Source organism: Polypterus senegalus, chromosome 4 (genome assembly GCF_016835505.1).
Source record: "Polypterus senegalus isolate Bchr_013 chromosome 4, ASM1683550v1, whole genome shotgun sequence".
Lineage (NCBI taxonomy): Eukaryota > Metazoa > Chordata > Cladistia > Polypteriformes > Polypteridae > Polypterus > Polypterus senegalus.
In genome coordinates this window covers 61,685,477-61,746,424 of record NC_053157.1, presented here as the reverse complement: position 1 = coordinate 61,746,424, position 60,948 = coordinate 61,685,477, and the positions used below count along the sequence as shown (strand labels likewise).

General features: G+C 40.2%; 1 protein-coding gene across 1 annotated transcript; it reads left to right on the top strand.

Moving 5' to 3' along the window:
• The first annotated feature begins 460 nt into the window (after positions 1–460).
• On the top strand, positions 461–53,094 carry LOC120528572 (protein C9orf135-like). Its single transcript, XM_039752751.1, has 6 exons — positions 461–733; positions 9,747–9,858; positions 13,542–13,663; positions 16,866–16,934; positions 38,154–38,214; positions 52,810–53,094. The coding sequence occupies exons 1-6, from the start codon at positions 660–662 to the stop codon at positions 52,996–52,998; spliced, it is 627 nt and encodes a 208-aa protein (XP_039608685.1). The 5' UTR covers positions 461–659; the 3' UTR covers positions 52,999–53,094.
• The last annotated feature ends 7,854 nt before the right edge of the window (positions 53,095–60,948 follow it).

The following is a 60,948-nucleotide window of genomic DNA, read 5'->3' as shown; positions in this document are numbered from 1 at the left end:
GTTATTGGACTTAACTTTCATTCGGCCTTTCCATCTAAATGCTCGTTACATTATGTTCCGGCTTTGGTCTTTTTGCTTGGGTCCGGTGTCATTTTGTTTATGCATATATATCATCTTCATTTTACATGAAGTAATAACGTGAAATTACTGTAAATATAATTTAAAATTCTACATGTTACAAATACTGTAATATCCGCACTAATACACCTTCTTAACTAAATCGATGATCAGTGGTCAACAACACAATTTGAAAATGAAAATAATATGGTGCAGCCACGTTAAAAGGCGTACTGGTCAGTTATCACTAGGCAGCATATGTGATACCTTTTGGAATTTCTTTGAAACACTAGGCGGAGAAGAAAGCCAAGGAATACTTCAGCGGAGCGCTACTAGCGCCCCTGGGGTAGCGCCTGCGTCACCGTGGTGATATGAGAGCGTCCCTAGCAACTACACCGGTAGGGCTCTCGCCTTCCGCATTTGGCCAGCACTGGAGCAATCGCGACACATTTTGGCACCATATTAAGTCAATCCAAACAATTCCGTTAGATTACACGTGACTAAAACAGACATTTTATTTTCATAACGGAGAGTGAACAACCTGACGAGTGAAAAAGAAGAAACTTGAGTTTTGTTTGTGTAAAGAACCAAAGGCTGTAATAATGGAAACGAAAGGGACTCTCTTCCTCCGTTCAAACCATATGCATTACAGCAGACCCACAATGGTTTCGTGTTGGTAAGGTCTGATTTTTTTTACCCCCATAACTTTGTATTGTTTCCCCTCGAGCTCTTCTCCAAGCTGAGTTTTAGTTACATTTCTTTGTCCATGCACCTTTAGGTGTGAATTTATTTATTTATTTTTATGTAACAGACTTTTGTCTAACTATGTAAACTAATAACTTTGAAAAATTACACAAATAGAATATACATTGTAACATTTGTAAATTTATCTGCAAAGGAGATGCAATCTGGCATCATAAATGACAAATGCAATTCCAGATTAAAATGTGAAATCAGTCTGTGTTTTATTAGAGTTACTGAAAAGTCTAGTCTGATTGTGACTAAACTATTGCACATAAAGCGATTGTAATGAAAATCTCTATATCATTTACAGAGTTCTTAGACAAAGTGTTATTCGAATAAAATATGGATTTAGGTAATACAATATAGGATGATAATTGAGAAATGAGTTTACAATTTTACTGTTTGTTTTTAAATCCCTGAATAGTTTAGCCCCCCTTTTATCGTACTGACCTCTTACACTTTTACTCTCCTTAACGATCACTGTGGTCCTCTGACCAGAAATTATCAGTCGTTCCAAGTTCTGGCCTTAAACTTACTTCTTCTGCAATAGATATTTATTTATGGAAGCTGTGCTGCACTTTGGTTGACTTCTATTGTTTTAAATGTGCTCTATTAATAAATTTGACTTGTCTTGACTTAATAGAAGTTGGAAGTTGGGGGCAGCTTTGACCTTGGCAGCTTTCAGGACACAGAAATATCTCTACTGCTGAATAGGCTCTGGTCCTCTGTGACCATTAACTGGATTAAGTTGGTTTCAGTACAGCTCATTTTTGGTATGTTCAACTGAGGAGCTATAAACTTTCAAAGAGTAGCTCAAACATAATTTTTTACCAATTTTGTAATTTTAACAGCATGATTGTATTATCTAAATTATATGCCTGGAAAACTATTTGAATCCTATTACCTTTAAAGTGCTATTGAGATGTACTGCTCAAATCTTCAGGTAGGTTGCAGAGAGGCAGAGCTTATTGTTCTAATGCATCCTGCCCAGGTCAGTCTGACTGGGGTTTTTACAGAGAGCAATGTCAGCCATCACCATAATCATAGATTTAATGAAGTGGGCTGTGTGTTATGTTATGTTATTGTCATATATCTTATAGCTACTGTTAAAAATGAGACAAATCATTTGGACAGATTTTCCATTTTCATATACAGTACTCTGCTGACCTGGAAAATCCGTAAGAAATGCATCCATTAAGATTCTGTTTATGCAGCATTATTTTGCAAAAGTTTGCAATGTTTACAGTTTTGTTGTTTTTCTGAATACAAATTTATCTTAGTTTATATATTTATTATTCTGAATAAATTGGATACAGAAAGTATCCAGACCCCTCCACTTCCTGCACACTTTGTTATTTAATTTTAAATGGATTAATTTGACAAATTTTGTCCGATAGTCTACACTCTGCCAGCCATAGTGACAAAGTGAAAACATGTTTTCAGAAAGGTTGGCAAATTTATAAAAAAAAACAAAAACTGAAATCTTTCCTTCACATAATTTATTCAGTCTCTTAATTCAGTACTTTGTAGAAGCCCCTTTTTGGCAGCAATTGCAGTTTTGAGTCTTCTTGGGTAAGGCTGTACAAGTCTTGCATACCTGGACTTGGGCAGTTTATTCTCTTTTTTCCCTAGCAGATTCTCTGAAGCTTCATTAGAAGGGAGGAGAAGTGCCTGTAAGCTGCAATCCTCAGGTCCCTCCACAGACGTTCTATGGGGTTTAAACACTTTGGCTGGGCCACTCAAGGACAATGAGAGACCTCACCTGAAGCCAATCCATTGATGTCTTGGCTGTATGCTTTGAGTTATTATTGTGCTGTCACCCCAGTCTGAGGCTGAGTACACTCTAAAGCAGGTTTTCTGTATTTGGCTGCACCCATCCCTCCGTCAGTTCTGACCAGTCTTCCTGTCTCCCATAGCACGATGCTGCCACCACCATGTTTCACTGTAGGAATGGTATTAGGCAGGTGATGACCAGTGCCAGTGTTTGGAGTTCTCCAAAGAGTTGAGATTTTGCCTCATCAGACCAGTGAATCATTTTCCTCATGCTGTCAGAATTCTTTGGCAAAGTCCAAGTGGGAGTTCTCCACTCTACTATAATCAGGCTTTTGAATGATGGAGGGTGGTTGAACTGGTCCTTCCAACAGGTTCTCCCATTTCAGCAGAGGACTTCTGTAGCTCAGTTAGAATGACCATTGGGTTCTTGGTTACCTCCCTTCTTCTCAAATTAATCATCTTGGCTGGAGAGCCAACTCTAGAGTGGTTCGAATATTCTCCAGTTTCACAATTATTGGGGCCACTGTTCTCCTAGGAATGCATAAAGCTTCAGAAATGTTTTTATACCCATGTGCTGATCTATGCCTCACCATAACTTGATGATGAAGGTCTATAGAGAGTTCCTTGGACTTTATGGCTGACATGCAGTGTTAATTGTGGGAAATTATGTACACAGGTGTGTGCCTTTCTAAATGATGTCCAGTCAGTTGGGCTCCATTCGAGTTCTAAACACATCTCAAGGAGAATTCAAAGAAAGCAGGGTGCACCTGATCACAACCTGGAACAGCACAGCAACGGATCTGAATGCTTATATAAATGAGAGATTTCATTTCTTGATTTTTAATAAATTTGAAAACCTTTCTGAAAACATGTTTTCACTTTGTCATTATGGTCTACTGAGTGTAGACTGATGGGTGAAACTGGCCAATTTATCCATTTAAAATAAAGTGTGCAGAAAGGGGTCCAAGTATTTTCTGAATCCATTGTAATTGCAAATTACAAAAATGAAAAAAGTACATTTGTAGACTGATGTTCATCAAACCATTCACTCAAAAAATGTATTGTTATAACAAATAGTTTAAAAATCTGTTGTGTTAATTATTAGTTACAAAAATGAATGCAAAATGTCTTTTGGAATAAACAGACATAATTGAACAAGTGTAATAAATGTAAAGTGTAAAATATGTTTTGCTGTAATGTAACTACAAGTAAAGCTCTGTTTTATGTTGTTTCTGTGCTAAATAATATAATAGACAGCTATAATGCATATTTAATCAGAGAATAATCAGTGCTGAAGTCTTTAAAAATCACGGTTTTCTGCTTTTGTAAAATTGGCTAATGATTCCCCACTGATGGTGCTTTGTGACACAATTAAATGATGTCCTAGTTACGGAAGAAACATGGCACAAATGTAAAATAAGACGTGATAGTGATCCAAAAAGCTGAGATTACCTGCAGAGCAGTAACTGTCCTTGTAAGGATTGCCATTACATGGTATTCAGTAAATGACTAAATACAGTAAACAAAAATTGACTAACGGATGGGCCTAGCAGTCTGATCAGGTGGGCAAAACATCTTGAGGCCCACCCACCTTTGCACAGGCCTGTTTTCTTAAATTCTGCTTAGAGCTAAACTGTCCTCTCTTTCAATCTGTAGCTACCTATAGCTTCCTGTAAAATAGTAGATGTTTGATTTTTGTAGTTTTATGATCTGCTGGGCTCCATGAAATGCAAAAATTTTAATCAAAACACCAGAGATCAAGGCTCCAAATGAGGTCTTGAAATATAATTAAAGCCTTGGTCTGAAACAATGAAACAGGCTTGCAGCTTGTTGTTATGCCAAGGTGGAAAAATAGTTTGAGTAGTGAATGGACCAGGAGAAAAGATGTAATCGAAGCCAAGCGAATGTCACAAACCGGAATTCAGAAGACTGTAAGATGAGAATTAAATGATCAAGGTCAAAAGGAGAGCAAAAGGGTTGTTAACAAAGTACAAAACAAAGGTAAAAATTTTTGAACTGCAAAATGTCTGGGAGTAACCAGCAGTCTTAGACAGAAATGTGTCCCAATTAGTAACCTTTTGTTACCATTGCTCAATGATATTGGGTCTGCACACATTTGTGTCGTAACTCAGGAAACATGTAAACAAATACACCCATAACAAAAGCAAAAATGGTGATAAATTAGAAAAATAAAAATACAACAATCTTTACATTAAGTCATAAACAGAAAGCAATACTATATGTTAATTCCCCTCTATGAGAGCACAAAACCCAGGAATAATTGCACCAAAAGGCTAAAAATAATATAAGGACAAGACACCAATATAACAGCTGCAACACCCGAAAAACAACATCAAAAATAAAAAAAAGGAGTCCTTTAATAATTAAAGAGTTATTTCTTTATATTCCCAAAGACAAAAACAAAACTGAAAAATGGAATCAAAATGAAAGAGGCAAACTGGAAGCAAGTTAAAGAGCCAAAAATCTAAACCATAAATGAGAACTGAAGAACTGAAACAAGGAAGATCAAAGACATACAACACTTAAAATAAATAAATATAGACGTGAATTACAAAAGAAAATGGGCTGCTAGATTTGGTCTCAGATACATGAGACTCTTTTAGGGGGAACCAATGACATCACAACCAATACAGCCCTGGTGCATCATGGGAAAATCCCAATGGAAACGGAGTGTGCAGAAGCCACAATATGGTGTTGCCCGTTGTCAAACCAAATTGGTTTTGGAAAAGACAGTAAAAAATAATCAACTTCAAAACTGAGCTGTAAATAATATTTTGACTGAATTGGATTCCTTGAATATTAAAAAGTTCCCAAAAAGACAACAAGATTAATTTTCTAGCCTCAGGAAAACCCAATAAAAATACAAAGAAACTCAAATCATAACATTAAGTAAATAATAACAATAGGAACTTATTGCTTTATAAATTAGACACCAAAATGAACAGCTGAAACCTTATGAATTTATAAGTGAGTACAGAATATAGCCGTTTGAAGAGCTTATTATGATCTAAGTATTTTTTCTTTATTCTTCATTATTCAATTCATCTATATTTTTCTGGAAGGAAAATGTCCTTATGGTGTCTCTCCATTGCATCAGAAATGGGCACATTTAATTTGTTATTGATTAATACAAATACATGATCCTAATTAGTGAAATTGTGAGTTCATTGAAATTGTGAAAATGTTCAATAACTTCACCAAAAACAGCAAAATGTTTTGAATTAAATGATGAAGTATAAACTGAAGTAGTTTTTTTTTTAAACATTTTACTGAATTTATTAAAATCAAATAACATTCCATACCATGAGAAAGAGAGCTAGGCCAACAGAGTAAAACTTTAGTAGTAGGAAAAACAAACAAACTAACAAACAAACAAACAAACAAACAAATAAATAAATAGAATAAAAAAAGCGAAGAGAATCTGCTTCCTCAATTTAAATTTTATTCCAAAATGTTATTGAATAGATCCTGCTAGGTTTTAAAAATGTTTTGCACAGATCCTCTAAGTGAGAATTAGATTTTTTCCAATTTCAAATAATATATAACATTAGTTACCCACTGACTTAACAGAGGAGAGTTAGGATTCTTCCAGTTGATCAAGATAAGCCTACGTGCCAATACTGTAGTAAAGGCAATCACAGTTTGTTTGTCCTTCTCCATTTTAAGCCCATCTGGAAGTACAGCAAACACAGCAGTTAGTGGGTTAGGAGGGATTGAGACTCCAAGGCTGTCTGAAAGGCACTTAAAGATTTTGGTCCAGAATGATGTTAATTTGGTGCACACCCAAAACATGTGACCCAATGAGGTTGGAACTTGATTACAACATTTGCAGGTAGGATCTTACCCTAGAAACATTTTGGACAATTTTAAAAGAGACAAATGTGCTAGACAGATGATTTTAATTTGAATAATTATATGCTTTGCGCATATGAAGGTTGAGTGAATTCTGTGCATTGCTGCCTTCCACACCTTTTCTGAAATGTTGAGTGAGAGATCCTTTTCCCACTGTACTCTGGGATCTTTGAAAAGGGGGGTCTTTAAAATGTTTTTGTATATTACAGAAATGCTGCCGAGTCCTCATGACTGATAAATATTTTTTCGGAATAGAAGTAGGTAGTAGGTGAGGAAAGTTGGGAAGGTTTTGTTTAGCAAAGTTTCTACTTTGGAGGTAGTGAAAAAAATGTGTTGCTGGAAAGTTAAATTTGCAGTGTAATTGTCCATAGGATGTGAAGACTATGTCTATGTACAGATCTCTAAGTGATTTAATTCTGAATGTTTTCCAGACATTAAAAACTTCATACATTTGAAAGGGTGGACAAATGTGGTTATCATGCAGAGGTGCCCCAGATAAAAGCTTCTCTGTCTTCAAGTACTTCCTACATCGGTTCCATATTCTGAGTGAATTAAGCACAATTGGGTTGTTAGTATATTGACAAAAACTTGTACTTTTCGGGGTACAAAGCAAGGAATATAACGAAGTACTGCAGGATTTTATTTCTATTGCGGACCAAGCCTGTGTATGTTCATTTATTTGTTTCAGTGTCCAGGTTTTTATAGCTTGTATATTTGCTGCCCAGTAATAAAACTGAAAGTTAGGTAGAGCCATGGCACCTTCTGCCTTAGGTGAACTGAACTATTTTTGAGTGGAATATAATGGTGCAATGGTCTTGAGGGCTAGGGAAGCATCTGTAAACTATGCTAACCCGATTATTGTGGCTAGAAATGTGACCTAAGCTGGGAGGCAGCAGTGCTAACCAATTGTGTCCCATCCAACATTGTCTTCTACAGCTCTATGATGTCACAATGGATTCATGGTGCTCTGGAAAAAAAAGTGTACCTAATCTGTTGAATTTTCATTATTCAGTGAACAAGGTTACTGGTGAACCACTCAGAAAAACACTTTGGTGAACTTTGCCAATCAAAACTAATCGTAAGATTTAAAGTTTCAAGTGAGCAGAAGATATGTTGAATATCTCTCTTTTAGGAGTTGGCAAATGAGCTAATTGTTTAGCAAGGTCATTACATTGAATCATCGATTATCAACTACCATGTTACAGGGGCAATACCAAACTCATTGTTACAAAATGAAGGAGTAATCCCTATTGGTTTCTATTTTTTCTTTTGTTGTTTGAGCACTAAATCTTCCCCTATGATTTGTTGAAAGTCAGGTTCTTCTTCTATAGTCCAGCTATGCTGATGTCACGCATCACACATGCATACTCTACATTGTCCAGAAACATGCTGTGTTTGTGGCCACAAAATAGTATTATCCAAAATGTACAACACTAAAAACATTGTTGCCTAAAGGAAAACTCGAACACAAAAAGGCAATATGATTACAACGGGGTGAAAATAGTAAAAATCAAAACCTTAAAAAATAAATATCAGTAGCCTATCAAAAAAATAATTTATTGTCACATTCCTGACATGCTTAACTATGGCTATGTCCACACTACTACATTTTCATTTAAAATCGTTTGTCTCAGTTTTTGCCTTTTGTCAATTACTATCCCGGTATTTTAACCCCTGAAAATGAGTTATTAGAAACTACTCTCCAAAGCCATAAACTTCCGAAAATACCAACTCAGTGATGCATGTAAACAGGTGAAAATGAACACTCTAATTGCTTTATTCGTGCGAGGACACAGAGGAGTGGCTTTCCATGGTGCTTGTTGTGCTGCTTATCAGTATGCATCTGAATTGCATTTTATACAGTTTCAATGCTGCATACATGTGCAAAAGGCAAATAATTTACTGGTTGCTACAGTTTCGTGATAAATCCCTCTGGTTGATGACGTTACAGTCTCTTCAAGGAGTTTTCAACCAATGCATGTATAACCAGTCTAGTCGAACATCTGTGTCATATAGGATTGTTTTACTGTGGATGGAGACACTATGTAAATGATGTGAAAATACTAATGTGGACTGAGATTGGTTTTATTTAAAAGACTGTATTTTTTAACGAAAACATAATAGTGTGTATGTATGTAGCCTATGTAAGAGTGAGGGAATCAAAGGGAAAGATAATACTTAGTACCAAGGAAGTGGGTAGCTGCCCCCCAAGGACCTGCTATGACTGGACTGAGCCCTCTTTACCTTGTGTGGTGGCTTAGCAACTTGTCCACCTCTAAACTGACACAAAATTCTTTTTCTTACTTCTCATCTCTCCCTCTTAACTAAGTTCTCTTTCTCTCTTCTTCCAAACAATCTACCAAGGAGCCTTCACCCTATTTCTAGACTCAGTGAGTTGCACATGCTAAAGCTTTAAACTCCACCCTTAAGTTACTTCTGGTCCAATTTCCACAATCGATTGTGTAGTCAGAGATGGTCCAGTGATACAAGGTTAGAATTCCCCCAGCATCCTTTAGTTTTCTTAAAATCCTGTGCAGCTCTGAAAGGGTCAGGTCAACTTTACAACTCCCTAACTGCCTTTTTCTTTAAAGGGGCAGCACAGTCCCATTTCTCCCAGTCAGGGATTGTATAGTATATGCTAGTGGCTGGGAATGAAAGTACTGGTGTAATGCCAGTCCTATGTTGTCTTGCCTTTATAAGGGCAACTTGGTTCCATCCTCTTTAGCTTGGGATCTGTCATCCAGCGGGTATTGTGGCTACTTGCCAGACTTCTCTGACTTTTTTTTCTTTGTTGGAAGAGATTGAGATGCACTTTCTTGCTGCTGTCTAGATTAATGTTGAACTTTTGCCCTCAAATTACTCCTCTCTCTAATGTTTCTGTAGTTTCACTCCACTCTGGAATGTGGAGGTGTTGTTTCAGTGCTCAGGATTTACAGTAGGGTTTTACCCTTCCATGTGTCATCGTTGTAGTGCTCTTGATATCCCGGTTACTCTTCACATTTGCTTCAGCTTTGTTACATCCTCAGAGTTCTCCAAATTCATATTAATCATCATGTGTCCCAATAGTTCAGAAGTGGGAAAGAAACATTAGGATGTTACATGTGTGACAAACTATAATAGACAGCTATGTGAACAGAAAATCTAAATGGGATTAGCACTGTGAATTATTTAAAATATGCAGTGGTGCAGGCTAGACACTGCTAATAACTGAAGTTCTTAAGTGGCGATGCTTCTCAAGTTTCGACTATGATTAGACTTTGTTTTACAGATTTTTTTATGTTTATTCATTTTACCCAAAGGCACCAAGCTAGAGAAGCTGAACCAAAGGACTATGATGTTGCAGCTTGTCCAACAGGAAGAAAAGACCTGCATCTCTCTACCTACAGACATTTTTCCAATGGCAAAGCTGAGGTAGGCAGTGCCTTGTATTTATTCCCTAAAAATGTATGTGAGTTTGTATTTTTCAAAACTACTTAACTCTGAAGAGAAGCTAGATCAGAGTCTGCATTTTCATTTTTAATACAAGCTAATAATTAAAAGGTTAAGGTGTCATGGTGATGTAGTGGTTAGTGCTTCTGTCTAACTGATCCAATGTCCTGGTTTTAAATCTCACGCTTAGCTATTTCAGTGTGGGGTCTACTTTGGAATTACAGTTTTCCTTGCACATCCCAAAAGTTTGTGTTTCAGGTTACTGGCCAATCTACACTGGCCTCTTATAATAAGCAAGTATAGGTATGTATGTGTCAATTGGCCCTACAAGAGACTACAGACTTACCCACTACTGGTTCCTGTTTGATTCTGTTGGAGGCAAATGGGGTCTACACATCGTGACCATGAAGCTTGATTAAAAGTGTTTGACGATAAAAGGAAAGATGGATGAATAGTAAGGAGGCTGCTTGATTTTTAAATGACTTTTTTTTCCCTTCACACTTAATATCTCACTTTAATCATATTTGTCAAAAGTTTTGTCTAAAGAATCTACTTTTTGAACAGACAGATAAAGGCATTATATGGAATGTGGATAATTAATAATAATTATGGAGGAAGGCACTAGATACAGACATAAAATTCTGCAGCATTGAAGGTTCTCTAAAGCAAAGGGTCCTACATAATTCTTCCTAGAGCTGGCCACACAGTCAAACTGAGCAATCATAGGAGAATGGTCATGGTATGAGATGTGACCAAGAACCCAATGATCACTCTGGCTGAACACCAGAACCTGGTTGGAAATCGGAGAAACTTCCAGAAGGACAACCATTGCTGCAGCACTCAGACAATCTGGGCTTTATGACAGGGTGACCAGGCAGAAGCCTGTCCTCAGAAAGAGACAGAAATTAGCCTGCTTGGAGTTTTTAAAAGGACACAAGAGGAGAAAAAGATTTTCTGGTCTGATTAGAGCAATATTAGCATTATGTCTGGAGAAAACCAAGCACTTTTCACCACGTGTATAATGAAATGTCACCATTGAAGCATGGTGGTGGTAGCATCATGCTACTAGGTTGCTTTTCAGCAGCAGGAACTGGGAGACTATTCTAGTTGAGGGAAAGCTAAATGGAGCAAAGTCCAGAGGCAGCTTGGTGGCTGAGGTCTCCAGGACTCTAAAGAAATCCAAATCATATTATGTGGTATCATCTACTGTTAAATTCTGCTCCATACTTGTAAAATTTTTATTTTTATACTGTATTGAGGATTTGTTCTTTTCTGTGTATTGTGTTGTGTTGACCCCCTTCTTTATGACACCCACTGCACACCCAACCTGGAAAGGGGTCTCTTTTTGAACTGCCTGTCCCAAGGTTTCGTCCATTTTTCTTTTCCCTACAAGGTTTTTTTTGGGAGAATTTTTCCTTCTCATCTTAGAGAGTCAAGGCTGGGGGGCTGTCAAGAGGCAAGACCTGTTAAAACCCATTGCGGCACTTCTTGTGTGATTTTGGGCTATACAAAAATAAATTGTATTGTATTGTATATCCGTAATGAAATCCCCCTCCAGAGTGCTCAGGACCTAAGACCGAGCCAAAGATTCACCTTCCAACAGAACAATGAAAGTGCAAAGTAAAGGCCACATAGGAGTGGCTTATAGACAACTCTAGGAATGTATATGAGTTGCCCAGCTAGAGCTCATACTTTAACCCAATCAAAGAAATCTGGAGAGACCTGAAAATAGCTGTCTACTGATGGCCTCCATCCAACCTGGCAGGGCTTGAGGATATCTTAAGAGAAGAATGGCAGAAAATCACCAAAATCCAGGTTTACGAAGCTTGTCACATCAAACCTAAGAAGGCTTTAAGTTGTGATCACTTTTAAAGGTGCTTCAATTAAGTACTGAAAAAAAGGTCTAAACACTTGCTTCAATGTGATATTTCAGTTTTTTTATTTTCAATAAATCTGCAAAAAAATGGTAAAATCCTGTTTGATCCAGAAGCTTATTTCTGACACTTTAAAAAAAATTGCATTATTTTGCAAACGTATTGTGTTATTTCTCAATAAGTATGGTTACAATAGAACTGTGCAATTTTTCAAAAGTTTGCTTGCTTAGGACACACATTCTCTTTCCATCTACTGACAGCTGTAGAAGGAGAAGTGAAACACGTGGATAGTGTGCATTCAAGTGAAAAGCATTGAACAGAGATTTAATCCTGCATGTGCTGAGGGGTAGATTTAATCTGGCCAATTTAGATCCTTTGCACAGTACAATCAGACAGCCAATCAGAAAAGAATGTGGTGGGTGCAATCCATTAATTAAAACTAAATGTATAACTTTTGTTCAATTCTTGTTACAAATCTGTTCAAATTAATGCAATACTTACTTTGTAATAAGGAAATACTTTAGTGGAATAACACAATACTTTAGCAAAATAACACTTTTTTATTGACGAGAATAAGCTTGTTTTCACTTTGTCATTCTGAGGTACTGAATGTTGCCTGATGTGGGGAAAAAAATGAATGTAAATGTGAAAAAAGTGAAGCGGTCTGAATACTTTCTGAATCCACTGTAGATCAATGGTTTTCAAGTTAAGTCAAGAAATTTAGCATTTCTTCTTGTACCGTTCCAGGCTAACAGCACAGTTTCATTCTCTTGAGAAGTTAGCAATTGTGTTCACTAAACTCATTTTTATATTTGGAATTTGTGTCTCATGGAAAAATGAAAAAGGTTTTTGTCACATCAGTAACCCAACAGTTCAGATCAGGGGTCTCCAACCCAGTCCTGGAGAGCTACTGTGGCTGCAGGTTTTCATTCTAACCCTTTTCTTAATTAGTGACCAGATTTTTCTGCAAATTAACTCTTTGCCTTGTTAATTGTAAATGTTTACAATTTTTTATTTGTGAACTATGTAGCATTATTTGTATAAACAAGCTGTTTACTTTCAGTATTTACTTTAGAAACTTTAAGACCTTTCCATAAGTAGATCAATGTTTATTTTTCTATGTGCACACTTTTGGGCTACCCTTTATCCATTTCCTAATTTGAGTATTTGAGTATAACCTTGGATGGCCTGTGAATGACATATTGATCCTCATGGCCTTACTACCTCACACGGGGTCAACTTAGAGTTGGCAGTTAAGCTAACAGGTTTGTCTTGGGATGTGTAAGGAAACTGGCATACCTGGAAGAAATCCCATGCAGATGCATGGAGGTTATACAAAATCCACAAAGCTAGTGCCCAGGCTGGGCCCTGAGGGAGGAGTGCAAACTGCTATGCGAGTGTACTGAACAGTTTTTAAAGTTTATTGTAACTGTTTCGAATTTGTGAATGTGGATAGATGTTTGACCTTACAAATAAGTACTATGCTAAATTAGACTGTATTGAACCTAATGTGAAAAAGGATATGTGATTATGTTAGACCACTCTAATTACTGTTTTTTTGTTTCATATTATTATGGATAGTACAGAGGGTCATTGCATTTCTCAATATATTTTTTAATGTTATCACAACATTCAGTTTTTATTTCCTATCATGTCTATACACTTTATATAATACTGCTAAATGGTAATGTAATTTACTGTTTAGGACATTCAACCACTTTCTTACTGGAATCAGGCTTACTATAGCCTATCAATTTTACATTTCATATTTTTTACATTTTTATTTAATAGGGTTGGACAACATCTACAGAAGCTCAACTGTCTCAGCATCATTTAAAAAAAGACTATGAAGTGAAGGAAACCCCAAAGCCTTTTCTTTCAGCACGTAATTTTAGTGCAGCAGGATTTGAAAGGTAAGAAGAAAGCAGCCGGAGAAGGTTCAGATTCCAAACCTAAATACAATCAAGCAAATAAACAGCAATGTTTATTTCTATAGCAAATGAAAAAAGTTCAAAATGCTTTAGGAGACATCAGACAAGTGGGTACATGTAAAGAAGAACAAATTAAAATTAGATAAGAATAATTCAGTATGCAAAAAATAAATAACGCACATATGATAGATATACTGTAAAACTAAAAGAAATAGAGTCCTTAAATATAGAAATATAGAATTTTTTTTTAAGTTTCTAAATGTAAGTCTGATGATAAAGTCAGTTGGCCAGGTGGGCAGAAAAAAAGCAAAAACTTCAGTTAAACTTTAAGAAAATAAAATCTTTAGGGGTTTTAGGCCAAAAGACCACCCAGCCCCTACTGGGCATTCTACCTAACATAAATATCCTCAAGTTTGTCTTTATTTTTTTTTTAAGTCTTAATCTTAGAAGATTTGATGCAGTGGGTCTTGTGACAGGTTGGGGTACCTGCATTCATTCAAACATCACAAGTGGCTACACAGGACTTTGATCAGGTAGTAGTGGAAGAAACGAAAACAGAGAAAAGTGAATATTAATAAAGACTACAGAATCATTAAAATGTATGATACTTCTATGCATATCTAGTTTACTAAGAGAATGACTAAATATTTAATTAGGAAAAGGACAGATTAAAAAAAGTTGGTTTTTAAGAATTTTTAAAATGTTAGACAGTATTACCCTGGCATATTATCTCTTAGGAAAGTATTCCAGATTTTTGATACATAATAGCAAAAGGCCGCCGCACTACAAATTCAGTGCTTGGCTATTGGATTAATAAGCAGATGAAATTAAAAGTTCTGAGCTTATGATCATGAGTGTAGGGGGGCAGGCACTCGAAAATATAGGAAGGAGACTGATTATTTAAAGCTTTATAATCCATTAGCTGTATTTAAAAGTCAATTCTAAAGGAAATCTAAAGGTATCCAATGTAATGGTGCTAAAACTAGCGAAATGTGCTCAGATTTTTGCTGCTGCACCCTGCACTGACTACAACTGATTGATATCTTTCTTAGGTTAGATTAAGAAAAATCTTCTTAGGTAGACCAGTTAAAAGTGCATAAAGGTAAATTTATTATAAAAATGATGGACAGGAGTGTACAGGGATACGGAGATGAGATGCAAATAATAAGCAAAAATGAACCATGTTATACAAACACAGCCATATGGTGCTCCTGCTACTACTGGACCTCCACACTCCAAATAAAACTTGCATATGGCAAGGAGGCCCATTTTAAGACCCCGTACAGAACTGCTTCTAGTGTAGGCCAGGCTACCATTTCTGAGGTCAAGAAAAAGCTATGGAACTCCTGTTTAAACAAACCATACTCCACTCAAAAATGATCATTTCTATATCTGTTAATGAGCCCCTGTTGTTTATAGTGAAAGCCAAGAAAAACATTTAATCTAATATTTTCACAAAGAACAGAGAAAATTCCTGACACATTAGGCTTCAGCAGGGGCCAAAACTGAACAACAGCTAGCGATATCAAAATGCAAAATGATCCATGTCTCATAATTCTCATGTCAGGTCTCTAGCTGTGTGCTCACAACATTCCATGATGTTGGCTTAAATATTGCTAAGCAAACCTTTTCTGGAGAATCCAAGCTTTTGAACTGAAGACCTGCCTACCTCGTTCAAGATTTGTTTCATGGACATTTTGACATTACCTGTATTTTTCTGTTGTTCTCCTTTTTAAAGCCCATTGCATTAAGAATTTTGTCTACTCCAAACAAAGTGGAATAAGTAACAGATGAAAAAATGAGCAGTTTTTTGAGGGAATTATTTATTTTAATATTTTGATTAAATAAGCTTAAATATTGACCATTACCTGACACATTATGATTAAAGCCTGCTTTCATGTTAAAAATGGAAGAACAATATGTGGATATTAACTCATTGGCAACTGTAAGAGATGCCCTGGTTACAAAACATACATTTTTAATCTGATGTTGGTAACTATTTATGTCAATTGCTCCAAAGAGAGATTTTTTTTCAAGAGTGTATTTAATTAAGCCCAAGATAATAATGCTTTCTGTTGGTGGTGGGATCAAAGGAGGCATGCTAAAGAAATGCTTTTTCATTGGCAGACTAACTAATCAGTCCTTTCCTGCATCTTTTCCAACTTCTGTGTGAGGTTGATGTGGCTGATCAACCTACTCCAAACAACTCAGTCTTCAGTCAAGCTATTTTCCTTCAGACCTTCTTTGACTTTATCCATCCACGTCTACTTTGGCCGTTCCCATCACTCTTTAGCCCACATGTTCATTGTCTCTCCTCATCACAGGTTCATACCATTTCAATCTACAGTACTTTCCTGTACTTTCTCAGATCTCTCTCCCACTTTCTGATTGTCTTATATCTTATTCTGTCCTTTTTTGCAACTCCACACATTCATCTCAACATCATTTCTGCCACATCTAACTTCTCTTCTGCTCCCTTTACTGCACATGGCTCAGCTCCATACATCACTGCCAGTCTTACCACTGTCTTAAAAACCTTACCTTTAGGCCATTGCCTTCATTCTTTGAAACCTTTTTCTGGTTGCTCGATCACACTGCACTTTATCGGTTATTGTTGCATCTAGTTTTGCATCTCAGGCTACCACTGATCTTAGATAAATAAATATGTCCACTCATTTCAATAGCTCTCCCTGCAGGCTAACGTCTGAATCCTGATCATCATTAAACCTCATATATCCTGTTTTCTAACGGTTTATCTTCAGCCCTCTATCTTCTGAAGCCATTTTTCCTTCTCCAACTACACAACACAATGTCATCATCAAAAAGCATGCACCGTGGGGATTGGTCTTGACTCAACACAATCATAACCAGATCAAAGACTTGGAAGGCACTTGAAGATGTTCCCGGGGATCTTGTCTGTTACCCCAATACTGCTTTTAACCTGAGTCCTCGCTCCCTCATACAAATCCTGGACAATCCTCACATACTTCTCTGAAGCTCCTTTTTCTTTTCTTTTATGCACCTCCACACCTCAGTCCTTTCCTTCATATGTTGCCAAATCGCATAATAAAGTTTTATTATTTTTTAGTCTGAAAAAAATCCAATACATATAACAATTGCTGTGATATAAAAAATATTCTTTCCAACTGTGTAATACTCTTTATTTCATCCTTATCATTTCCAGGGAGACAGGCCGACCAAAGACTGGTTTTAGAGCAGTGTTACCTCGCCATCCTGCAGATCACAACAAAATGTACGTATTAATTATTTCCATTCAGATGAGCAGTGATATGAAGATTGCTTTGTATTGCTGTAGTTCTAAAGAAGATTTTTGTGGTTTCTAGTATACAAAAGAGTGTGTCAGATCTATAGAAAATTAAAGTGAAAGTCGCTCTGCCTGTTCCTCTTTTTCACTTCGCTTTACTATGCAATGGTTAAACAGAACAAAGCGAAATGCCTGGCTTGGCGAGACATACAATTACAAGGGTGGCTCCCAAACTGGCAAATGAATGGAAATGTATTGTGAATAACTGGTGAGATTGACTGCAATTGATGATTCAGGCAATACTGTAAAATCAGACTGACTCAGCCTCCCCAGCATGCAGGGGGCAAACCTATAAATGCAGACACAAACATTTGTTTTTTTTTTAATGAGATTTTGTGACCAATGATCCTAGGAGCTATGTTGTCCGGGGCTTTATGCCCCTGGTAGGGCCACCCAAGGCAAACTGGTCCTGGGTGAGGGATGAGACAAAGAGCGGTTCAATAAACCTCCAATGAAAATAAAACTGGACAACGTTTTCCCTTGCCGGACGCTGGTCACGGGCCCCCTCTGGAGCCAGGCCTGGAGGTGGGGCTCGATGGCGGCGCCTGGCCGGGCCTGCACCCATGGGGCTCGGCGGGCACAGCCGAAGAGGTAACGTGGGTCCTCCTCCCCATGGGCTCACCACCTATGGGAGGGGCCAAGGAGGTTGGGTGCAGTGTGAGTTGGGTGGTGGCCGACGGGACCTTGGCGGTCTGATCCTCGGCTACAGAAACTGGCTCTTGGGACGTGGAATGTCACCTCTCTGAAGGGGAAGGAGCCTGAGCTAGTGCGCGAGGTCGAGAGGTTCCGGCTAGATATAGTCGGACTCACCTCGACGCACAGCTTGGACTCTGGAACCAATCTCCTTGAGAGGGGCTGGACTCTCTACCACTCTGGAGTTGCCCCCGGTGAGAGGCGCCGAGCAGGTGTGGGCATACTTATTGCCCCACGACTCGGAGCCTGTGCATTGGGGTTTACCCGGTGGGCGAGAGGGTGGCCTCCCTCGCCTTCGGGTGGGGAAGGGTCCTGACTGTTGTTTGTGCGTATGCCCGAACAGCAGTTTGGAGTATCCACCCTTTTGGAGTCTCTGGAGGGTTGCTAGAGGGCATACCTTCTGGGGATTCCCTCGTTTTGCTGGGAGACTTCAATGCTCACGTGGGCAATGACAGTGAGACCTGGAAGGGTGATTGGGAGGAATGGCCCCGATCTGAACCCGGCGGTGTTTTGTTATTGGACTTCTGTGCTCGTCACGGATTGTCCATAACGAACACCATGTTCAAGCATAAGGGTGTTCATATGTGCACTTGGCACCAGGACACCCTAGGCCTCAGGTCGATGATCGACTTTGTGGTCGTGTCGCGGACTTGCGGCCATATGTCTTGGACACTCGGGTGAAGAGAGGGCGGAGCTGTCAACTGATCACCACCTGGTGGTGAGTTGGCTTCGATGGTGGGGAAGATGCGGTCAGACCTGGTAGGCCCAAAGCGTGTTGTGAGGGTCTGCTGGGAGCGGCTGGCAGAGTCCCCTGTCAGAAGTAGCTTCAACTCCCACCTCCGGCAGAACTTCAACCCGCCCCGAGGGAGGTGGGGACATTGAGTCGAATGGGCCATGTTCCGTGCCTCTATTGTTGAGGCGGCTGACGGAGCTGTGGCGCAAGGTGGTCGGTGCCTGTCGTGGCGGCAATCCCGAACCCGTTGGTGGACACGGCGGTGAGGGATGCGTCAAGCTGAAGAAGGAGTCCTATAGGACTTTTTTGTCCTGTGGGTCTCTGGAGGCAGCTGATAGGTACCGGCAGGCCAAGCGGAACGGCCGGTTGTTGCTGAGGCAAAACTCGGGCATGGGAGGAGTTTGGAGGCCATGGAGAGCGACTTTCGGACGGCCGAGGAGATTCTGGTCCACCGTCCGGCGTCTCAGGAGGGGGAAGCAGTGCAGTGTCAACACCGTATATAGTGGGGATGGTGCGCTGCTGACCTCGACTTCGGGACGTTGTGGGTCGGTGGGAGGAGTACTTCGAAGACCTCCTCAATCCCACTAACATGCCTTCCAATGAGGAAGCAGAGCCTGGGGACTCTGAGGTGGGCTCTCCCATCTCTGGGACTGAAGGGTCCAGAGGGGTGGATGAGATACGCCCGGAGTTCCTTAAGGCTCTGGATGTTGTAGGACTGTCTTGGTTGACACGTCTCTGCAACATCGCATGGACATCGGGGACAGTGCCTCTGGATTGGCAGACCGGGGTGGTGGTCCCCCTCTTTAAAAAGGGGGACCGGAGGGTGTGTTCCAACTATAGAGGGATCACACTCCTCAGCCTCCCTGGAAAAGTCTATTCGGGGGTTCTGGAGAGGAGGGTCCGTCCGATAGTCGAACCTCGGATTCAGGAGGAACAGTGTGGTTTTTGTCCTGGTCGCGGAACAGTGGACCAGCTCTTCACCCTTAGCAGAGTTCTGGAGGGTGCATGGGAGTTTGCCCGACCGGTCTACATGTGTTTTGTGGACTTGGAAAGGCATTCGACCGTGTCCCTCGGGAATCCTGTGGGGGTGCTCGGGAGTATGGGGTACGGACCCCTGATAAGAGCTGTTCGGTCTCTGTACAACCGGTGTCAGAGCTTGGTCCGCATTGCGGCAGTAAGTCGAGCCCGTTTCCAGTGAGAGTTGGACTCCGCCAGGGCTGCCCTTTGTCACCGATTCTGTTCATAACTTTTATGGACAGAATTTCTAAGCGCAACCAGGGTGTTGAAGGGGTCGGTTTGGTGGACTCAGGATTGGGTCACTGCTTTTTGCAGATGATGTTGTCCTGTTTGCTTCATCAGGCCGTGATCTTCAGCTCTCTCTGGATCGGTTCGCAGCTGAGTGTGAAGCGGCTGGGATGAGAATCAGCACCTCCAAATCCGAGAGCATGGTCCTCAGCCGGAAAAGGGTGGAGTGCCCTCTCAGGGTTGGGGGAGAGATCCTGCCCCAAGTGGAGGAGTTCAAGTATCTCGGGGTCTTGTTCACGAGTGAGGGAAGAATGGAGCGTGAGATCGACAGGCGGATCGGTGCGGCATCCGCAGTGATGCGGGCTCTGCATCGGTCTGTCGTGGTGAAAAAGGAGCTGAGCCGTAAGGCAAAGCTCTCAATTTACCAGTCGATCTACCTTCCTACCCTCACCTATGGTCATGAGCTATGGGTAGTGACCGAAAGAACGAGATCGCGAATACAAGCGGCTGAAATGAGTTTCCTCCGCAGGGTGTCTGGGCTTTCCCTTAAAGATAGGGTGAGAAGCTCAGTCATCCGGGAGGGGCTCAGAGTAGAGCCACTGCTCCTCCGCATCGAGAGGAGTCAGATGAGGTGGCTCGGGCATCTGATCAGGATGCCTCCTGGACGCCTCCCTGGTGAGGTGTTCGGCACGTCCAACCGGGAGGAGGCCCCGGGGAAGACCCAGGACACGCTGGAGGGACTATGTCTCCCGGCTGGCCTGGGAACGCCTTTGGGATTCTCCCGGAAGAGCTGGAAGAAGTGGCCGGGGAGAGGGAAGTCTGGGCCTCTCTGCTTAAGCTGCTGCCCCCGCGACCCGACCTCGGATAAGCGGAAGAGAATGGATGGATGGATGGATTTTGTGAGTTTGTGTTATTTTTCTGATCTCCCCTCTCCAATGTGTGACAAGTGGGTTATATATTCTAAAACATTTTTCATTAATGTCCAACTGTCTGTCTTTTCAATGTAGTTTTACTTTCCATCATGCTAAATGGGTATTTAAATATCGTACATAGTAGCAGAAATGTTTGATGTTACTAGTAATAACATAAGCTATACAGTAGTTTTTTTTTAATGGACGCTTATTTAAACATTTGAAAATGTTTCCTGTCTTCATCAGGTATTTGACAATACAGTAATACCTCGGTTAATGACTCCTCTGAGAACAAATCTCCTTTAAAGTAAAGCTGGCATTAAATGTGCTATGGCCCATGTGCAAATCTAAGTACCAGTCTGCTAGAGCACTGGGTGTTCATTGTGCAACTTCCTTACACTGAAGAGTCCCTGTCTGTTCTCGATATTGGGTGTGCTGTGAAACAGGAAATTATTTTACATGAGTGCTTAGCTATTTTGCCTATCCGGTACTTATATTAATAAAGTATTTTAACAAAGTAATAAGTATAATTTGCCCAGTATGTCACAAAAACATAAAGCAATACCTTTCTGAATTGTGCATTATAAGGAGGGGATGTCATGTTTCCGCCTGGGTTTCCCCCCTCAGCTGGGGTTCAAATTCATGTTTTTTGTTCATTTTTTATTCCTTTATTTATATTACTGTTACTTTTGTTGGATCTATGCATTATTCTTTTTTTTTGTGTCTATCTATGCAAGCAGTTTTGTAGGTAGTTCCTTAAGAGGTGGAGCCACCTGCCAATAATGGCCAGGAACTGTACTTTGCCTTATAAATCCAGAGGGTCTCCCACAGTTTCCGGTGGTTCAGTTCAAATGCACTAGAAAGTGTTGGTTAGTTCTTGTGTTTTCTCTGCTAATAAGATGTCTTTTTTCTGGATTCCTGACATTTTCCCTTGTTTTTGCATATTCTCTGGATTTGTGATATGGGACTTTGTTTGCTTGGATTGCCGTGTGTTTTAGGCAGCTACATTTTGCTCTATGGAGCTTCTTGTTGTATGCTACAGAGCTAATATGTAAAAATAAAACTTTTTTCTTTTTACATTTTGTGTTTGCCCTTTTATTCCCTTGGATTTGGTGGTATATCCCCCAGTAGTGGGCATTATTGGAAGTGCTTTTTGGAACTTGTGTGTCTTGGAACTCCTAGTTCATAACATCAAGCTGGGGTATGTCTCTTTGTTCATTTTTGATTCTTTTTACATTAATTATATGTATTATTCTTTATTTTTGGTTTTGTCTCTGTATATAAGCTGATTTTGTTAAGTTCCATTTATTTTGTGGGAGGTCCCCCAAAATGGCCACCTGCCAATCACTCATAGACACTGCCCTCCACCCTATACATTCAGAGGGTCTTCCACAGTTCCTGGTAGTTCGATTTCATTGTGAATGCCTTCTGGAGTCAATGAGCTAGCTGTGTTTTGCTGTTCTTGTGCCCTTTGTTTATTTTGGAATTTTGACCTTCTTGCTGTTTTATCAACCACTCCATTTGAATTTTTCATCAGGACTTTGTTGAACTTGATTACATTTGTTCCAGGAAATTGTATTTAGCCTTTATGCTCCACATAGATTCATTTTGATTGGAATCCTTTTTTTAAAAGAATAAATCCTTAATTTTATAAAGATTTGGTCCTTATTACTAGCCAGGTCCCCCTCTAGTGTACATTATAGGAAGTGTTTTTGACTACATGCTTTGGAAGTCTTTAGTGCTTGGGTCTCCTAGTTCACAACAGGGGAGAAAGTGGAGAAAAGACATGCCATGTTATAAAATAAATGGGGGTTAGGACCCATGCAGGAAAGCAGCTGATGTAGGGTGTGGAAAAAAATGATTCAAATTAAGAGCAACTATCCGCAAGCACATCATAGGTGTTTGTTCTTTGTGAAAGTATTCAGGAAAGTGAGGTAGATGGTGTTGTCTCTAACCTCAAGTGAGGTGTAAAGTAGAGATGGTGGTATAAATGTGTATGCCAGTGGAAGAGGCAGCTAAGAACATATGCAGCCATGGAAAATCCAGGTGACAGCAGAAGCTGCACCAATGTTTTCATGTTCCTCCCATGGTAAATCTACCTCTGATAATGACATTTCTTATAATGAACTAAAGTCCTGGAATATATCCAATTCATTACCTGAGTTATTATTGTAATCCTGAATTTTTACATTATGGTGTACCGTATATACTCACGGATAAGTCCTCCCACAGATAAGTCAAGACTTGATTTTACAGTATAATTTCTGGTAGATTATAATGTTGGTTGTATAAGTCAAATGTGGAAAACTCACGCTTTTGGTTAAAGGGATTATGATATGCTAATGCCCACCTGAGAGATTAACCACAGAGCACACTGACTTTTTATTTGTATGTGGGTGCGGCAATGTGCTGTATCAGCGCGTACTCCTAACCTCTCAGTCTCTCTCTCGCTATTGTGCCTATGTGACCACACAGTAATACCTGAACTATTCCGAACTGACGTTTGCACTGATTTGTGTTTTTTGTATCTCACACCCTCATACACCTTTTTCATAACAGCATCCCTTATCTACAATGGAGCATTTGATAAGAAGAAAATATGAAGCTGGCTTTAAATTAGACATCATTGAAGTAGCAAAAGAAATTGGTAACTGCAGTGCTGCAACAAAATTCGATGCATCTGAGAAACTAATGCGAGGTTGGAGGAGGCAAAAAGATGTTAAAAAAAAAATAAAGTGATGCATTTTTGAATGGGCGTATAAGTCGGGGTCTGATTTTATGATTGATTTTTTGGGTTTCAAGACCTGACTTATACGTGAGTATATATGGTAATTATTATATTGAAACAGAAAAAGTTATTAAACAATTGTTTGAAGTGTTAACCTATTGCTAACACAATTAGTTTTCCAAATATATAATATTACTTACACTGTGAACACAGAGACCAGCATGTGAAATACACCCTGGTAAGGTAAGGGGGTCCCATTATTGCTACATCATTGGCTGAACACCAAAACTTTGCTCTGGAACTGAAGGATATACAAATAACTTAATAAAATGCTATCGCTTACAGATTTTAAATAATTTAAATAGACTAATCAGATTATGGTGGCGCAGTGGTAGTGCTGCTGCCTCGCAGTTGGGAGATCCGGGTTCACTTCCCGGGTCCCCCCTGCGTGGAGTTTGCATGTTCTCCCCGTGTCTGCGTGAGTTTCCTCCCAGAGACATGCTGGTTAGGTGGACTGGCGATTCTAAATTGGCCCTAGTGTATGCTTGGTGTGTGTTTGTGTGTGTCCTGCGGTGGGTTGGCACCCTGCCCAGGATTGGTTCCTGCCTTGTGCCCTGTGTTGGCTGGGATTGGCTCCAGCAGACCCCTGTGTTCGGATTCAGCAGGTTAGAAAATGGATGGATAATCAGATTGTACTTGGATATGCAATCTCCAAACGAAAGACACATCACCTTATGCTTCTGACCAGTGTCTCACAGAACAGCCACGACACTACATTTCTGTATGAGATAGCGGATCGTGTCAGCCCACTTGCCATAGCGGAGCTGACTCCAACTTTAACAGGTGCAACACTTTCAGTTCAAATTTCTTCTTTCAAGACAATTTAATTGTTCTGTTTGATCGTTTTAAACAATCTAAAATTTATGAAAAGAGAACTTTGTTGCATTTTATTTGTTTCAAAGCACAGTTAAGCAAAGCTAAATTGCTTTAAATCCACCATGCCACAGACCAGTTCTGCAGCTCTAGTTATTTAAGAACATGGATGGCAGAAGCATAGCATTTTGAGGGTAAAGTAGGCTGCAATAAAATGAACCACCCTAACAATGATCTTCATCTGAATTTATATTTGAGCAGATTTTCTCACAAACCAAGTATTAGGAACTATGGAATTTATAACACTAGGTTTTTAAAATATATTTTCAGGGATCCCCAAATTTTGATTTTGTGGCTTGCAGGGGATTGTAAAGCTTAATTAGGGGGTCTCTAACCTTCCACCTTGGCAGACACTCTAGCAGGTTTAGAATAAAAGCAACACCTAAGGCCAAAATCACACTAAATGACTTTGAGATGTTAGATCTCATTGCCTTGAGGGTGTCAGATTGTGCAATCAGGAATCACAATGTTGTCAAAGACAACACAGTAAACAGAACTGAAAGATGAAACCTTAGACAAAACATGCAGGGGCCAAAACCATAAGGACAGAAGATCGTTCATCAAACTAAATACGTGAAACAAAAATTGAAGTTGATATTATCTAGCCAGAAAGTTTCTGTTATGCCTGTTGTGAACACACGACAGAGCATGGCTAGTCTGTGGCAAGGATGCTCACTGCTAGTCGTATACCTCTAATTCAGCATTCTGATTAATCTGCTGGCAAAGGGTTATAGAGAGCAACCACTGAGTGGTGAATAGCAACAAACCACAAGTCTCCTTGAAAGGGTGTAAGTCATTTTGAAAGTCATGCTGTATTGTAGCCAGACATGGGCTACAAAGAGTAGCTCACCATAGTACTCTTACGTAACCAGAGCCAAAAAACAAAAGAAACAAATCTGAGACAAGAGTTATGAGTCAAAAATCAGGGTGCCAAATTCAATATTATCAAATAATTGTTAAGTCGTCAAATAGATATCTGGGAGAAGATGCACTGAAATTTATTGTTGAGTCTTTGTGATGTGAGTCATGGAGGTCATGCTTACAAATAAAGGCAAGGTCCACTAGCAACCCATTATGCATGATGTAACACACTTAAGAATTAAATTAAAAAATACAAAAGTAAGGAAAAAATAAAACAAAACACTAAATACACAATTTACACAGTTGTTGTTTAACTCCTTCTTCCTGCAGTTATTGGTGGGCTGTCAACCTTGATGTTATTTGTGTAACTGTCTGTCTGATGGGGTAAGAGTCAGGTGATGCACCGTTTGTCGGGTGCCTTAATGTCTCATAGAAAGTAGGCAGATTTCACCTCATCATCATTAAGATCTTATTCAGACATCAAATGCAGAGCTCATTTGAATTTCACTTGAATGCTTAGTTGTACTAAGGACCTGAAGTACAAATTAAATTCCAAACTCTCCCACGCTCCCAGTCTTGCCGTCCAGTATAAATTGTCTGTTTGTATTTGCATGTCTAATGTGTGACATTATAGACTGGTGTACATTCAAGGAAGAAACAAACAGTCCTAGCTTGATGGTTTGGTGTACCTTTTGAAGTTATGGAGTTCAAAGCTAATTTAATCTAAATTTCAAAATATTTAAATTTCACACATTGATTTTTCAATGTCCTGCAGTAACAATATTAGAATAAACTCCCGACGGGCAAGATGTCTATCATGGGTTTCATTTCATGTGGGGGATAAAAGTTATCTGAAGAAACCCAGATGTGCACTTGCATATAATTCCAGTTTTTACAGAATCAATCTGATTTTGGAACTTAATTCCATCTTTCAACTGTACTTTTAATAATTCTCCATTTTTTTAAAGATCAAATTTAAACTCACTATATTAGAGAATTTGGTGACTTTTACTTAGTTTACTTAAAATATGCATTGCACGTCAGTAATCATTTTAAAATTGAAAGGCTCAGTTCATTTACATTATTAAATGAATATCTTTTTAAAATGCATTAAACTGCAGTCACTTGTTGTGATAGCTTTCAGAATTATCATTTGTGTCATGATATCGTTCCACTTATTTTATTTGGGGGAGAAATGAAATTGTTATTTTGAATTTTGGCTCAATTTGTTCAGAAAGTAATCCAAGATAGTCTGTCTTATTTATTTAAAATAAATAGCAAATGAAAGTGCAGTGGCAAGTATAATATTGCTCTAAATGCAGAACAACCCGAAAAGTTAATTTAACAAAATGAAGTGAAGTGATTATATTTAATATTGTACCAGTAACATCACAACATCATTATTTTGACAGTGGCTTTCTTCACAGGTGGCACCATGAACTCAGCATAGAAAATTGTTGTTACGATCAGTTGATGGTCATATGGACATGATACACGACATCACATGGGAGTGGCATGTGACTTCCCTTAGCTATTATAAACGAAAGGCTGTGCACACAGTCTGGTATCCAGGCTTTGGATCTGCTAAATAAAGCAGCAAATATGAGAACACAGAGAGGGAAAGGATCATATTTTAGTGTTGGGATCATTTAGGAGCTTAAAGTTTGGATTTATTATGAACTTTGAGGTACAATTTTTCACATTTACAGTATTTAGTGCTCCAACCTATTCTGACCACTGACTATTTCTTTTGCTTTGTCACTGAAAGAAAGCCCTTGAGTTTCTGCTCTTTAAGTCCACCAGACTTGCTATTTTTCCATGTTGGAGACAACATAGCCATTTTCCATCTGGTCTTAATAAGACTTTCCCATACTGATTAGCCAAAATGCTGTCTGGACATAGTTGGTTACTCCATGACAACTCATAAAATTTTGGTATTTGAAGTACATAAAGGCAAAATAGAACATCTTCAGAGGAGTTGAATTGGCACAGAGCAGTAAACATCTTATGGTGTATGCCATGAATTGGCAAAATGCCTGTTGTACATCATGCATTGAGGACTTGTAGACTTCTCTCTTTTAAACATATTTTCTAGTAAATCATCTTTCAATGAAATCAATGATGTATTACGAGATTAGGGTTAGGGAGCTCTTGCAAACAGGTCAACTGATAATAAAAATAAACAAACATGGCACAGAGTCACACTTCATTACTTATCATTGTTCAATGTATTATACTTTAGAGATTTTGCATTGCAGAAAAACTGGGTCAAATAATGAATCCTAGCACAGAATGGAAAAACTGAAGTTTTCTCTCTTTTCTCTCTTCACTCAAACTTGAAAACTGTTTCCAAGCCAGACTGCCAGAGCTGTTAATGTGGTCTGAGTAATCATCAGTAGCTGGCAACTTCAGTGTCAAGCGACTTCTTTTCTATTTGTAATCTGAAAATTCTGGTGGTAGTCAGGAGTTTTTATTTCTCAGAAGCCTCTTTTTCTTGCAGTGCATAAGCATATTTCAAATTTCATTGCATTATTGAGTTTATTCAAAGAACACCTCAAAACAACAGATTAGATTTGACAAGCTTGAACATTGTTTATAGACTTCTTAACACCTTAAATGCTTATGGCCTAGTTACTAACCTCTTTTCTGTTTAAATACACATTGTTTTGCGTACCCATTATGTTTCTAAGATCCTTTCTCTTAATCAAGTTTGAGGCTCAAAACAGGATCCATCAACAGAGACCACAGGGCATGAGCATTTTGCAAGAGCAGACACCCTGAACAGTTGGTTCTTGTATAGCAAGCCTAATGCTAACCCAGTAACATCAAAACTGGAGGCAGAGGACAAAACGTTTTATATGGTTTAACTTGGAACAGCTGGCAATGAAGGCACAACATTATGAAACATGAGTTTCTGGCACCGCAGGAACAAGAACCGTTTTTGCTCTAAAGCTAAAGGTTGTGACTTGATTTGGAGAAAAGGGCCAAAGGCTTGGAGGCTTGATGACCTCCAGTTAGACAGCAATCAGTTCTTAAACTATGAAGATGCCATAGACAATAGAAGTAGTGTAATGTACTTTGATCATTTATCATCTTGTAACGGCCGACCCCTTATTCCCAGCCGGCAGCTACACCTCCAAGACCTGTGGCCTGGATAATTGACTGAGAAACCTTTCCTGTCAAGCCGTACTCCTACACAGATAAACTTTCCCCAAAGCAAAACTGACAATATATATATACAAATCCCCTCCCTTGTCCACGTAACATATAACACACACCACACAAACGACAAATGACTGGCAAACAGAATGATTATGAACTTGGGTCCGATACGTGATTAAATGTCCTGAATACGGGTACTGATTAATGGCGATTGTAATGTTTGTATTTCCCGGCGTTTGGAACAACCTCACCGTGATTCCTCGGCGTGCGGCGAATGATGATTCGACCCCGGGGTCTTCAGCGGCAAGCAGGTTGAAAGGCAGTCCAGATGAATGAAAAACAAACTGGATGAAAGCGCAATGGAATGAAACGGCAGGCAGGTTGTAATCGTGAATGCGATATTGGTTGTACTCCTTCTCTCTCCCTCGTGCTGGTCTCTCCTTTTCGTCTCCTCCTCTACTCCTTAAATAGTCAGTGACGGCAGTAATTGATTGATTGATCTACAGGTGTTTTCCAGATTAGTGATTGTGAACTCCTCCCATCATCCGTCCTCCTTTACGGGGACAACATTAACTGATACACATACACGTAGTCAATGGGACAATGAAACGAGACACACACAGCACTGACATTTAAACACTATGTGGCACCGCTACATTCCCCCAACCTTGGACAAGGGAGGGCGGCACGGCTTGAGGTTGGCCACATGGATGGTGTCTAACTTGGAGGCAGCGCCGATACTTTGGATCTGGAAATTGACTGGACCTGTTTGATGAATGATTTTAGCTGGACCTAACCATTTAGGCGCTAGCTTGGCGGAGAATTTTCTGCTGGCATCTGAGAGATGGTGAGCTCTAATCCAGACCAAATCACCCGGCTGGAAGTGCGCTTCCCTCCGCCGGGCATTATATAGCTTGGCGTGTCTGGATGTCGAACTCACCAACCTCCCTTGGATTCTCCGCCGTAAACCCTCTACCTTAATCAAATTATTGTAACCGGTGGTTTCTGGACTAGGGGTGCTGGGAAGGAGTCGGTTGAGTGGGCCCTTAAGCTGTCTGCCCAGCGCAACCAAAGCAGGCGTCTCACCTGTGGCTTCATGCACCGCGGTGTTCAGGGCAAACCGGAGCTCGGGGAGCCATTTATCCCAGTCCTGATGGCGTTCACCCACATAGGAGGCGATCATGTTCTTCAGGGTCCGGTTCACTCGCTCCGTCATGTTGGCCTGGGGATGGTAGGCGGTGGTGAGGTTTTTCTTCACTCCCCAGGCTGCATAAAGTTCATCCAATATGGAGCTTGTGAACTGCGGACCCCGATCTGAGATGATGTTTCTTGGCACCCCAGCTGGTGAAGATTTCGTTCTTCAGGATGGAGCATATTTTGTTAGCCCTTGCATCGGCTAACGCAAACAGCTCCACCCACTTCGAAAAATAGTCCACTACCACCATCAGGACGGTCTTCCTCGAGCTGGTGATAGGAAATGGCCCCATTAGGTCGACTCCCAAAGTCTCTCCTGGTCCATCTGCGATTGTCGATTGAAGTAATCCCGCCGGTTTACCAGGTGGGTTTTTTAGTTGTTGGCAGGTGGCACACGTCTTCACGTGGTGGCACACGTCTTTCCGGACAGACGGCCACCACGCAACCCCCAGAATCTTTAATAAAGTTTTTTCCTTCCAAGGTGACCACCTAAAGGACTGTCATGGTAGTGCTTCAGAAAGTCGGGGACGAGCTCTTCCGGGACCACCAGTTGATGTTGCAGACCCCCAAGGGTGGATGGAATAGTCCTGTACAAGACCCCCTGGAGGTCCACAAAGTGTACCCGGTCAGTCCGCTGATGCTCCAGCCCTTCCCTGATGTTCTGGCAGAATGGACTGGTCGCTTGTGCTTGGGCCAGGTCTTCAAGGCTCCTTGGCAGAGGGAGGATCATCTTTTTCGCCTCTGCCAAACACACCATCCCCGACGGCTCCGATACCTAGACAGTGCATCCGGCATGATGTTACCACAGCCCTTCCGGTAAGTCACCCTGAACGTAAAATTCTGGAGGCGGAGGACCCACCTGGTCAGACGGGAGGAGGTCTTCGGGTGATTGAACACCCAGGTCAGAGCGTGATGGTCGGTGTACACTTCGAATTCAACCCCCTCCAAATAATGTCTCCATTTCTCCACAGCCCACACGACAGCCAAGCACTCCTTCTAAGCTGTCGAGTAGTTCAGCTCAGCGCCTCAGAGAGGGCACCACTTATGTAACGGCCGACCCCTTATTCCCAGCCGGCAGCTACACCTCCAAGACCTGTGGCCTGGATAATTGACTGAGAAACCTTTCCTGTCAAGCCGTACTCCTACACAGATAAACTTTCCCCAAAGCAAAACTGACAATATATATATACAAATCCCCTCCCTTGTCCACGTAACATATAACACACACCACACAAACGACAAATGACTGGCAAACAGAATGATTATGAACTTGGGTCCGATACGTGATTAAATGTCCTGAATACGGGTACTGATTAATGGCGATTGTAATGTTTGTATTTCCCGGCGTTTGGAACAACCTCACCGTGATTCCTCGGCGTGCGGCGAATGATGATTCGACCCCGGGGTCTTCAGCGGCAAGCAGGTTGAAAGGCAGTCCGGATGAATGAAAAACAAACTGGATGAAAGCGCAATGGAATGAAACGGCAGGCAGGTTGTAATCGTGAATGCGATATTGGTTGTACTCCTTCTCTCTCCCTCGTGCTGGTCTCTCCTTTTCGTCTCCTCCTCTACTCCTTAAATAGTCAGTGACGGCAGTAATTGATTGATTGATCTACAGGTGTTTTCCAGATTAGTGATTGTGAACTCCTCCCATCATCCGTCCTCCTTTACGGGGACAACATTAACTGATACACATACACGTAGTCAATGGGACAATGAAACGAGACACACACAGCACTGATATTTAAACACTATGTGGCACCGCTACAATCTTATTCAAAAGGCTTTTACAAATCAGCCCAAGATGTAATACAATACAATGCACACCTCATTTTCTCACTATTTTCAGAAATCTGGCAATTTCTTTAGTGCCCTCCATAATGTTCATATGCGCAGGAGAAAGCATAAGGGGACAAGCCCCTGAAACAAGCGGAAGATGGCTACATTAGAAACTTGGCAGAGCATCACCAGAGAAGAGCCTCAGCACCTGGTGATGTCTATGAATCGCAGACTTCAAGCAGTTATTGCAAGTAAGGACTATGCAATAAAGAACTAAATATGGCTGCTTAATACACCTACCATTGCTGTGTCCCAAATATTATATTGGTGCCTTGAACTGAGGGGACCATGTAGAAAAATTATCATTTCTACATGGTGTGACCGAAATGCTTGCAAATTCTCTTAAATGAAAGTCAGCAATGTGCACTTTAATCATGTCTGAATTGTTTGATTTGTAACTTTACATTGTGGAGCAGAGAGATAAATTAGGGAAAAATGTGTCTTTGTCCCAGACATTATGGAGGGCACTGTAGGTCTCCAGCCGTAATTGCATTTATGTCATTTCTCTCTGAATGTTTACTTTTTTCAAAAAGGCCTTGTTTTGCAGCTAGTATATTGTCTCATATTGTCAGTACAAGCTAAACACATTTATATGTGCATGAATGCAACCAAAACCTGTCAAAAAATATATAAATGCTAAATAATTACATATATTTTGCAACTGTCACTCAGCCTTGCAGATTCACTCAATATCCACAAGATAGAGTACACAACACAACTCCTGGTCCAGGCTTTGGTGCTGTCACAAGTTGTCTACTATAACTCTCTGCAGGTAGGAGTGCTGGCATGCGTCACCAAGCCACAGCAGATGATTCAGAATTTAGTGGCATGTTTTATCTACCAGCAGAGACAGATATATGTCACTCCTCTTTTCAGATCACTTCATTGTCACCCTGTAGTGGCATGTATTAAGTTCAAATCCTTGATGTTTGCCAACAGAGTAGTCAATGGGTCAGCACTTATGTTGGCACTTATCAAGGATTTCATGCCACTTAAGTATATGGAATCACTTATTAGGTCCTATGCTCTCACCCAGGTCTACAGTACTGATGAACAGTGTCTGATAATGCCAACTTTTAGTGGCATCAAATCTCAAGCCACATTCTTTTCATGTGTAGTTCTTAGTTGGTGAAACAAGCTACCCACCTTCTTTCAAACTTCTGACTCCCTCAATTTGTTTAAGAAGAATTTTATTTGGCGAACTTCTAACTGAAATTAGCGGTTAGGTTTCTATAACCTCGGTTGCATTTTGTTCTGATCTATTCATTGGTGATGATCAATTTCATAACCTTGTCCTGTAACACTTGTTCCTAAGCAGTTCCCCTGATTGATGTTTAATTGATTCTGTTGACCTCTTTTGAAAGTTGATTTTGATAAAAGCATTTGCTAAGCAAATACATTTAAATATAAACTAGCCATCCCCATGGCTTTGCCCGCGTAGTAGTGAAACAGGACAAACTTTAAATATCAATAAACAAAAAGGTATCGGTAGCTAAGCGGAGGCAAGTTACACTTCGAAACGCAGAGGTAGACCGACTCCCCGCTCCTGACATCACCCCTCCCCTTGGCCTGCAGCCTCTGTCTCGGATTAGCGGGAATATATCTCACCTGCAAGCGAACTATGATTCTTAACACAATGAGAGAAGTTGCAAAATCAACTGGAATGTTCAAGAAAATTATAGAAGAAAAAAAGAGACCTAAATCCATTAAGTAGTTCCCTTGTTCACTAGCTCGGTGGATGTAAGGTTCGCTCCGAAGCTGCCGGGTGAGTGAGGAGGGCCCTGCCCCCCTCGCCTCCCCTCAGTCTGCTGCATCTCTCTCAGATAAATTGGCACCGCAAGCGAACTATGATACTTAGCGTGATGAGAAAGGTCGCAAAATCAACCCGAATGTTCCAGCAAATTATAGAAAAAACCCGATCTAAATCCGTGAAGTAGTTCTCTTGTGAAAAGCGAACAGATAGACAGACAGATAGACAGGTAGATGTTGGATTTTATATATAGAGATATGTTTCAATAACCAATTGAAGCATCGTAAAATAAGTAGATGGTCAAGAAATGAAATAGTTTAATGCTATTTTTGAAAAAAAAGAAAAGAAAATCTTTTGCACAAGCAAAAATTGTGATGTGTCAGCTTCTGGTGGTGTTATGGAGAATAACAGAAACATCTAAACATTTATAACTCTTTCGGTCAAATGGCAGCAGGTGAGGGTTTTCCTGTACTTTAACTCTGGACAGTAGGAGCCTTAGCTGGAGGCAGGGTAAAGGTGATGCCACCCTTTTTCTGGTTAGGTTTCTTACATTTTCTCCATTTATGCACCAGAGAAGGAAATAGAGAAGGTGGGAACAAATGTTCCCCCTATTTAGTATACCCTCTGTGTACCTTTAAAGACATCCAGGTAAAAGTCTCACCATTCCCATGTCTGTGACAGCATAAGTCATGGTAACATTCTAATAATTAATTATACTAGAGGGTTTGCTCCATGCTTGCTTCACTTGACAACCACCCCAGCCTGTGCTACACGCCAACCATTTTGCATCTCTGCCCCTCGTGTTGTGAAGAGGGGGGCTGAATGCACCCTAAGGAGAAGCGGTGACTCCTCTGAAACCCCCTTTTAAACAGTGATACAATGGGAAGCAAATACAGTTTTTTTTACCTCCTGTTTGCTTGATCAGCTGCTGGCTTGCTGCTGGTGCTGCTGCTGTCGTGCCGCGTGATCTGTATCTCGCGCGGCACTTCAAACATTTAAAAGCCTTAACAGCAGCTGTCCTACTGCTTGTGTTTTATTTCTGGCCCCAGGCATGGTTAAATCTCTTGGCACAAAGTCTTGTCTCGCGAGAAATGAGTTCTTGATATTTTTTAGTTTATAATTTAAAAACAGAATAAGAATCTGAAAATCTAACAACATCACATTAAAGTTTGAGAATTTCTGAAAAGAATAATACCAATGTAGTAAGTTTTAAAATAGGCCCGATTTAAAGCGTGACAAAAAATGTGACATAAAAACGTCACATAAAATCATTGCACAAAATCGTTGTACTCTCAGGCTTAGGATTTTATATATACTAGGGGGCTCTGTCCCCTGCTCGCTTCGCTCGCCCACCCCGAGGTTTGGTTTACCGGATAAACAATTTAAAGAGATTGTTATTTTCATGGGAATTGTTACATATGCATTATTTTCACTTTTGCTTTAAAACTTTTGTAAAAATAATACTAGTCCTTTATTTCCGGCCCTGGGCGTGGTTACATCTCTTTCTCGCAGGATGTATAACACTGCTCGCGTTGTGAAGGGGGTGCAGCTGAACGCATGCTAAGGAGATGCCGTCGGATTATCTGCTGTCTTAACTGCTGCTGGCAAGCTGCCTGTTCTGCTTGTCGTGCTGCATGTCGATCATTTCAGAGCCTGTATAGTAGCTGTCCTTTTGCCGCTCACGTTGTGAAGTGGGATTAGGGTGGCTGAACGCATGCAAGGAGAAGTGGTCGGATCATCTGCTGGCTTTCTGCTGCTGGCGAGCTGCGTGTTTTGCTTGTCGCTTATCATTATTTTAAGAGCTGGGAGCAAGTTAAAGTGTCTCTCGCAGGACTTCAAATTGTTTTTCGAGAAGATTACATCTTGTCTCCCTAGTCTCCCAAAGTTTTTTTTTATAATAGAGAGATATAGAGTAGATTTACAACAAGGTACTTTATGCATAAGCCATAAGCTATTTTAGACTTTTTAAATGAACTAGCAATTTAAACTGTCACAAGAAAGGCAAAAAAAGCATGCAAACTTCAAACAGAAGACATCCCAGCCCAGAAAAAAAACAAAGTGCAAGTACAATGTGGCAACACTCATTTGTCAGTGCTCTTTTGTGATAAGAAAGGCTATTACAGCCAACTCTTTAATTAGCCCAACTGGTGTGTTAGGCAACTTTAGTAGGAACAACTCTTTAATGAGCCAGAAAGTCTAGAAGTTTACTTGCTAAACATATGAAGGTGTTGGGTTCTTATGTACAGTATTCAACATCTAAGGGTACTGTCATATGCAGTCCTTTGTCTGGTTTCTGATGGAAAATCTTAACTGTGGTGAGTTTTGAAAACACATCTTAATGCTAAGAACATTGCAAACTCAAACTTAGGATCAATCAATAATTTACAAGGGTTTATGCATTGTAACAAAAATAACATGTTAAATACAAGTGCTTCTCAAACCACCTACCTCTTGTGCCAACTGTGCAAAATAGACCACATCAAACTCAAGTCATGATAGCCCTCTGAACATGCACAATAGTAAAATTTATAAATGAAATTATATCATTTTCATGATGAAATACATTGATGTACTTGCATGATTATATTTTGTAAATGCATTGTTAAATTAATATTAATTATTTCTACTGTTAATTATTATAAATGCATAATCTGATAATATTTTTATGTTCTTTAAGATGTTTGTGAGAATATATGTTCTATGATTGCAGCTATTTTTACTTTGTCAGAGAATTTTTCTGTCTTGCCATTGGTTATGGACATATGTGAAAATAAAATAAAGGGAAGGACAGGACAGGTTTAGGGATAATACAGCAGTATTAAAGCCTACTGAGAAGAGTATCTGTTGACTTCTGTGTCTGTGTCTTTGACTACCAGCTCACAAACCCAACATTTACACTTTATTTAAGCTAAGTCTTTGGGGGGTTACAGCGGATATCTGCAATACTCGGAGCAGTTACAACATGTCTAGTTCTACCCTGTAAGATAGATAGATAGATAGATAGATAGATAGATAGATAGATAGATAGATAGATAGATAGATAGATTATTAATCCCAAGGGGAAATTCAGAAGCAGGGGCTCTCCAAACTCACTTTCAAAATGCCAGGTCTACTTGCACATAACATTTAGTGCATGCTATTTTATGCCAGACCAGCTTTGAAAATCTAAATAATTTCCAGATCAGTTATCCCAGAACACTTTTACAATACATGATACAGACAGAAATAATATTTACATTGCATATCAATTAAAGGATAAGTTTGGTATTTTTCAAGACAAAGTTATTTCTTCACAAACATTGTATATAAGCATTTGCCACACAAAATTGTGTTCTAACTTTAGGCATTTTCTATACATTTAAAAAAAATACATAGCCAGTCCTGGCATTTTATAATAGATCCTGTATGGGCTCCAATGGAAAATAAAGATATAAACACTTTTCGAATGTCTATTTTTCAAGCCAGGAAAGTTGTTGAGTATTGATCCCTGTGTTGTGATTACACACGCGTGGTAACATAGCTTATAAAGGTCATTTTTGAACAAAAAAACCCCCACTCATATCATGAGATTCAGCCATTTTAAAAAGAAGACCAGCCATGCATGATATCTGAGTGGTTGTCTTCTTCTACAATAACCTTTCATCCTCTTGGGATGTGGTTTCCCCTCAAAAGACAAAGTCACACTAAATTGTTTGTGCCATGTGATTGGTTTTGTTTGGATTTCCTTCTATATTTATTATTTGACTCACACAAGCAAATAGAAAATGTATCCTTACCACGAGAAAAACATTACCAGGAAAAGGCGATAAAATAATTATTTTCAGATCCCTTTTGTTGATATGTGCATGAAAGAATGAATGCATGTTTCTTTTATTGAAACTTACAGAGGATGTATTGAATAAGATTTTAAGCTTTCATTTTCCTGTGGGGCTTTGTACCTCATTGCCTCCATTGTAAAAGTGCGAGTATGAGCAAGATATTTTTTAAAGTTTATAGAAAACGCTTAACTTTAGAACATTATAGGAAAGCTTAACTTTAGAACACAATTGAGCATGGCAAATGCACGTATACCATGATTCTAAAAAACATATCTTCTTGAAAAATACCAAACATATCCTTTAACAGTCATCTGAAATCAGCAATTATTGTATTAATTAAGCAAGAGCAGTCACTGTTCTCCTGTTACCTGAAGCCAAACGAGCTCAAGCCTTGACTGGTCTCCCTATTCACAATGAGTATCAAGCCTACAATCAAGATTTGCATCCAAGTGAGTGATTTAGCATAGAGGCTCTGCAATTCTTGTCAATTGTTATCTGACATGTCTCTAATTGGAGTTCCTGAAGGAGTCACCTTTAATGGACACACTTGACTGGTATCCTAATCAATTTAGACAAGCTGGTGATGATAGAGGCCTTCAAAGTGTTCTGTTTTGTTCTTAGGAGGAGAGAAACCTCATGAAAGTGCTAGGCATATAAGTAATTTTTAGTCCATGGGCAAGTTATCAAAGTTTATTACTTATGATAATATTCACAGACCCATAATCCAACTCCAACTGGTAGTGGAGACAATATTAGGTGCGAGATAGGAACCAATTCTGGATGGGGTGCCAGTTCATTGCAGGGCCCGCTCATGCACATCAGCTATTAACCTAATCAGGATGTGTTTGGGATGTGGAAGGAGAACCGAAGTGCACAGACAATCCCTGCAAACTCCACAAACACAACAACCGGACATTGGATTCATATTCAGGATTCTGGATGTCATCCTTGTCATGAACTCTGAGTTTACAGGATTGCAGCTAAAGCATTATTCATACTTTAAGGCTCAGACATTTCCTAACTTATTCCAGTTGTGTCTATTTTGTCTGTTTAATGACAAAATCAAGAAATCTGCTACGCTGAAAGCAACGCTACTCAAAATCTAAAAAGGCGATATTCTGAAAATAAAGCCAATGTCAACATTTTCTGAATGTTTAAAACCAGACATGCACTGTTTGAACAGTGCCAGCTTCCTCCAGTTACTGCTCTGATTTTTATTTTTATATAAAAATATAGTCTAGACTTTATAAATGAAAATAATTTTCACCTTTTATTTTCAGGGATTTGCAGACAACATATTTCCGCAGTTTCCAGGCTCCTTATGTTTACACCGCTCCCCCGGTAAGTACAGTAAAAAGCTGCTAAAATAAACTGAAAGGAAAGAAAGTGGCACTGAGTTCATGAGATCTAATATACACGACTGCATCTATCCATCCGTCCATCTGTTTTTTATTTTCTTATTACAGGGTTTCAGGTCCATCCCAGTGTTATGATTTAGGAACCTTTATTTGTTTTTCTCATTCTCCTGAACTTTTTCAGCTCTATCATTTCACAATAAAGGTTTTTTGACACACAGGTTGCATTTCTGATATTCTAATATTATTTTTTTTGTAATTTTGTAAATATGTATTTAAGTCTTTTCCAACGCCATTTTGATTTTTCATGGGTGTCGCTATTTTGAAGGTTCTTTGTATACTATTGGTAGGATGGTTGTCATCATAGGATGATCAGAAGCCGTGATCTGTCCTTAGGTCAGCAGTATAAAGGTTAGTGCTACACACTTCTTATTTATCCGAGACTGCAGATTTCACTAAAAACTTTTTCATGTGCATTTCATTGATTAAGAATTCCAGGTTTAGCTCTTTTTACCTTGTTTTCTTTAGTATGTTTCTGGCTTATTTTGTTGACTTTCTGGTTTTGACTTTAGCTTGTTTATTTGACTACATTTCATCTTCTGGTGCCAAGTCAATGCAAACTGCCTCCTGGTCTTCATAGTAAAGATACAAAGGACAGACTTGATCATCCTGGCCCAACTGAGTTGCTATTTAACCCAATACTAATATCTTTGGCATGTGGTAGGAAGCCCATACATGTAATGGCAAGACCCAGAATTTAACCCTGAACTATGAAGAATCACCAAGAATCTCTGCTTTAGCAAACCTTCTACAAAAGTGACACTTTTTACAAAGATATTAACCATAAAACATTTACATCAGAAATGTGGAAAATACCTAAATGGCGCAGTCTCTACATAATAAGTATGTATTGGTGGCAGATCTACATTGTAAACAGACTCAAACCATTTCCAAGATCCTCTCTTACTGGATGTAGCACTACTCCATTGTTGAAATTAAATGCAAAATGTGTGTCAAATGATATTATTATTTTTTAAAGAAAAATGTGTAATATACAAATATTCAAAAGCAATACATCTATCCTAACAGTTGCTGGTTTGGTAGTCACTGAGGGACCCTGAGTCACTTATCTGAATTGTCCTTGCTTTTTAAATGCGTGTGCATGTTATCTACCCATCCACATTCTAAAACAACTTAATGCAATTTCATATTTTCAGGATATAAATATTGTGTGCTGTTCTTTATACAGAATACCCTTCAGGGTTCATAAAGCATAAAATCCCTATACACACTGATTTTCAAACCATCATTCTTTATCGTGCCCAATTAGCCCTTTTTACAAAATTTGGACGTGAAATTAGTGTCTTGTGTAAATAATTAGTGTTTCTCTCATTTCTGTCAGTTTTTTTCAAATTTATGGTAGTAGTGGATAAGTGGTTGACAAAGAATCAGCTGAAAATTCAGGTTAGTGAAATGGAAAAACAAAAGAAAGGGTCAAAAAAAGAACAATTGAAAGAAAATTGATTCAACAAGTTTAAAATTAATAAAACAACAAAAAGCAGGTAGAAAGAATGATTCTGACTGTTTACAATTTCAAACAGCGACAAAGGAGATTCATGTCTGCAATGTGTTGTTTGCTGCGAAATTCCTGATGAAAGGATGCGACCGGAAAAATTATTTTGGCATATTGAGGCAAAGCATCCAGATTTGAAAAACAAGGTGCTTCATTTTTTTGAAAGAAAAGTAAAAGAATTAAATATGTTGAAAAATAAGGTTTCTCGTTTCAACAGCATTAGTCAAAAAAATAGGCATGCTTCATACCTCAATAGTTTGTGAATTGCCCAATCTGGTAAGCCCCACACAACTGGTAAAGGTTTAGTGCTCCCACCGATAAAACATGTTGTTGGAGTTATATTTGGTAACAAGAGCTTGAAAAAAGTTGATTCATTTTAACTTTCCAATAACATGCAGAATTGAGGAAATGTCCCCGGGGGTAGAAGATCAGATTATCAGCAGAGTTAAGGCAAGTAATTTTTTTTTTGTTGTTGCTGGATGAGTCCCCTGATGGGCAAGGGCTGTCCCAAACGATTCTTTTTATACATTTTATAAGGAACAATAAATCGCATGAAGATATGAATCTGTATGAACCAATTATTTGAGGTACTAACAAGGAAGTTTTCAAGACTCTAGATACTTATGTAAAAATAAAGGGTCTGCACTGAATTATGTTGTAATGTGCACGGAAGTCATATGCGGTAAAAATATAGTGACTTGAGTTCTTAAACTAGATTTGAATGCATCATGGGATCACAGCAGTCTTCACAGAGAAGCATTAATATCAAAAACTATGCCAGATAATTTGAAAAGCGTTTTAGATACTGGAGTAAAAATCGTAAATTTCATTAAGATTAAAATGTTAGTTACAGTCATGTAATGCTGTGCGAGGAGATGGGAAGTTTTAACAAATCTCTTTTTCAATGAGGTATGTTGGCTGTCTAGGGGCAAAGTGCTGACAAGGATTGTTGAACTCAGTAATCAAGTCTCAATGTTTCTAGATGGAAAAAACGATTAAGCATTATCGCTGTGTGCCGAGAAGTTTGCTCTGAAGCTCATGTATTTGTCAGGTATATTTTCAAAATTAAATTAACTGAATTTATACTTATAAGGAAGAGATGGATCTAATATACTGTATTTGCAGTACATGACCAAATTCAAAGTTTCATCGAAAATAAATTTTGTGGAAAAAAGCATTAAAGACCAAAATGATTGTTTTGGAACATTCAAAACCTTTATTATTTAAAATTAAGTGAAACCACCTGATGACTTCATCTTTGTGATAGTCACTCATCCAGCCTCACTGAAAGAAAATTTTGATTATCAATTCCCTTGAAGAGAGGAAATATTGTGAGAAAAAAAACAGGATTGCAAATCCAATTCAGAATGATAACAGGGCTACTGGAGCGTCAACAAAGACAAATGAAGAACTAATTAATCTGTCTGAAGACATCTCGTTGAAAATGAATTTTGATTGCAAAACATTTTTGCTTTTTGTTGTGGTCGGTTCAACATACTGTTCCTATCTGGCTCTTTATACCAAAGCTTTGTGACTGCTGCTCCCTTTTACGACTTTGTACATGTGTGAAGTTGGATTTTTGGGAATGGTAGGAATCAAAAACCAAATTTCAAAGTAAACTGCAGTTATCAAACTTCTTGTGCCTGAAAATGTCTCGCGTCGATGTGGAGATCAAAGACGTATTCAGCAAAAATAGAAAACAAGTGTATTCTTCACACACACCCCATTATGTATCTGAGAAACAAATTTATAAATTAAGTAGGTATATTCAATAAAAACTAAAGAGTAGTAAAGTGATATCCTTTATTCAACCCCCCTTTATACAATATATGCAGTACAACCGGATGGGTCTTGGAGGTTTAGTGTTTTCAAAAGTGGGTCTTGGTCAATGAAAGTTTGGGAAGCCCTGATAAATAAGCGTTTCTTTCACGGTTCTGCAATTGTTTAGGACAACAAGAAAAAGAGTTTACTCACTCTCAGCACCACCTGGAAATAAAAATATGGATGTGTGAAAAGGGCTTATAATTCACTTGAAGGTAGTGAGGAGCTGGTGCCTAATTCTTCTAAAATTAAGCACAAGGTGGGAATCACCCCTAGCCTTTGGAACATAATCCCCCTGAGTCATGAACTCCTTGATAGTTTGATGCCAGTTAATCTAACAAGGACACCGTTTGGATATGGGGAAAAAAAAAATGGAATTCCTTTATGGAAATCCAATGAGACAGACTGAAGATGTGCATACCCAGGTCTCTGCTGCAGGACAGCTACACTGTGCTACCATGCATATCTTGAGAAAAAAAATAAAATAAACATGATTGACAGGAGCCTGCTCAGCGTCTGTCGCTCTGCCACGGATGTCAAACTGTCCAGCTCCATGTCTACAATAGAGCCTGCCTTCCTCATCAGTTTGTTCAGACGTTAGGCATCCCTCTTCTTTATGCTACCTCCCCAGCACACCACAGTGTAGAAGACAACAACCGTCTGATAGAACATCTGCAGCATCTTATTGTAGATGTTGAAGGACGCCAGCCTTCTAAGGAAGTATAGTCGGCTTTGTCCTCTCTTACTCAGAGCATCAGTATTGGCAGTCCAGTCCAATTTATCATCCAGCTGCACTCCCAGGTATTTATAGGTCTGCACCCTTTGCACACATTTCACCTTGGGATTAATAAAGTATCTATCTATCTATCTATCTATCTATCTATCTTACAGGGTAGAACTAGACATGTTGTAACTGCTCCGAGTATTGCAGATATCCGCTATAACCCCCCAAAGATTTAGCTTAAATAAAGTGTGAGTGTTGGGTTTGTGAGCTGGTAGTCGAAGGCACAGACACAGAAGTCAATAGATACTCTGCTCAGTAGGCTTTAATGCTGCTGTATTATCCCTAAACCTGTCCTGTCCTTCCCTTTATTTTATTTTCACATATGTCCATAACCAATGGCAAGACACAAAAATTCTATCTATCTATCTATCTATCTATCTATCTATCTATCTATCTATCTATCTATCTATCTATCTATCTATCTATCTATCTATCTATCTATTGTCACAAGAACGAGACATTGACAGATAAAGAGTTGGGGCAGCCACCCGTATATTGTGGTATCCTGGCTGCAAAAGTCGTTTTCTTTCAGTAAAATACAGAGCACTGAAGTGCACACAACCGAGTCCAAAACAAGACTAAAGAAACAAAGGAAAAGGGGCAGGTTTTAAAGGGGGAGACAGGAAGTGAGGTCGTATGGATCTGGCACGTGGTCTTCCACCATTGGCTCGTAGCCGGAGGTGACATCAGAGGGACTGGAGCTGGTGTGGCCGACTTCCATTGGCTCAGTCCCGGAAGTGATGTCAGGTGATCCAGGTGAAATCCCCCGGGGATGGTCTACAGGCAAGGGAGAAAAAGAGTCAGTGCACTCTGCCACACCCCGGCATGCCTCGAACTGCCTTCACTCAAGCCCTTTAGCTGCCTCCCATGCGCACGTGTGTGACAAGGCCCCCTTAGCCCAGACCCGACGGGTCGGGCGACCCTAACCGAGAGGTCGTGAACCCGAGAAAGAGCATCAGCGTTGGCGTGGAGAGCGCCCCGACGATGAACGAGCGAAAACTTGTACGGCTGCAGGTCAAGAAACCACCGGGTGACCCGCGGATTCGACTCCTTGTGGAGGGCCATCCACTGTAGGGGTGCATGGTCCGTGACAAGGGTGAATTCCCGGCCCAACAGGTAGTACCTCAGCTGAGTAATCGCCCATTTAATCGCCAGAGCCTCCCTCTCCACCGCAGCATACCTGGTCTCCCGGTCCAACAGTTTCCGGCTCAGGAACATGATGGGGTGCTCCACACCATCGACGCTTTGGCTCAGCACGCGCCCAGGCCTGTGTCCGGCGTCCGTCTGGAGGATGAAAGGCAAAGAAAAGTTAGGTGCCATCAAAACAGGTGTGGGCGTAAGGGCCTGCTTTAAGTCACCAAATGCAGCGCCTGTTTTTCAGTCCATACCACAATGTTCGGGCCCTCTTCTTTGTTAAATCAGTCAAGGCGCCTCTCTCCAAAACCGGGTACAAACCGGCGGTAGTACCCGCTAACCGAAAGGCTTGGACCTGCCGCTTGGTTCATGGACGGGCCATTTCAGAATGGCATCAATTTTGGAGCACTGTGGCCTTACGGTACCCGACCCACCAGGTAGCCTAAATATTTGGCTCGCTTAATCCAAGAAGCATTTCTTGGGATTAATCCGAGCCCGCCTCACCAAGTGTCCGTAATACCGCTTGGACATGCTGTAGGTGTTCCTTCCATGTGCTGGAATAGATGACCACGTCATCCAGGTAGGCAGCACTGTATGAGTTATGAGGTCAAGCACTTTGTCCACCAGACGCTGAAAGGTTGCTGGAGCCCGTGTAACCCAAATGGAAGGACACGATACTGCCAGTGTCCGCTAGGGGTACTAAACGCGTTTTTTTCCTTCGCGGAGTCCGTTAAAGGAACCTGCCAGTACCCTTTCGTCATGTCAAGTGTGGTCAGGTATTGAGCCTGTCCAAGCCTCTCGAGGAGGTCGCCCACGCGTGGCATTGGATAAGCATCAAATTGGGAGACTTGATTAAGCCGACGGAAGTCATTGCAGAACCTCCAACTTCCGTCAGGCTTACCGACGAGCACAATGGGGCTGGACCAGGGACTATAACTTTCCTCAATCACACCTAGCTCCAGCATGCGCTTGATCTCAAGCTCCACTTCAGCCTTTTTTGCCTCGGGAAGACGATACGGGCGTTCTCGGACAACAACCCCGGCTCTGTCACGATGTTGTGCTCAATCAGAGAGGTCCTTCCGGGTTCTCACTGACTACCTCCCGAACGGTCCGGATAACTGTTTCCAGCTCCTGCCGCTGTCTGGGACTTAAGTCCGTGCGAAGTTAAGGTCGTGTGTGTGGCGAAGAGTGAGCGGGCTGGCCGGAGGAGGGATCGGGGTCCCTGTCCTTCCACGGTTTCAGCAGGTTCACATGATAAACCCGCTCCTTTGGCCGGCGATTGGGTTGACTCACCAAATAGTCGACCAGTCCCTTCCTCTCCTTAACTTCAGAGGGGCCCTGCCAGTGGGCAAGCAATTTAGAGTGGGAGGTAGGCACTAGGACCATGACCCGATCTCCGGGCGGAACTCCCAAGAGACGTGCGCGGTTGTAGTACCGGCCTGTGCTGCTTGAGCCTCCTCCATGTGACTTTTAAGGACAGGCGAATTTTTCCAAATCTATCGCAGAACTGCGCGATATATTCCAGTATGTTTGTGGAGGGAAGAGCCTCTTCTTCCCAGCCTTCTTTCAAAATATCTAATATGCCCCGAGGTTGTCGCCCGTATAGTAGTTCAAAGGGGAGAACCCCGTGGAGGCTTGTGGGACTTCCGATAGGCAAAAGGACGAGGGGAGGAGCTGATCCCAGTTCCTTCCATCCTCGCTGACCACCTTACGCAGCATTTGCTTGAGAGTTTGATTAAACCTCTCTACTAATCCGTCGGTTTGAGGATGATAAACGAGGTCTTTAAATGCTTTATTTTCAGTAATCTGGCAGTCTCCTTGAACGTTTCCGAGGTGAAGGGGGTCCCCTGGTCTGTCAAGACTTCTTTGGGGATCCCCACGCGAATACCCCTAGTAATTCCCGTGCGATGGCTTTAGAGGTAGCTGAGCGCAACGGAACAGCTTCGGGGTATCGTGTAGCGTAATCCACGAGGACTAAAATGTACTTGTGTCCTCGGGCTGAGGGCTCCAGGGTCCCACCAGGTCGACCCGATTCTGTGGAAGGGAACGCCAATCAGTGGAATAGGAATGAGAGGAGCACGGTCCCTCCTAGGAATTTGTCGCAGTTGACACTCCGGGCAGGAAGCGCCAAAGCGGCTAACCTCCTCATTAATTCCTGGCCAGTAGAAACGGAGCTTGATCCGCTCCAGAGTTTTTTCGGTGCCCAGGTGGCCACCTAGGAGGTGGGCGTGTGCTAGCTCACAGACCTGCCGCCGGAAGGTACGCGGCACTAGCAGCAGCCTCGTCTCCTGCCCGTCATGCATTGCTACACGGTAAAGGAGGTCATTATCTAGCACAAAGTAGGGGCCCTGTGGCATCGACTGATTAGTGCGCTGGCCATTGACAAGGACCACTGCATTTTTTACAAACTTCAGGGAGTCATCATTCCATTGCTCCCTTCTAAAAGAAGCCGGCGTTTCTTTAAATTGGAACCGCAACACGGAGAGAGGGTCAGCGTCGACCTCAATGGGCGTGGTTTCCCGCCGCGGCGTTGGTGGATGACGTGTTAGCCCGCGACGGCCCGGGAGTTGCCACGTCAGTCAGGGCGACTGCCGTCTCTCTCTGCCGGCTGATTACACGGCGTGGAGGCAGCTTGAGACGGGTTATCTCCGTCCATAACGAGGCCCAAATTAACCCCGGGAGTGGTATGTGTCTCACCGCTTTTGATTTTAGACCAGTCCCGCCCTAGTATCACCGGGTGTGGAGGATCAGGTAGGACGGCTACGGTGAGCTTACGAACTGACCCTCCGTAACTGATGACACATGCGGCGGACCTGTACCAGCGGATGTCTCCGTGGACACAGGTTATACCGGTCTTAAATTTAGCCACTGTTGCGGTTGCACAAAGCGGCGGGCAACAATGAAATGTTGCTGCGGAGTCGAACAAACCTGTGGTCTTGTGTCCGCTGGCGATCACCACGCCAGTATGTGGGACCGCCAACGGATTAGCCAGAGCACACCAACCCTCCTCACCCTCCACCTGCATTCCTCCTTGCCTCCAAGCGGTTTTGCGCCCCGCTGGCTGGACGCAATACGGGCTCCGGATTGTACAGGGTGGGGCTAGGTCTTGGAACATACCCCGGCTGAGTTTGACATGAGGACGGTTCTGCTCCCCTAGAGTGTGAGGCCGCCCTCTGCGTCTCCATAAGCTCTATGAGCTCAGCCATGTTCTTGAACCGCCGCCCCAAACCGGCTGGGTGAAGCCACGGGAAGCGCTTCCAGGAGCAGATAGCAAGCTACCTGCTCTATTATTTGGTAGGGCGTGTTTTCAAATGGCCGTAGCCAATGCCCTACCATTGCCCATAAGGACCAGGCTTGTTTGTTGGTTGGCCGCTCAGGGTCCAACCTCCATTTTTATTTTATTCACCTGCCAGTCTGGGGCACCCCTAGGTGGTAAATGGGGCTTTGGTTTCGCAGGGAGGCAGGCACTCTCCCCCAAGAGAGCATACTGAGTCCCTTTTGCCTCCCCCTCCAGGGCAGCCCAATTCTGTGAGCCCCACCCACACTCCCTGGCCACTCCAGATGGGCTAGTTATGAGTGCGGGAGCGGAGCCCGCACCGGTCACGCCAACCACGGGCACCCTCCCGCCTGAATACTCGGCCCCGGCACGCTCCCACCTGGGTATATTGCAGGTCCTGTCCCCTTCTCCTCCGGGACTTCTCCATCCTGCCGACTACGCCACTGTCACAAGAACGAGACATTGACAGATAAAGAGTTGGGGCAGCCACCCGTATATTGTGGTATCCTGGCTGCAAAAGTCGTTTTCTTTCAGTAAAATACAGAGCACTGAAGTGCACACAACCGAGTCCAAAACAAGACTAAAGAAACAAAGGAAAAGGGGCAGGTTTTAAAGGGGGAGACAGGAAGTGAGGTCGTATGGATCCGGCACGTGGTCTTCCACCATTGGCTCAGAGCGGAGGTGACATCAGAGGGACTGGAGCTGGTGTGGCCGACTTCCATTGGCTCAGTCCCGGAAGTGATGTCAGGTGATCCAGGTGAAATCCCCCGGGGATGGTCTACAGGCAAGGGAGAAAAGAGTCAGTGCACTCTGCCACACCCCGGCATGCCTCGAACTGCCTTCACTCAAGCCCTTTAGCTGCCTCCCATGCGCACGTGTGTGACACTATCTATCTATCTATCTATCTATCTATCTATCTATCTATCTATCTATCTATCTATCTATCTAAACACACAAAACAGTTTTTATCAAGATGGCTCCTTGGTTTCCCAAAAGTTCCTTACAGTTGTCTGTACTAGGTCAGCAGTGCTCGACCATCAGTCTCCACAACACAGCAGGGTTTTATGTCTAGATAGAAGGCATAGGCTGCCAAAAGCTGTTTTACATCAAAGGCAACCAGATGAAATTAAAAACAGGTCCAAGTTAACTTTTTCTTTTGTTATATCTTTTTTTTTATTATGCGTATAAGTGAGAGCACAAATGCATTTTATTTCTGTATTGAATTCATAGCTTTAACTGTTTTACGTACAAATGACAGAGTGGCTTGCCAGCAATCCATTTTGCTAGATGTCTGTCTGCATTTAATTCATTTCTTGGAACCAGGAAGACTTTTTTTTTTCCGTTTACAACAAAAGTCACCCCAATGAAATTGTTGAGGGCAATTTATTATTTTTGTTTCTAATTGTTGCCATGTGTCCTCCGTTTACTGCTGATCATCAGTGTTTTATAGAACTCAGTTTTGTTATCTGTTATGGCATGCAGGATCACTGCTGTGGCTTTTATAAACATGTTTTACCACATGATGGAGATGTGTTGATGTGGAATCTCTAACATCAGTTCTACTTACAACTGCTCTGAATTTATTAGCCTTCCCGAATAGACACCTTCCACAGCTCATGTGTACCTTGGTATGTTTTTGACATGTTATACACTCACTCTTATGTTGTAGTTCAGAAATGATATCCCTCCATTTGAGGGTGTGAGCATGAGGATACGAGTGAGTGTGCTCTCTGACAAAGGCTGAAACCACCTTGTCCCTGATGCTATCAGATGAGGCTATGGCTTCCCACAACACTGAACAAATTCAGAAAACAGCATCTAAGGCTAGAGATAAAGTAACTAGGAAGCATACAGTATATGAAATATTTTATTTATTTCAGTTCAGTCCCAGTGATTTTGCTAAATGGCAATCATTTCTTGACTTAGTTACAGTCCTTTTCTTCAATTCAATTTCCTTTTATTTGTGTAGTACTCTAAACCGTGTTCAACTATAATGTATTAACAATAAAGTGCGAATTAACTTATATAAACAATAAACTACATTAAATAAGCATAAAAACTTGAATAATGCACAAAGATAAAATTATGACAAAGTTCATTAACATTATAATTTAGATATGTCCATTTGACAATGGAGGAGAGAAAAACAAAAACGGCAATAAACAGAATTCCCAAAGAATTATATTCCTTCTGTAGGGTCCATAGTTTTTATGGCAGACAAAGTCACAGTCCTGATAACCAAGAATAAATTGACAAATATTATAAATCATTTTTAGAATAATCGCAAACAACGGTTGGAAGCCTGGGTGAGATAAGCCCTAATCTATTGACGTGACTGAGTTGCTTAAATAGGCATGCAAGCAAACCACTAGGTGATGACTGTTGCACGTGGAAACGATGATGAAGGGTACTCTGCCCCAATCCAGTCAAAAAACTCATCTGGAAAATGGGTAGATGTAGGTAAAAATCATGAAAGCAGGACCAGGACATGGATAATGTTCAATCTCAGTGAGTTCAGAAGACATTTTCTAAAAAGGACTTGGACCAGGTCAAAACAATAAGCTAGGTTCAAAATATAAAAAAGTTTTCATTAATCCAAATCAAGTAAAAATCAAAGTTCAAAAACAAGAAAGAGAGGATTAATAAGCCAGTAAGAAAAAAAACCAAAAATAATGGTTTAGCTTAGCAATCTTGATCAAGTGAGTTTATGTGGCAATTAAAATACTGTTGCACATTATGATGGTAGCTGTCATGCTCTCCCAGAGGCTCTTGGGAGAATCACCATAGCAACGAGAGGAATCAAATTCAAAATATGGCAGTGCTTATGCAAAAACGAAACAGTGTCATGAAATAATGTAAACAAAAATGAACTTTGAGCGATATACAAATACAAAGACTTTAGAAATGAATTTCAGAGGAAAAAAATCCCCGAAAAAGATATAAATAATGTCTCTAAACACTCCAGGAAAAGCAATAATATTCCATACATCATAACAGATGAGACAAAATTGTGTTTGTTGAAATGCCGATGGTCATTGCCAAAAGTCAAAAATAAACCAAACTACTAAAAAAATCAAAAATCGGAAGAGACGCACAGGAATTTCTAAACCTTTTATCAAAAATGCACACGCACTACCACTGTGAAAGTTTTTTGTTGTTTGAATCCCGACCCTTGGACAACCAAGAAATGTGGGATGCTTACCTTCGTTGTGATTGTGACATTGTGTGCCACAACTTTCAGGTTTCATGACATGAAAGCTATACACAATGCCGCCTAAAACGGCACTCACAAGAAAATATAATGGAGTGCGCCAAGATGTAAAATACTTTTTGGTACATGAAACTGACCTCAAATGATAAACCTAATTACAGAAATGGATTTTATGAATTCAAAAACCTCCAAACAGACAATAACAGTGACAACATATGAGCAATAAGCACAGACAAATAATAATGTTTTCATTCATAACAGAATTTCCCTTTAAAGCAATGGAGTGTAGGGCATGATAGTAGGTGGCATGCTGTACCGAGTTAGGGTTGGGTCATTGTTCTTCATCTTGGTCAGTGACTTTTGGGCTGAAAAGTAAACAGGTAGACATATTGCTTTACTATTTTCTTCTACCATCCATTTTCCCCCCTATTAATTCAGTCTCCACACACTCGTCAGAATGGTCACATTCTTGAGAACATGTCGTACAGTTGAATAGCATGCAGATTTTACCATTGTTGTCACCTCGCATGGTCTGTGGTACCTTGACAATAGAGGAGTGGCACCAAGTAAATGAGAAGCGAAACAGAATACAACAAAACAGCTGAGTAACGGTTCACAATTATTGGCAAGCATTGATTATTAAGCAAATGACTAAGAAATGTGGTTGCAATCTTAATCAGGATGTGTAGACTAAAGCAATACATCTTCAGCTTGGATTTAAAAGTTTAGACCAATTAGGCTCCTCTCACATTAGAAGCTTGACCTTCTACAGCAGTTTCAGTTATTCTTGGAACATTTAGAGTTTTTCCTTATTCTTCATTTACCATCACTTTTCAGAAAGGCCCAGCTGTGTCTCTGTTTTCTAGGAAGTTCAGTCTGCTGAACAAAATGGTGAAATAAAAGAACTGCTTTCTTGTAAGGCTTTCTGTTGGATTATTATTTCCACCTGTGCTTGATCATGGTTCATGTGCAACTTTAATGGACAACCTGGTGAAAATGAAGGTTGTCAAAGAGGACATGGATTGGTTGGCATCCCGGTCTTTATAATAGATGGATAGATGAATGGATGGATGGAGGGAAGCAGACTCCTGGGGCCATGTGCTCTCCCAGTGAGATAGGTGGCAGAGTCCCTCTGGTGGATCTACCAGGTACACACCTGCAGTGCATCATGGAATTTGTAGTCCCAAGGGGGCAGCCCTGTTGTGTTTCTTTGGAACTGCCAGGGGGTGCTGCCAGGTCTGGTATACAGGAAGCCGCTCCACCGCACTCAGGCAAGTCAGAGTTGGGTGTGCAGGAAGGACAAAGCTTGCCTGGGAGGTATGAAAAGAGAAAAGGAAGAGTAATGCTTTACTGAATTTGGAAGAAAAAGGAGCCTGTTAAAGGTACTCTGAAAAATAAAAAGCATTTGATTTGAACTGGGACTGTAGTGGTGTAATTGTGTCTTGGGTTTTGGGGTTCAGTGGCACCCCCTGCAGGCCACAAAATATAAGTTCAAGCGAAATAAATGAAGTAGAAAAGTAAGGTGATGTAATGCATCATCTCTGAGTATTTAGGCCTTGAAACAGCAAAAGATATATGTTCTAAAATTCTTGAAAAAGTAAAATGCACAATTAAATGTAGTGTCATTGACACCAAGCATGTACTGGTGTGGGTGGTTCAAGGATCCTTACCAGACCTGGAGGCCACTTTAACGGAAGTACAGGGAGAGAACACTCACATTAACTATTAAGTCCCTCAATACAACAGGTGGCAGTCTCCCTGGGCTATGGTGCTTGCACAGATACCTGCAGGGCAGGCTGGGAATTCCAACCCCACTTTAGAGAGGTCTGTTGGGTTCCATGAGTGCCACCATGGGGAGCTACAGGGACATACCATCTCCACTTTAAGGAATGTCCACTTGACCTGGAAGGACTTCTGACATGAAGTGCTGTAACAATGGAAGTACTCAAGGGTCTAATATAAAGGAGGATCAGAGAATCAGAGTCAGGTGGAAGAGGATGAAGGTTAAATTAGAGAGAGTAAGGAGAAGAAAGACAAAGGATGGCAAGAAGATGATCAATGAATGTATTTTGTGCTTGTGAGAATTTATGAGGACTCTGAGAAGTATTTATGAAAAATAAAATATTTATTTAAACCTGGGACTGGTATGTTTGGGGCTTGGGGCTCAGTGGCACACCTTACTGGTCACAACAGCAAAACATTTAAAAACTAAAAACTATTAGGTTTAATTAAAAAAAAGTGCAAAGAAATACAAAAAAATATATAAATATAATTGATTTACTTTGCCTCGCAGTAAGGAGACCCGGGTTCGCTTCCCAGGTTCTCCCTGTGTGGAGTTTGCATGTTCTCCCCGTGTCTGCGTGGGTTTCCTCTCACAGTCCAAAGACATGCAGGTTAGGTGCATTGGCAATCCTACATTGTCTTTAGTGTGTGCTTGGTGTGTGTGTGTGTCCTGCGGTGGGCTGGCACCCTGCCCGGGATTTGTTCCTGCCCTGTGCCCTGTGCTGGCTGGAATTGGCTCCAGCTGACCCCCATGACCCTGTGTTAGGATATATTGGGTTGGAGAATGACTGAATGATGACTGACTGACTATAAATGAGCCAATATTTCTTTTATGTAGTGCCCTTTATAGAGCACACCATCACAAGACACTATACTACTCAAACAAAGGTTTTGTCTGTTAACTGGCACTTCCAAACTGGCCCCTGGCTGTTGTGTTTGTGATTTCCAAGTGGCAGCCATCTTGTGATAATTCAATACATGTCCTCTGTTCTTTCCCAGAAACCTGCGCAGGATCTACCTGACTATTCTACTGCCTTCAGGAAATGCCACTCCCAATTCACTGACACAGCCGACTACCGCAGACATGGCAAAAACATCTGGCAAGATGAGAGTGGAAATTACGCCAACAAGGATCTAAAAAACAAACTGCTGAAGCACAGCAATCCCATAACTCAGCATGTGTTATAATCATCTCATTAAACAAATCATTTCTATTGGTTTTAGCTTGTACAATTACAGTGGAAACCTTGATAGTATTGTTGCTAATAAAGAAAGCTCTCAAAGGGGAAAACAGCTGTGCTTAGTTTATTATTCATTTTCTAAGAACATTGATGCCTTTGATATGAGAAGCAATAAGCTCTAACAATAAGAAGTTTACTAAAAATCGTTGCTGGCTTAATGTACTCTGAAATGTAATCTAAAATGAAATTTTACTGTCATTTTTGGCAAAGAAAAAAATTAATTTATATTGTGTTCTGCATACTTTGATAGTCTCAGTTGAGGAACAGTTGGAAACAGCATTAAACATGAGCTGTCTAGTCATGATGAACAATTTAATCATAATAATATTTGTAACCTTTTAGGCTTTTCTCATCATGGAACTTGTAGATTATTCATCCTCACTCCACCAGCAGTTCCTTCTCTGGTAGCCAACTGTCCATCAAGTGGTCCCTGGGTTTTTCAAACCATTTCCAGGAAATGTAAAGTTTTTTTACTTTGCAATGTTCTGGATTTTACTCTAGGTGATATTTATGGATATTCAGTATTTATAGGTGTTTTACCTGTGGGTAAGGCTGGCGACAAAGAAAAACTGTTTGAAGTTCATCTGATGCACCTCCATTCATCCATTTTCTGATGCTGCATATCTTATCAGAGCAACAGGGATTGAAACTCCATGCTAACCTCATTGAAGAAAGCAGGAACCCACCCTAGAATGGGGTGCAAGTCCATCACAGGGCACACTGATAATTACAGACATCGTAGGAACTGGATTCAGGATTCAAACCCAGTCTCCTGGAGCAGTGAGCAGAGGTGCATCACATCACTGATATGACTCTCAATAATTAGTCCAAGTCAAACTATTTAATTACGTATTGGACGGTATGTGTATAATGCAAGGTAGTGGCATAGTAATTAGCACTGCAGCCTCACAGACCATGAATCCTTGGTTTGAATCTTCCTTCTGTTCTTTGTCTGTATAAGATTTGCTTGTTCTTCCCATCCTGTGCAGGGTTTTACTCCCAGTTTTCTGATTTTCCTTCTATAACTTAAAGATATACTTCATTATAGGAGCATGTGCATGTGTGTGTGTGTGTGTGTGTGTGTGTGTATGTGTGAATGGGCTCTGCAATAGACTGATGCCACACTCAATAATGGTTCCTACTTTTTGGCCAGTGCTACTGAGATTGGCTGTGAACTTCCCATCCAGAGGTGGTCTTTGCCTTGCATTCAATGTTCCAGTGATTCTGAACTGTATTAAGTGGGTTTGATCAGTTTATTTTATGCACATCTTTATAATAACTTATGAAAATTTAACCCTAGAGAAGATTTTGTTTCTGTTCAGTTTAATCATTCTTCCATTTATTTTATTTAGTTTTAATTAAAAGTTCATGGGTCATTTAGGGCAAGACAGGAAGTCACCTGGTGGACTCCCATTCTTTGCCAAACACTCTTACAAATAACCAATAATACTCCATCATAGAGACAAAATCCATAGTTGCCAATCAATGAGACATGCAAGCTTTTTAGATATGGGAGGTGCCAGGATAACAAACAATTGTCACACCTCTTTCTTACAGATGTAAACCAAGATGCCCCAAAAATGTGGTCTTCTAAGGAACCTGCTATTAAAGCCAAAGAAGTAAAAGGCCATTCTGAAAGTAGACAAAAATATCAGCAAGGATCGGGAGATAAAGAACCAAAGTGAAAACCAATATAATAGTCAAAAAAACAGAGTGTGTCACAGCTCAAAACATCCAAATAATATCACGAGCAAAACCAAAACATTTATCAAAAGTCAAAGGTCAAAATGTTGTAGCAAAAGATCTTAACTACGACTGATATCCTTTCCCTCATTATACTACAACAACAACAACAACAACATTTATTTATATAGCACATTTTCATAAAAAATAATGTAGCTCAAAGTGTTTTACATGATGAAGAAAGAGAAAAAAGACTAAATAAATAAGAAAAATAAGACAAAACTCATTAACATAGAATATTAGTAAGGTCCAATGGCCAGGGAGGACAGGAAAAACAAAAAAAAACTACAGACAGCTGGAGAAAAAATAAAATCTGCAGGGGTTCATGGCTATGAGACCGCCCAGATCCCTCTGGGAATTCTACCTAACATAAATGATCATCCTCATTGTATTCAGGGTTCTTCAAGGACTTGATGATGATGGTCATGTGGACTTCTGGCCTTTAATCTATCAAAGTAGGAACATCATGGTGCTTTGATTAGGTGATGGTGGCGCAGGTCGCCACCACAGAAAACCGGGAAAAGAACAGAAGAGAGAGTAAGGGTTAGTACGGATTTTGGAGCCTAAATTAATTGTAATGATAATTAATTGAATATACAGATCATCAGAATTAAACTGAAATGAAGTTATCAGAAAGCCATGTTAAAGTAATGTGTTTTCAGTAGTTTTTTAAAGTGCTCCACTGTATTAACCTGGCAAATTCCTATTGGCAGGCTATTCCAGATTTTAGGCGCGTAACAGCAGAAGGCCGCCTCACCACTTCTTTTAAGTTTTGCTCTTGGAATTCTAAGCAGTCACTCGTTTGAAGATCTAAGGTCACAATTTGGAATATAGGGTGTCAGACATTCCGATATATAAGATGGAGCGAGATTATTTAAGGCTTTGTAAACCATAAAAAGGATTTTAAAGTCAATTCTGAATAACACAGGTAACCAATGTAGTGACATCAAAACTGGAGAAATGTGCTCGGATTTTCTTTTCCTAGTTAAGATTCTGGCAGCTGCATTCTGCACTCGTTGCAAACGATGCATGTATTTTTTGGGTAGTCCTGAGAGGAGAGTGTTACAGTAATCTAGTCGACTGAAAACAAAAGCGTGAACTAGTTTCTCAGCATCTTTCAATGATATAAGAGGTCTAACTTTTGCTATGTTTCTTAAGTGAAAAAATGCTGTCCTAGTAATCTGATTATGCGATTTACAATTCAGGTCACAGTCAACAGTTACCCCTAAATTCTTTACCTCCATCTTGACTTTTAATCCTGATGCATCAAGTTTATTTCTAATAACCTCATTAGATCCATTATTGCCAATCACTAAAAATTCTGTTTTCTCTTTATTTAGCTTGAGAAAATTACTATTCATCTATTTAGAAACACAAGTAAGACATTGTGTTAGTGAATCAACAGAGTCGGGGTCATCAGGTGCTATTGATAAATGCAGCTGCGTGTCATCAGCATAACTATGGTAGTTAACATTATGCCCCAAGATAATCTGACCTAACGGAAGCATGTAAATTGAAAAAAGCAGCGGACCCAAGATAGAGCCTTGTGGAACACCATATAGAATATCATGTGCCGTTGAAGTATAATTACCACAACTCACAAAGAATTTTCTACCTGCCAGGTAGGATTCAAACCAATTTAAGACACTGCCAGAGAGGCCCATCCACTGACTAAGGCGATTTCTAAGAATATTGTGATCAATGGTGTCAAATGCAGCACTCAGATCTAAGAGGATGAGAACAGATAAATGGCTTCTGTCTGCGTTTACCCGCAAGTCATTTACTACTTTAACGAGGGCACTTTCTGTGCTGTGATTTGTTCTGTAACCCGACTGAAACTTATCAAGAATAGCATGTTTATTGAGGTGGTCATTTAGCTGCATAATGACTGCCTTCTCTAGAATTTTACTTAAGAAAGGCAGGTTAGAAATGGGTCTAAAATTTTCAAAAGCAGAGGAATCGAGATTATTTTTCTTGAGTAGGGGTTTAACTACAGCAGTCTTAAGACAGTCTGGGAAGACCCCTGTATCTAATGACAAGTTTACTATGTCAAGAATACTTCTTTGAAAAAACTTGTTGGTATTGGGTCAAGGACGCAGGTGGAGGGTCTCAGTTGAGAAATTATTTTATATAAATCAGGTAAGTCTATCCTGATGAAAGAGTTTATGATGTCCAACTTTAATGCTTTTTTTGTATAAATTCCATTGTTGCTCTTATTAATCTGTATAAAGATTATTTGGTTTTGAGACCGAGGCAATTCAAATATGGGATTTGAATTTTTTCTAGAACCTGTTGTAATAAAGTTCATTATTTAATCCAGTTTTGTTGCAATGCAATTTTTGTTTCCCGTTTAGGCTCTGCTATGTTAAGTTTCTATTTCTGTTGTCTTCATGGAGATCTTGTCCAGAACTCCCTAGTGTGCGCTCATTTGTGACATCAATCTGAAGGCAATACCAAGATCATCAAGGCATTTCCAGTGTAATCGAGCTTAACGGATAAACCTGGTTTCACTGCATTAAAAGATATTTATTTAGTCTTTCTGGCTTTTCAAATCCCAGCTATTGTTTTGACTTTACCTTTTCCAATACATTTTGGCTATGATGAAATAGCTCCTTCATTGCTGGTATTGACCTTTGACTGTTTTTTTTACCTGACAATTATCCTTTTTATTCTACTATATATATTAAGGGTTTAAGAAAATTCAATAAAGATTTTAAGAATTATTATTATCTTATATATAAATGTCTATGTGTGGAAGTGTGTGTGTCTGTCTGCCGAGCCTTAAAAAAGTGTGAGGCGGCCCAGAATAGATAGATAGATAGATAGATAGATAGATACCAAGGAGGAATTCACATACTCCAGCAGCAGCATGCTGATAAAAAACAATATTAAATTAAAGAGTGATGAAAATGTAGGTATAACAGACAATAACTTTGTATAATGTTAATGTTTATCCCTCCTGGGTGGAATTGAAGAGTCACATAGTGTGAGGGAGGAACGATCTCCTCAGTCTGTCAGTGGAGCAGGACAGTGACAGCAGTCTGTCGCTGAAGCTGCTCCTCTGTCTGGAGTTGATACTCTTCAGTGGATGCAGTGGATTCTACAGGAGCTGCTCAGCACCCCAGAACTGCGAGGCTGCAGCATGAAGCTCAAAGAAATTGACTCTATCACCAAAGTGAATTTGCCGAGAAAAGAGAAACTCGTTTAGCCGGTAATACACAAGTGAAGCGAGCTCATCGGCAAAATGAAACCTCAGAGGAGACAAAACTTTACTTAGCTGCTAATGCACAACCAATACGATTGATTGATTGAAGTGCCAGAATCCATGGTTTCTAGGATCCCGGGCTTTTTACTGCACAGGTTTACACAGCTAGTTATATTATAATGATGTAACACATAGCATGACTTCCTGATCATCTGACTGGCAATGAGCGTAGCAACCAAAATAACATGGCGATAACCAAGAGAAATAGTGAGAACAAAACGACAAAGAGTAAACAGGAAAGGAAACAACAATAAATGACAATTTATACCAAAATAATATGAAAAATTGACAAAAAATTAAAATGTCATAACACCTGCATTGTAAAGGCAATATCCTGAATTCAGTTTTGATTTACAGTCATGACTTGGTTAACAACACCCCCACTAACGACGTCACACTTTAATGATGGAGCTTCCATAGAGATACAATAAATGAAATAGAATAGCGTTGAAAGTCCATTGTGAGCAATTGTATTAATAATCTTAAATAAAATAATAATCTTAAAATTAGTAATCTTAAATCTTTTGGTCAGCCCTTTGAAAGCTGCTTATCTATCATTATTTACATTTATCAAATCCTAGAAGACCTGAAGCCATTTCTCATCTTGGGCCATAATATAGAAGATTGGTTAGGGTCTAGTCATACTAAACACTGGCAACTAAAATATCTCTTGGAATGGGAGTACAAGTGCTCAGAGTTGAGTCCCTGTGCACAGTTATTGGGCTCACCCACGGCAATAGGCTGAGAAATTCTGTCATATAGAGTAGCAGCTGTCAGGTTTGAACAAATAATGTTTCACTTTAGTTTTTTTGTATGTCTACTACTGTGATGGTGATGTTAGGGGTAAGGTTTGGGTTAGTGATTGGACCCAGTTGTACCAGGCACTCTTATTCTTCAAGGAGATTTGTCAGGGATGTTCAATTTTCTTTACGATAAATTGAAAATCTGTAACACACTTTTTAATTTGAAAAATACACATTTAAAACTGTTTGTGAATTTAAAAATTGTTTATCTTAAAACAGAGAAATACTCAAATACTAATTAATTGTTTAAAATGTGCCTTGAGAGGGGTTATTCAAGTTGAATATTTTCTTCTAATCCTGATGGCAAAAGGCATTGCCAATATCTACTCTCTATATATAAAATCCTAAGCCTAAAAGTGCAATGATTTTGTGCAACAATTTTATGTGACTTTTTTTGTCACGCTTTAAATTGGCCTTATTTTACAACCTACATATACATGTTTGGTGTCATTCTTTTCAGAATTTATCGAGCTTTAATGTGATGTTGTTAGATTTTCATATCCTTATACCCTTTTTAAATTATAAACTAAAAAATATCAAGAACTCATGTCCCAAGAGACGAGACTTTGTGTCAAGAGATTTAACCACACCCAGGGCCGGAAATAAAAGACAAAGAGTAGGACAGCTGCTGTACAGGCTTTTAAATGTTGCTAGATTTTCAGATTCTTATTCCATTTTTAAATTATATAAACTAAAATATCAAGAAAGTCGCGTTTTTTATTTTTGATTGAGTAAACTTTCTTTTACAGGAACAAACTATTAAAAAAAATTATCTATTCATAACACCAATGTTAGCTGAAGGTTGAGTTATGATGACCCATTGCATACCACTTTAATTTTCACGTGATTTTTCCTGTTATTTATAAGAATGTCAGTTAAATCAAGTGGATTGTTTATTTAGTCTGTTATAAATACTCATCGAACATAGTGGACCTCAGTTTAACGGGAACACTCCAATCGGTAAGAGACTAAATATTTAGATTTTTTGCTCCATTAAATAATAATTCATTTTTCTTTTAAATATTTATAGAATTTCGTGATTTTGACTCCAATGAATAATAATTTTTCTTTTGTACATTTACAGGTTTTACTAATGTTCTGGCCGCAACTGGGCCTTGTCCCCCTAGTAAGTTATTAAAATGTCAGCAGAGTTGTGCATTTGGGTTGGATCTCCCCTTCTTGTTAGCTTGCATGAACCTCTGCAACAAAAACTCACTTCTCCTGCTGCCTGAAGTCATAGCAGGTAAGGAAAACAAAGTCACCTAATTTATCTAGACATGAATGAGAGGGGAAAGGAACTCTCAAATGGTGGCTCTGTTAGCTGTTATGCATAGAAAGTACATTCAAGAAGAAACTAAACTCCTTAAATAGGGCACTGATGAGCCAACAAAGCTGACTTGTGAGAGTGGTGGTGTGTAGTTGTAACTTGAGATTTAGCCTCTCACTCGGTCACATCATGTTAATTAGTCATCAGTTACATGCAGCAGAATGAACTTGTCTCCTGTGTCATTTGTGATTTTTTTGCAAGTTAAAATATGAAGTACCTGGAAGAGCAAACTGTTTCTGTAAAATTCTGTGTGAAATTGGCAAAACATTTTACAGACACTTTTAAGATGTAGATGTAATAAACTTATGGAGAGGATTTTCTAATGTTATGAAGGGCACCGATGTTTTAAATCGGTTGAAGATGATCCCAAAGCTGGATCGCCTGCCATGTGATGATCATGTTCAGAAAGTGCATGCTTTGATTCATGAAAATCATTACCTGACTGTCTATGAAGATGCGCATCAGTAAAAGTTCATTTGACACAATTTTGCCTGGATAACTGCAGAGGTGCATGATGTTCTCCAAAATTTGTCCCATGACTCTTGACAGATGAGCAAAATGCGAACTGTGTCACGGTCAGTCAGGAGTTGTTACATCATTCAAATGCTGATAAAAAAACTTTCTGAAACATGACATTGCAGATGATAGTCCAAAAAAAGCAAATTAGAGTTGATCAAAAGTGAAAATGATTTTGATTGTCTTTTTGATTGGATGGGGATTATTCATCATGAGTTTAATTCACGGGGTCAGACATTGCCA

Excerpts from the sequence above, each read along its gene's own strand:
- LOC120528572 (XM_039752751.1), top strand. The coding sequence starts at position 660 with ATGGAAACGAAAGGGACTCTCTTCCTCCGTTCAAACCATATGCATTAC. Across the intron at positions 734-9,746 it reads CCCACAATGGTTTCGTGTTG|GCACCAAGCTAGAGAAGCTG; the intron begins GTAAGGTCTGAT and ends TTTTACCCAAAG. Across the intron at positions 9,859-13,541 it reads TTTCCAATGGCAAAGCTGAG|GGTTGGACAACATCTACAGA; the intron begins GTAGGCAGTGCC and ends TTTATTTAATAG.